Raw genomic sequence first — 72,089 nt, 5'->3', positions numbered from 1 at the left:
GCTGGACCCATGGCATCACCTTCCCCTCCAACCAAACTCTGCTCTGAAGCGGATGCGGTGGGGGGTCGCCAGGAGATGTGGGACTGCACCGCAAGCCAGGGTGGCCCATGCGACTTGATGTGGCCCCAAAAAGTGTGGGTGGAAAAACCGTTGCAGGAAGTTGAAAGCAGCGTGTGGCCCATCAAGTCTGTTTTCTCTCCACGGTGTTCCAGAAAGAGGAGCTGCCTCCCCCTGGGCCCCTGAGGGAAGACGCGATGGGCGAGGCGGGGGAGCCCACAAGGCACCTTTCTGGTAGAAAACCGCTGAGATTTGGGGACTACTTCCACAGCATTGCTCAGCTTATCTCTGCGAACACTAGTTGAACAGTAAGTAGCATAATCAGTGCATACAATAAGAAACGTAGTAACTGTGCTGTTAGAAACCAAGATTTTTTAAGGTGATAGAGAAACAAGTATATTCGTTTCAAGTAACTGAGGTCAGGACCTTGTAATTGAGTTTAAATTGTAGATCTTACTATGAACATATAATTTTTTCCTGTCTAAAAAGTATGCAGTTTCTAACTGTGCATTGGAAAGGCCAGAGCCAATGACAACCCAGCAGCAGTAAGCACCCCAGGGCTCAGACCACCAGCTCCAAGTGCCGTTTCTCACTGAGCAGAACCAAGGCTCCTCAGAAAAATAGCTCATTCGAGGTCTGAAACAAGAAATGCTCAAAGTGAATTTGAGAACCTTTTACTGGCCTGAATACACACACACACACACACACACACACACACACACACAAACACACATCCTCATTCACACACACACTCTCTCACTCACACACACACTCACACACATCCTCATTCACACACACACACTCTCACTCACACACACACACACATCCTCATTCACACACACACTCTCACTCACACACACACTCACACACATCCTCATTCACACACACACTCTCACTCACACACACTCACACACATCCTCATTCACACACATACTCTCACTCACACACACACACTCACACACATCCTCATTCACACACACACACTCTCACTCACACACACACTCACACACATCCTCATTCACACACACACTCTCACTCACACACACACACTCACACACATCCTCATTCACTCACACATACTCTCACTCACACACACTCACAACCGTCCTCATTCACACACACACTCTCACTCACACACACACTCACACACATCCTCATTCACACACACACTCTCACACACACACACTGACACACATCCTCATTCACACACACACACTCACACACACACACTCACACACATCCTCATTCACACACACACACTCTCACTCACACACACACTCACACACATCCTCATTCACACACACACTCTCACTCACACACACACACTCTCACACACACTCACACACATCCTCATTCACTCACACATACTCTCACTCACACACACTCACAACCGTCCTCATTCACACACACACACTCTCACTCACACACACACACTCACACACATCCTCATTCACACACACACTCTCACTCACTCACACACACTCACACACATCCTCATTCACACACACTCTCACTCACACACACACACTCACACACATCCTCATTCACACACACACTCTCACACACACACACTGACACACATCCTCATTCACACACACACACTCACACACACACACTCACACACATCCTCATTCACACACACACTCTCACACACACACACTCACACACATCCTCATTCACACACACTCACACACACACACTCACACACATCCTCATTCACTCACACACACTCTCACTCACACACACACTCATACACATCCTCATTCACACACACACACTCTCACTCACACACACACTCATACACATCCTCATTCACACACACACTCTCACTCACACACACACACTCACACACATCCTCACTCACACACACACACACACACACACACACATAAACATACTCATGCACAAACACATTCTCCAAGGTCACTGGGATTTCATCTGAATGAAAGGAGCCAGCTGGATGGGGCTCCTATCCGCCAAAGACTGGGAAAAAAATTAGCACTGAAAAGATGCAATGTGGTATCTTAAGTTGGATCCTACAGAAAAAGGGTGATGGTGGAAAACTAGAGAAATCCAAATAAAACCTGGAGTTTAGTTAATATAGCCATGTACCAGTGTTACTTTGTGAGGCACGGTCACGTAAGGCTGTGGGCATTCGGGAAGTCGTGTGAAGAGAAAGTGGGCACTCTGCACAATCTTGGCAGCCTTTCTGTAAACCTAAATTGTTCAAAAATGGAAAGTATATTCAAAAAAATATAAATGACTATGATGGATTAAAAAGTCCAGGGGTCCATAATGACACTGAACACACACACACACACACACATACACACACAGGTCACCACCTCTGAAGATTGCTAGGGAACGAACTCATTTGTATGCATTTTTAACAAATAAAAGGGAAAAATAAGCGTCTACCTTGCCTTTTTTGTCGAAACTGTATTTCAGGTGAATTAAATAGTTAATGAGGGCAAGATGGTCTTTACTGGAAGTCACAGTTGTAACTGCAAAGGAAGTGATGAAGCTTTTAAATTGCCAGGCTATCATCGAACTGTTACCAAGGGCATGGAGATATGGCCCCATCCAGCAACGAGCATGTGCAATTATTCTCTGATCCAGCAACCGCATCTGTAGAAATCTATCCTGGTACATATTAGGCATATGTACCAAGCTGTTTAGTGAAGTATAATCAGTAATAGAAAAGGACTAGAATTAACGCGAATGTTCAGTTACAGGGACTGTTTGATTAAACAAAGGTACATTCACGAAACGTACCACACGGCTGTAAAAGAGAAAAGATTTTCTTTATATACTTATGCGAAATGATCTCCAGGAAGTTATTAAGTCAGAAAAAAAAAAGCAAGGTGGACAAAAATACATATGGCATGGACTTTGAAGAAAGGTGGGAATATTTTCTAAGTACGTAAGTATACATGCACACACAAAAATAAAGCAAACAGTACATTCAATGTATTTACATGTACTGAGTTTACAAGTTAAATGAAAAGATGTTTCAGGGAATACATGTGGAGGGAGGCGGGACGGCAAGAAGAGAAGCCTGGTTTTTGTGATTGTACCTTGTTTTATAGAGTCACCTTTGGAAAAGGTAAATATTGTATTTTTTTATAAACAAAAATTACATTAAAACCAATCCCTAAAGTACAAAGTAAGTTGAACCAGGGGAACACAGCTGTGCTTTGAGTGAATGGCATAACCTCTTGGGGGGAATTATTTCCATTTAAAATCGCAGCATTGTAACTGTACACCCCTAATGGCATGTAGTCTAAGGACAAAAAGAACTGCAAGACACCCCTAAACCGCATTGTTAGCAACAGCAGCCGTGCCCACAGGCTCCTGTGGCAGCATTATTCTGAGACTGTTGTACATGCATGTTGAGGGATGAAACAAATCAGTAACGTGGCAGTGTAACTGGGAAATGGAATTTTCATCTTGGGAGAAAGGGAGATACCGATACAAGACAGAAGAGGTCAAGTAAAAATCCTGTCGTCTTTAATTTTCAATGAAACAAGTATGGGTTTATAACTTCCTTATTGCTAAAAACATGTGTGTGTTCCTAGCCTGGCCACTGGAAAAGTCCAAAAGCAATAGCCTCCCTACCACTTTATTTCCTGTAACACGTCATTCCACTAAAATGCGGCCACGCTCCTTCGAGAAGTGTCTGCTTCCGTGAGACAGAAAATGTACGAGATGTGCCTGGAACACTGTGTCTTAGGAGAAAGCAAGGATGCTCTCAAAGATTGGGGTCACGTCAAAAGGATTCAGAATCCAGCGCGAAGATGCTCCCAGAGGCCAAAGATGGAACAATTTTAGAATCAATAAGATAACAACTGCAGCAGTTCAAATACATCGCACTGTTCAAAGCCATGAGTTCATAATCATAATTTGTTTTCAGTTCAGCGGTCCCCTTTGGAGCATACTAGAGAACCGGGTTATTATTTTGAAAGCTGCTAAACGAAGGAAATAAATCAAGCATTTATCCTGCCTTCCCTGTGTGAACTTTCTCTTATGATAACTAAATAATTAATGAGAATTTTCTTTTGTAGAAGTAGTAGCTGTAATAAAGGGAAAATTACAATATCACCAGATTGCAATCAATCCCTAATAAATTGTGGTAATGATCATTGATGGCATATAACATCATAAAAAGAGAGAGAACAATCAAACCTCGTTCTCTTGATGGGAGGGCATACATCTGCCTGTCGCCCTCCCCCCCAAAAAAAAAACTCATATCCCTGAATCTGACTGCACCTCTAGATCTAATCACCAATTTACAGGAGATGCCAGGAAATACACACACACACTCACACACACACACACACACACACACACACACACACACACACACACGCACGCACGGCACGCATTCAGCAAAAGCCAAGCTGTGGGAAACCCTTCAGCACCAATGAAATGGACTTTGCACAAGAGGCATGAGGAGTAGAGGAGACAGGAAAAGAAAAGAAGGAATAGGAGAAGGAGAGAAACAAGAAGATATTTTCAGGTGAAAAGAGATGTATTAGTTGATTGTAATTAGTTAAATTTATTTGGATCAAATTTCAAAAAAAAAGCATGAGGGAACTCCGAACTCTGACTGGATAGTGCTAAGAAATGATGGTGAAATTGTTAGTGTTATCATGGTGTCTGATTATGCTAGGGGACAGAAAGAGGAAACGTGCAACAGTGATCGCCAGTGGACACCTCTGATGACCCAGTGGATGAAGGAAAGGCAAGAGAAAATGTCATAATAAATTGATGAGGCTGACAACGTCGGTGGTCTGATCTATCCTGATGTCCCTACAGGTGTGACCGTTACACCCACTCCCAGGAGAATGAAGGGCCTTGCCTCCGACATGCCAGGGGAGGCACCCACCTGGGAGGCACCCACCTGGGAGGCACCCACCTGGTGGTCTCCTTTTCACAAGGTACAAAAATGAAGCTGAACCCAGATGAGACTCTGGGTCTAGCTTCCAAGTTACAGGAAAGAGCCTGTAAGAATGGAACACGCTCATCAGAACCACAGAACCCTACCTCCGAGGCCAGGGCGTGGGATGCACTGCCAGGCAGACGACCCGCCCCTCGGCAAGGCAGCACGTGAATGGAGGGGAGGGGAGCCGTCAGCACCCACGGTCCCTTAACAGATACTACACGCAACTGTACACCATGTTTGGCTCCTGGTTCGAACCAAGCCAACTGTAGCCCTGGCTGCTGGTGTGTCTCCGCTGGCTGGGGTGTCATCCTGTGCACAAAAGGGTCAAGGGTTGATTCCTGGTCAGGGCACATACTTAGGTTGCAGGTTTGATCCCTGGTCAGGACTCATATGGGAGTCAACAGATCAATGTTTCTCTCTCTCTCTCCTCTCTCCCTCTCCACCTCAAATCAATAAACATATTCTCGGGTGAGGATTAAAACAAAAAACAAGCCAGCTGTAAAAATACATTTTCTTAGGAAATGTGGGGGAAGTGAACATGGTCAGGGTATACAGACTATATGAAGAAAGCACTGTTCAGTCTGTTCAATGGGATCATGGAATGTGGTTATGGTTTGCTTATGTCCTCACCTGTTAGAGATGGGTGTTAAGTATTTATGGGAGAGATCACAGGAGGTTTGGGATTTTCTCTGAAATCCTCCAGGAGAAAAGCACCACTGAGGGGATATTAGGGAGACCGGAAGAGCCTGCTGACAGGCGCCGAAGCAGGTGACGGGGACTGGAGGTCCCTCCGCCTCTCCCTCCATCAGGTGCGCATGGACGGCCGTGCGGGGTCACTTAGACCACTGGCCTCCGTCCTTGCCTGCCCGTGTTGGCAGGGTCTGTAGCTCAGAACAGCCTGGCTTCATGATTATTCATGGAGCACAAATCATGTCTCCTTGGCCAAAATGCTACTCGAACGGCCCCAGATCCCAGCTCCACTGGGAATGGGAGGTGCTGCCGGAGGCTGCCAGGAAGGGGGCTAAAATCAGGGGCAGCTCCTCCTTCCTGCAGGGTGCCTGGCAGCCAGCGGGACAAGTGCCGCTGAAAAATGACTTCAACCAAAGAGAAGCCATAAAGTGCTTCCTTTTTGGTTTTTGGTTTTAATCCTCCCCTGAGGATATTTTTACATTTATCTTCAGACAGAATGGAAGTGGGGGAGAGAGAGAGAGACACATCGATGTGAGAGAGACACATCTATTGGTTGCCACCCGCATAACCCCGACTGGGGCCGGGGATGAACCGCAACCAAGGTGCGTGCCCTTGGCTGGAATCGAACCCGGGTCTCCTTGGTGTGTGGGCTGACACTCTCACTGTTAAGCCAAACTGGCCATAAAGTGCTTCCTGTAAGTGAAAAGGTGTGTGTGGGAAAAAACACAGCAGATACAGGGTTCAGTATTGTCCGCGGTTTCAGGCCTCCGGAGGGGGTCTTGGAACGTCCCCCAAGGATAAGGGGGACACTGTACCGACTGTCCTTCATTCAGTGATTACATCCTGAAAGGCCTTCCTCTGCTGGCGACTGGGGACGCATCAGAGCACAGGCAGCGTGTGTGGGCACCTAGCTACATGTCCCATGACGTCCAGCCGGCAGAGTGTGGCTCCTGAGTGGCCAGGTCACCGAGTGGCCTGCCTGGCCTTGGGGAACCAGGATGCAGGGAGCGCGGAGGCAGCTCAGGGGCTGTCCTCCTCCACTCAGTCTCAGGCAGGGACCGCAGTGTCCCCACGCCATCCTTGTTCTCAGAGGGCCCCCTATTTTCCTAAATGCAGGCTAATTTAAACATTCTTAACAACAGAGAAGCTGCAGCAACCAGTCACTTGTCATTCTATCACCCAGAGATAGCCTCCATCACTGTTCGGTACAGAGCCTTCCAGAATCCCATCCCACACGTCTATTTATGTTGTACAGCTCGGATCCCAGCGACCAAACGTGCCATTAACATGTACTTCGTATGAGCCTCTCCCCCTGGAAAGCCACACCCTTCCAAGCCACACTCGTCCAACCGACTTGGCCTTGAATAGCCGCTACACCTCCCTCCTGCCAGCGAACTTAGGGGAGGATTCTAGATCTCTCCTCTGTAAGCCCCCCGTGCTGCAGAGGAGCCCAGAACCGCATTACGGAAAGTCCTGCGCGACACCAGGCGCCCAGCAGCTGGTGGCACCCGCTGAGTCCCACCCTGGGCAAAGGTGGGCTCCACCTTCAGACAAAGCGTGGGGCAGAGGCGAGCGTGTCACCTGGAGACGAGGTCCCCACCTGAGCCGCGCAGTTTGAGGTCAAGTCCAGGTGTCTCCCAAAGACTCCGGCCCAGTCCCTCCTGCATACGGTCGCTCGGCAGCCGCCCTGCGCAGGCTGACCTAGCGGGACCTGCACTGCCTACAGTCTGACCACCGCTTGTGGGCCAGGAACAGCGCGGCCAGAAGGCACACGTGAATGTGTGGTCTTCTTCCACCTGGATCCCCATTTGTCTGGCATGACCTACAATAAAGTGAAAGCATACATCGTGAGAGCCCCCCACTGTTCCCCCGGGTGGTGTCTCGGGCGACTACAAGTATGGGCAGGTCTCGTGCCCTGAAACCTGGAGCCAGTGCCAGCAGCTCCTGTTCCCCCGTGGTGCCAGATCCGCCTTCCCCAGATGTGTGCCTTACAGCCGTCCGGCACGGCTGGTGGGGGCCTACACAGCCCCAGCCAGGTGAGGTGGACACAGGCCGAAAGCCTGACTCGGCCTCAATGACCAGCACGCGTGGGCCTCCTGCGCAACGTCTCACGTGCCTTCCCGAGCCCGTGTCGCAGGTGGCGATACTTAGCACCATCATTCCCGGGAGCAGCCTGATCCGCTGGCCCCACCCAGGACCCACCTTCGGACCAGGCTCTGCCCAGACAGCTGGTAATGAGATCTGCCCCAGGGGAGTGCGTGGAGGGAGCACACACTCGGGCACAGAGACACACGCACGATACTCAGTGCGGTCTTGTTGCTGCCCTCATCGTCCAGCCTCTGTGGATGGGCCAGGAGAACGTTCAGCCCCTCCTCACCTCTCCCTGAGAGGCTCTGACCCTGTCCCCTTGGAAGGTGGACCACGAGATCAACCAGATCCCGGTGGACGGAGGGAGCAGGGAGCCTCCCTGCCCGCCCCAGCCTGCGTGCAGAGGTGTTTAAAGGATGCTCTCCACTCAGAACGGGGGCCGGACATTTACATGCACGGACTAGTTCCTGGAGAGATTTCACAAGCCCTGTCTCTGACGTCCTGTTCATTTAAAAACTCTTCTGTTGGTATTACAGAGACAGCCAGCTGGGGTAAGGGGCCGCTGCTCCGACATGAGGGATGTGTTACAAATGATGGAGAAAAACATGGTTTTGAGCCCCGAGGAAAACAAACTGTACAATCGGCCAAGCAGGAGATCTGCTGACATTTCAAACGTGGTTCAGATCAATGAAAAAGGTTAAAAAGTAGTTTATGTAGAAAAACTAATTTATAGCGATTGTATATTTGTAAGGCCCCAAAATACGCTGGCGCCTGTGCAGAGTAGGCCCAGCCCCCACCCACCCGGGCCGGACAGCCTTTCCATCTCAGGTGTCAGGAGAACAGCCCACGGGTGCAGGGTTTGGTCCGTTTTTATTCCATTTGCTTCCACTTGAAGTTGCAGATGCTTTAAACCCGGGGCCTCAGCGTCCCATCTGTAAAGTCGGGGGAACCACTCCCTGCACACTCTGGCGTAGTAGCTGACACATGAACGCTGTGTCATTCCGCGGACCCCAGTCAACCCTGACCAACAAGTCAGACACTGAGATACAAGGTGTCGATGAGATGACACTGTGCCACAAAGTTATTATTTCGCAAAGCAAAGCCAAGGGGCCAGCGGTCCACCCCCAGCGTGCAGACCAAACCCCATCTCCCCTTCCCCAAGTTAGGGGACCCAGAGGGCTGCAGCGTCTGCCCCACAGCCTGCTGGCTCCGGTGGGGGCAGGACTCAAGCTGTGGGCCTCGTGTCCCCAACCGTCACTGCTATTCTAGTGGCGCAAAACGAAAAGTGCCCCCAGCCTGGCGACTGGAGCCGCTTGGCTGCTGTGAGCTCGGAAGGCACCTTCTCCAATGGCTGGAGGTCAGCAAAGCGGGAAAGGGAGCAGGCTTCGGGGCCAGGACACAGCCCCAGAGCAGACCCTGGACGGAGGTATTGCGGGGTTTTAGGGAGGTTGGAGTGGAGAGGATCTAGGGGGTGGGTCAGAGCAGATGTCCCCAGCCCACCTAGGGACAGGTGAGGCAGGATGTCCCTGGGCAAGCCTGGCACCCTGCCCCCAGGCCCTACTCTCCTGAGAATCTGCATCTTTAAAGGGGCCCTGGGGAAGGTGCTGGCCAACCCCAGGGATAAATCTCCGGGGGGGGGAGCTCAGTGCCTGAGCACGAGGAGCTGGAGGACAGAGAGGGACGTCCTCCCCCTCTGGACTCCCTCTGCCCCCTGCCCACACCCCCCCAGCTACTCTCCCCTGGAGGATCCAAAATACCATTAATGGAACCCCCATCCCTGACCCCCAAGGTCAATCCAAGGCCTTAAGAGTATCATCTCAGCCCTCAGCAACAGAAACAGTCCACAGTAATTTGTTCCGGATGTTTCTATCAGAACAGAGAGAACGAAATGAGCATCCTAGTGGGCTTTGTCAGTTTGGCATCAAACAGGTAGAACTCAGCAGCGGCCTTTAAACGGATGCCCTCCGCCCGTGGCCGCCTTCCTGTCTGGGTCTCGGAAATGATGAGGGCATAAGTGAAAAGCAGCCCCTCGCCCGAGGGACCAGAACTTCCAGCCCCAAGGACGGCTGCCGGTGCCTCCAGCTTCCGAGTGAGGACAGGCTCACACCAAACCGTATTCTCAATATGTTAATTAACCCAAAAAAAGAGCGACTGTATTTGAGTTTCCCGATCTAATCATAAAAAGATACATTTTGCCAAGTACTGCAAATGCTTTATTTGCATGCCGAATTATTTGCAAGGCTCGCTGTTCAAGTTTGAGTCAACGGCCCAGAACCCGCAGGATGAGGAGTTCTGTGCAGTGCAAACACCCGCTGTAATTAACTCTCATTGTTTAGGAAGCACGACTATTTAATCAAACTTCCCTCCCCCGCGCTTTTGTTTTAATTACACTTAGAAATCTACACAGTCTCATCTCAACCATAGAGAGTGAGATCGTTTGACTAACTTCCATGGAGAATCTCAGACGGAAAAGAAGACAATGAGCAAAACTGAATTCTGAAACATAAAAGCACCCAAGGCCATTAGGTTTGATTAACGAGCGCTGCTTTTTCGAACGCGGCCATTTCTAAGCGTGGGTTGGTGTTGGCTCATAAGTCGACAGGAACGTGAAGAGAAAAACCACCCTGCGTATTTCATTCCTCCTAGTCTCAGCCTAACTAAGCTTAAAAGCACCACAGAATAAATCTCATTTCATTCCTAGAAACTGAAGTTCGCATTACCTGTTGCTGCATAACAATCACCCCTAAAATGTGGGGGCTTCAGACAAGAAAAATGTATTATTACCTCTTGGTGTGGAGGGCGGCAGGGCTCTGGGAGGCTCCCTCCCGGGGTAGCACCAACCAGGCTATGAACCGTACAATCCTATCCTTGTACACAACCTGTGATTTCATCCGCGTGCATACCGCATGATCCCACCCATGTACTGCCTTACGATTCCGGTAGTACACGCATCAATGGTTCCAGTACCATGGCGTGTGCAAAGGCACCGCACAGGGTGGCAAGCAGGTAGCATCGTCAGGAGTGGGAAGGAGGGGGTGGTGACCGCAAAGGGGTACACGAGGAATTGTAAGGGGGATGGGATTCTTCTGGGTGGAAAGCAAACTGTAATGTATGCAAATTTTAAAAGTCGGCTGAGAGCCCTGGCTGGTGTGGCTCAGTCAGCTGGAGTGTTGTCCCATGTCCCAAAAGGCTTCAGGTTTGATTCCTGGTCAGGGCATATACCTAGGCTGTGGGTTCAGTATCCAGTTGGGGCATGTACGGGAGGCAACCGATCAATGTACCTCTCACATCGATGTTTCTCTCTTCCTTCCTTCCTCTCTAAAATTAAAATAGAAAAATCAACCGAGAGGCTGGAGGAGCCCTGGATGGAATGCCAAGTGTGAGAAATGAATCAAACTACCACGAATGCGTGGCAGAGCCTCACCGAAGGGAAGACGGGAGCCGGCCAGGGAGCTGCGGGGCAAACAGGTACAGGAGTGGGGGTGGAGGCAACCAGGCCCCTCACTGCGGGGAGGCCAGAACGCGTACGCACTCTGGGATTAGAGTCTGAACATCGGGATGGACTTGTTTCCGTTGGTGAGGACGTGGGTAGACACAGAACTAATGATGGGTATTTGAGTACCATAGGTAGTACAAACACACACCCCCCTCGGCCCCAGGACCTGGAAGCAACAACACCCTGGTAGCAACAATACACTCAGTGCCCGATCGTGGGTTCTAGATGCTGGCCGCCCACCAAAGGAACCAGGACGGACAGAGAAATGTCTGATTCCAGGAGCAGGACAGGGAAAATACAGATGAGCGCAGAGCGTCCCGTGGTGCTCAAAACCAAAGGATGAGTGTGTCACAGCGCCCCCAGTGGCCAAATGTGGAACAATCTGAGTGACAAATAAATAACAGGACTAAACTATAACCCCAAGGATGAAGCCAACAGGCATGCGTCTCTACTGGTGTAAACGTTTGAATAAATGAATGAGAGGAGAGGGGAGTCTTCCTTCCAGAAGCTGCTCATGTAAGTTTCATAGCTACTTCCCCCTCCGGGAGGTGGAGCCTAATTCCTGCCATGGGTCTGAGTGAGGCGGGGCCCAGTCGCTTGCTTCCGAGGAGCAGTCTGGGTGGAGGGAGAGGGACTCACAGCCAAGGAACTTGGCGAACACCTGATCCAGTCTCCAGGTGCACATCACCAGTGGGAGGTCACGTTGAAAGTACCTGTCCTCCGATATGACGGGATTAGAGGGCACTTATCTGGGCAGAGTTCTTCCCCGCAAAACATGACGCCCCACAATAAGTGGAGGGAGTCTACAAACCACGTGGCCACTCTCCCCAAAACGGCTGAGGTCACTATCATCAAGGAAAGCCTGAGAAACTGACAGGCCAGAGGGAGGAGGGAGCTGTGACAACCAAATGCAACATTGTATCCTGACCTGGGTGGTGGAAGAACCCGGGGGAACACTCGTGAGCTCGAGCTGGAGCTGGAGCTGAGTGAACAGTGACGCACGGGGGCTGCTTTCTCGGTTCTGACACATCTGTCCACCTGGGCACGTACGACGCTGACATGGCGGGAACTGGGGGAGAGGAGTGCAGGGGCTCTCTACCTGCAACTTTTCCATCAATCTAAAACTGTTCCAAAATGGAAGGTTTATTTTTAAAGAGCAGCACAGAAATGTTGGCAACCTTGGGACTTCTGCCCAGGCTAGCTTTGTCGAGAACCATTCCTACTTCCTTCCCTGTCAATAACCAAAGGGTAATGAACAGCCTCCCCTCTCTGCACCTGCCCACCCCATCCCGCCTCCTCCTGGTGTCCTGCACCCAGCAGTGTTCCCACAGGGCCCCAGTTCTGCAATAACCCAGTTAAGCAACCACGTTGATCTGTGTTCTGTATTCACACGATGAAATCAGCTCCTAAGAACTGGTAGGTTCTGACCGCACATTGGAGCAGCCGTTCTTCTGGGTCTTTGTAAATGAGTGGCCAAGGTGCACTTTCCCGGGAAGACGGGTGTCTTAGTTTGTTTGGGTGAGAACAAAATCCCACAGACTGTGGCTTATAAACAACAGCAGTTTATTGCACACAGTTCCGGAGGCTGGACGTCCAAGCTGAGGGTGCCTACGTGGCCGCGCTCTGCTGAAGGCCCCTTCGGGTACGCAGACAGCCCACTTCTGCCTGTCCTCCTGTGGCGGCAGGGGCAAGCTAGCCCTCCGGAGCCTCCTTCGTAAGAACACGGACCCCATCGGGAGCCCTCGGGACCTGTCAACTCCCCAGAGGCCTCACCTCCTAAGACCATCACCTGGGGATTCGAACTTCGACTCTGGAATTTGGGGGCCACAGACATTCTGACAACCCACGGGAAGGGTAAACCAGTCATCTCAGGGCGTCACTGTCACACAGTGAGATCCGTGGGCACTGTGCAGTCACATTGGATACGGGACCCAGGGGACAGGTAGAAGCAGAGGAAAGCGAAGACAATTATACAATTGGCACTCTAGAGCGTTTTTAAGAAGACATAAAATGTAAATTGCTTGGTTGCAAATCACACTCCGACTATTTATAAAATGTGTGACTTTGAGCAAGTCACTGTAGCTCTGAGTGTCGTCCTTCATTTGTGAAATGGGAGCAGGCCCACCTGCGGAGCAAAGGACCTGACTTGAAGGTCGCTCTGGATTTACAGGCAGTGGCCGGGACTGTCCTCCTTGGGTGAGAGGCTTCTGGGCACTGGTGCACACATACAACGTAGGGATGGTGGCCTTTCAAGGTCACACGCCCGTACGGACCTTTCGAGGTATCTGTGCCTGACACCGTGGTTTGGGTGATCAGCCAGAGCAGACCACCCGCAGGCCAGGTCACGTGCACACAACCTGCCCTTGAACCTGGCTGTACAAGAGCCTAGTCAGGTGTAACGACGTGTCCGTGGGCAGCTGTGAAGTCTGAACGAGCTGACATCTGTAATAGCTCTGAATTAGTCAGGGCTGAAGCCGGCAGGAAAGAGAATTCACCCTACAAGGTGCAGAGGACGACTCTTTGATGAAACTACTATTTAGAGGGTCAAATGGCCAAGAAGAGGTTGGTGAGGCTGGCCACGGCCACCCCTCAGCACGAACTAACACCCTAGGCCTAGGCCAAGGGGAGAACACAGTTACCTGCCAGTGAAGTCTAGGAGCTCAGGAGGGTCCTTCCCCAAAGCAAAGGAAGAGCAGGAAGACGCTCCTGCCCCTCTCTCCTCCCACACCCAGGCCCCTGCTGGCCACTCATTGGCTGAACCCAACTGGCAGCCAGCCAATAAGGGAGCCAGTCAGGAAGGTTGGCCTGCTAGGGCACCAATGGTGAGAAAGGGACAGAGGGCATGGGGGTCATATGGAGAACAGACAACGCCCCCACTCTATGTGGGGGTGTGGGGACAGACTGCTGGGGATCTGAAAGCTGTAGTTAGTATAGGGGTCACGCCCTGGGCAGTTTGGCTCAGCGGTTAGAGCGTCGGCCTGTGGTCCAGAGAGACCCGGGTTCGGTTCCCGCTAAGGGCACGTACTTCGGTTGCAGTTTGTCCCCGGCCCTGGTTGGTCGTGCGGGTGGCAGCCACTCGATGTGTCCCTTCATGTCGATGTTTCTCTCTCTCTCTCTCTCCCTTCCTCTCTCTCCCTCCCACTCTATCTGTACAAAAAATGGAAAAATATCCTCGGGTGAGGATAGTATAGGGGTCACTGCATCACTAGATAACAAAGGCACACAGAACACCCTGACGGGCAAGAGGGGTCATCACATGTGCTGGGGCCTCAGGGACCTTTAATTGCCTCTTTAAACTCTTATTCACTTTCTAAATTCTGACAATAGGTGTGCCACATTGTATAGTCAGAGAGAACAAATGTTTCTGAAAGGGAATATAAAACATCCACACTGTCACACTCATATATTAGAGTAAATCATATGAAATTGCTCTTTTGTAGGTCAACACAGTTGAATGTCTTACACACATGCACACACACGCACACCACACACACGCACACACACACCTCACGCATCCTGAAATAGGCTTCTGGACAGCGAACACCGGTGGGCGCCAGTGACTCGGCATGACGAGGAGGTGGCTGTGCTCCTGTGTCTCTAAGCCGTCCTGGCCATTCTGCAAACCGTGAGCACTGACGGGTGAATTACAGAGCCAGGCTCCACACGTCTGACCTGGCCCAGGACCGTCTTCCATGTTTAACACCTGTGGTGCTCATGCCGTGACACCTAAGTTAGACAGCCTCTCCTCTCCAGCGGAACCGTGCTCCCGCTGCAGCCGCTGGCCAGAGGACCGTGTTTCACCCAAACGTGCATCTTGTTAACAGCAGCGTCAATTGTCCTGCTGGTGGCCGCAGTACAGGTGGGCAGCGCTGGCGTGTGCTCGGCGCCCCAGGCAGCCCGCAGGGGAGCTGGCGTCCATTCACCACTGATGACAGCTGGCAGCCGAGCCAGAGTCACTGAAAACATCCCATCATGGAAAAGATATTCCTTCTGACAGCGAGTTCGTAACATCCCCGTGGCTCTTCAGGAAGTTTAGGCATGGATACTTGCTAAGCCCTGAACAAATGTCTCCCTGGTCCCATGTTGTCAGGGAGCCCAGGGTAGCTCTGCTCCAAGACAGACATTTGCTGCAGGAAGTTCTCTGCGGAGGAGATAGATGGCCACCGTCCCTGTCAGCTGTCACAGGACATGCATCTAAATCACAGCCCTCAAGCTGGCCTGCCCGTCCACTCCCCCAGCCTGCGCCACCAGCCAGGGTCTCAGAGACCCACTCACCTTCCCTCTGAGCCATGATGCCCACAGCCCCAGTGGAAAGCACCGCCCCGTTCACACGACCAGCTTTTACTAACGGGCAGAAGCTCAGGTTTCACTAGGTGCTGAGGTTCCAGTGGTGACCCGCTGGGGCCCCAGGCTGGTGAGGCCAGCAGCCGTGAGCGTTTGTGATGGACACCTGTCTCTTCCAGTTTGGGCTATCTTTGTCACCCCTGCGTTTATTTTCTGTGTCCCTCCAAATTTAGTTGTGAGTGACACACCCTTCCTCTTCAAGCACAGTCTTTAAGGATGTGAACCAATGTGAGGCCCAAAGTGACATGAGTTGTGTCTCAAGCAATCAACTTAATTTTCTAATCTAAAGCCCATCGGCCAGAACACTCACCTCTTCCCAGCTGTGTGACCTCCAGCAGATAACTCTACCTCTCTGTGCCTCAGTATCCTCATCTGTAAAAAGCAGTTTATACCAGTACCTGCCTCCGAGGCTTAGCTAGTGCCCAACACATACCTCCCTGGGCCAGGGAGGGGCCCACGGGTCACCACAGAGGTCCCAGTGAGGCAGAAGACACCAGCGTTCAGCTGTAACCAGCAAGCAGGTGCAGTGCAAGAAATGTCTCTACAGTGCCTCATGTGACCAGGGATTCTTTAAATCTGCAGCTTATGCTGTGGTGCCCTGGCTATAGGTCCATCCCCTATGGGGCACAGAGACCCGAGAGAAGGAATCACTGCTCAGTCCCAGGCTGAAAGTGTGCTATTAGAGCTGGAAAGAAAAATAGTAGTGTGGGTGTATGTACAGACATATACACTCACACATGCACACACACAGATATGTGCATGCAGTCACATGCACACATGCACACAGACATGTGTACAAACACTCACACATGCACATGCACAAACATGTGCACACACACACGGGCACACACTCACACCAGTGAGAACCCCCCACCAGGAGGCATTCGACCACACCTAGAAGGAAATCAACTCTGACACAACTGAATTGCTAAACAAATGCCTCTGGAACAAGGGCACCAATGAAGGCAACCAGGGTAGGATGTGACAAAGGCAACTAGGATAGGCTGTGACAATGGGGGAGCTTTGGGGACTCCGAGGCTGTCTGTCCGAAAGCTGATAGTTAGTGCTGCAAACTGGGGGTTGATGTTCCGTACAGATGCTGCGCCAGACCCGGGAACCCAGCTTCCAGGGAGGGGCCTCCCCATCTGCAACGATGCCCCAGCTGATCTCGGGCCCTGCTCCGCTGGGCTGCTCCTGCCCCCACCGGCCAGGGCCCAGCCACCAGCTCAGCATCTGAGGTGACTGGCCAGGTGCCGATACCTGAACAGTTGTCTCTGGGAGACACCCCAACTCCCCGGGATTCTTGTGGCTTTCAGCTCTGTTGCTTTTGGGGTCTTTTCACAGCAATAAATTTCTACTTTTTTAAAAAGTAAATGATTTCAAATAAAAGCAATGATGAAATATGCATGAACGCTGCCATGCATGGCTCTTCAGCTAGCAAGACTTCCTGGCAGTTACGGTGACTGTCTCAAAGGGCTGTGTAGCTGGCAGCCATTTGATTAGGTTATAACACAAGAGAAATGACATTTGCAGAAGCGCAGATCCTATAACCATGTCTGGACCTGGAGAAACATTGTATTACCCCACAAGCAAATGAGACATCTGGACCCTGGACACCCACTTGTGACCACTAACATACCCACGAAATGAGGAGGCAGAGTCATGTTGCCAAAGTCACAGCTGGAAACAGGCCCTGAGCCTGCCCAGGGCACCTCTGCCCCTGTCCCTCTGGGGACAATCCTGGGGGCCGTCTGAGCCCCGGAGCCCCCTGTGGGCTTGCCTATTGCCGCTGCATCAGCAGTCAGCTCCTCCCTCTGCCCCGTCCTGCCCTCGTGTCTTTACAAGCATCTCTCCGAGGGCCCAAGATCAGCACCCTGCACGGAAGTCTGCCTCTCAGAGTCTGTGTCCCAGCAACAGGGCCTGTACTGGCTTAACACCCTTTTTCCCCACTGCAAGGATCCCATTCCCTCCTCGGTCTCCTTAAGAATTCAAAACGCTCCCATCTTCAAACTGTTTTCAGACTGTGTGGTTGTTGCTACTTCCTCAGCTGTGATGTTCTTCCCGTGATTTATCATTTTTGTTTGCAACTTCTTCCCGTGGACACTGTCCCGCTTCCCTCATGCAGCAGTGCCCCAGCCTGGCCCCCCAGGGCAGGTGGGTAAAAGCGGGCCTTCCCATGAGCACTTGGGGCTGGGAAAGCCCCGCCCCTCCTCTGTCTGTGCGTCTCCTTGAACCTGCTGGTCCTGCCTCTGCTCCAGTCACGGGCTTTCTCTTCACTCCTGGGCCTGCATGTTTCCTCTTGCTTTTAAATGTGGCTTTATTTACTTTTTTTTTTTTTTTCAACAGTTTGCTGATCGGACTCTTGTGTCAAGAGCAGAAAGAGAGGATTACGCCTGGACTCACCCCCATCCTGGCTTGGAAGTATGGCCCTGCTCTTCAGTAGACAAGTCTGTGTGTTAAAAGGTCCTTCTGCACTGAGTCTAAATCAGCCTCCTCTAGGTTGCATTTATTCTTGTCTCTGCCCTTGGAAGTCACCTAAAAAAAGTTCCATTTCTCTTCTGTGTGGTGTCCTTCCAATAGGTGGTCACAATGGGTGGTTCCCACGCCTTTTCAGCCTAAACACTCCTGCTCTGCCCAAAACACAGTTTTGAAAACTTTCCCCAGCCTAGAAATCCTTTGCTGGATACACTGCCATTTGTCAATTAATATTTAATTCTCTTAATATTATTCTCACCATTGCTTTTTGCCATTGACAAGATTATTTAGACTCCTAATTTCACTGCCAAATGTTTTCATGTGCAGAGAGTGATGCACCCACAGCCCAGCAGTGCCCTCAAAGACACCCCAGCAGATGGCCTGCCTGATGGGACTATCCCAGAGAAACGGTGCCAAGCCACCAGCCAGATCTCAGACCACTCGGCAGACATTGAACATAATGGTTTGTGGATGTTGTTTGCTTTGTATCACTGAATCCAAATCTCCCTCCAAATGAAAGATGAATGCATAGGGAAGTCTTTTGTGACTTTCCTTCTAACTGAGAAGTGGGGGTGGGGGACGCAGACACCTAAATATCCATCAAGTAAGGGAATGATTAAATAAATTGAGGCTGACCATGCCTCAGAAAAGACAAAATTTGTCAATGCTGACACTTTACCTCTGACAAAAGCATGCCCAGGACATGCTGCTGGGGTGGGGAGTTTAATGAGCACTGAGTGGTTTCGATGATGTAAATAAATAAACAAAAGAGAGTAGACGTGTGTCAGTACTTGTAAACACGGAGGAAAGTGATCTGGGAAGTTGCCTGCCACTGCTGATGGTGGTTCCGCCTCCGGAGAAGACTAGAAGCTCAGGGCAAAGCGTGAAGCATGTTTTCCATTTGTTTTATAACTATTTCTGCATTGTTTGAATTCTATGGTGAGCATGAATTACTTTTGTAATTTATAAAGAAAAAGGAAAACATGCTCTCCAAGGCCACATGCAGATGAATAACAGTCCTCATAGCCCACACGGGCTCTTGCCATCTGCAGACCTGAGCTCAGAGCACCGAGCCCACACTTACTGAGCCTCAAGGCCAGGCTCTGTCACCACCTCCTTTAACAGGTGGGAAGGCAGAAGTACACAGAGGTCGAGTAATTTGCAAGGTCACAGAGTAAGAACAGTGCTCACCCAGGTTTGGCATCCCAGGATCCAACCCAGAGCCTGCTCGCCCCACCCTGCCCCGCCAAGGTCTCCTGTAGCTTGAACCTGTGCAGATGACTTTTGGGAACAAGAGGCCGTCGAGTATCCAGAGCATCTACCAGCTCTTTCCTGGGGCCCTGGCTGCTGCATGTCTTTCCTGGTCCTATGTGGGCCTCGAAGGCCAAGGTGACTGAGTCTCATTCACCTTTGTTCATAAAACTTGCACTGTGCTTGACAGTAGAAAACACTCAATAAGCTCACATTCCAGAACATTCTAAAATGCATTCCATAGGTACATTATGTGGGTAAACTGGGGACACTGTCCTCATCCCAGGACCCTCCCAGCAGGAAAGAACATGAAGGCCAGGTCTCTGGCCCTTCCTAACAGCCTCTCCATGAAAACTCCACACCAGCTCCTTGCAAAGCACCCATTCAGATGACCATGGTTTCTGCACAGAACATTCCTAATACCTTTTATAAATGCCACATCTGGCTGGCTGAGTTAATTAACAGAATGAAAATAATGATAAAAACAAAATGAGCTAATGCTGCTCACCACGGCAGCGGCAAGAGGAAAATAAAGCCCTTCAAACTCTATGACTCGGGCCCATTCATCAGTGTCTAATTAAAGACCCCGTTCCTGTGGAAAATAAATTCTCATAATTCCTTCCTCAACTAGACCAATAAACTGTTAGTTAAGTGTTTTTCACTTAAAAGTTTTCCTAATTTCTCATTCGCAGCTCTGAAACCAAATATCTCCATTTGGCATCATGACTAGGCAGGAATGAAGGTTTTAAATTGTCTGTCCCGCCCTGGCCAGTTTGGCTCAGTGGTAGAGTGTCGGCCCCGCGGACTAATGAGTCGCAGGTTTGATTCCAGTCAAGGGCACATACCTCAATTGCGGTTCGTCCCTGGCCCCAGTCAGGGTCATGCGGGAGGCAGCCAGTCGATGTGTCCCTCTCGTATTGATATTTCTCTCTCTCTCCCGTTCTCTCCCACTCGCTCCCTTCCATTCATCTGAAGATAAATAGAAAAATAGCCTTCGGTGAGGATTTTAAAAATAAACTAATAAATTTTCTTTGTCCCTGTCCTTTTCCAGCCCCTCACCTGTGCCCTCCTCTGTCCCTGATGCTGAAGGGGCCCCGCTGGTCCTCTTCTCTGTCCGTGGTGCTGAATGCCCCCTGACTGTCTTCTCTGTCCGTGGTGCTGAATGGGGCCCTGGCGGGCTTTCTCCTCTGTCCGTGGTGCTGAATAGGCCCCTGACTGTCTTCTCCTCTGTCCGTGGTGCTGAATGGGGCCCTGTCGGTCTTTCTCCTCTGTCCGTGGTGCTGAATGTGGCCCTGTCGGTCTTTTCTCCTCTGTCCGTGGTGCTGAATGGGCCCCTGGCGGTCTTTCTCCTCTGTCCGTGGTGCTGAATGGGGCCCTGGCGTCCTCTGTCCGTGGTGCTGAATGGGGCCCTGAAGGTCCTCTCCTCTGTCCGTGGTGCTAAAGGGGCCATGATGGAAGAAGGTGTGGTGTGAGGCCAAGCTACTCCCCTGATGAATGGGGACCAGGGACACAGAATGTGAGTTCGCATTGAAAAAAACAGGACAAATGTGTTTTACAAACATCCAAAGACACTTTATCTGCTTGCTCCTGGGTGTGTGCAGCCTGGCCCTACCCCACTCCTGTCCACACGACCTGCCAGCTGGAGACCTTGTCGAAGGGAAACAGTTGGGACTTTGGGCTCAGATCAACACTCCTGAGTTCAAATCCCTCCACACACCTGTACCTGGCCTTATCTCTCAGAACCTGTGCCCATCTGCAGAACCGAGACTTGGTTACCATGAGGCCACAGTGTATGTGAAATGCCTGGCTTGAAATGACCCCATAATCAAATTTGTGTGCCCTGAGAAGCAGACACATCCTGGCCCAAGAGGCAGGGTCCACGTGCAGACTTGAGCCATGAACATCCTTACCTTTGGCTGTCGACAGAGAAAATGTCTTAGCCTGTATTTGATTATGTTTCTTAATTGCCAACTTTGACACATCTTTTCAATATACTAAACCCTCTAATGAAGAAATGCACAAGATTCACAGATGCAATTACAAAGAGCCTTTTTGTTTCATCTGATACAAAATCAGCCTTTTATTGCACAATTTATAAAACCTTCACATTTTCAAAGTCAGGGGACACAAAAAGCGGTCTCAGCGTGCCAGAGTGTATCACACATAATTATCTTTAGTGGGAAATGAGAACAGAGTTTGAGGCAAATCTCACTGCCCATTGAATGGTGAAAACCCACAGAAACAGAACAATGTCCATAAGTTTGTGTTCACAACAAACACTCTTTCAAACTGGCTTCATAAACCCTTTGTGATCTTCAAGAATGTGGTTAAGTTTCCGGGCCAGTAGTTTTGACATGAAATAGCAGTGTTTAAGAAATCTGTGATATCAGATTCTCAACAGGTTTTTATAGTTTTGGGTGGTCAAAAAGACAAGCAGCCAGGATCACTGGCCTGGACTACCTTCATCCATGAGTGCGTGCCCAGCCAGGTGTCTGCAGGCACACAGGACTTAAGCCAGGAGCCCAGAGCTGGTCAACAGGCCATGCCCATGACCACCCAGCTTTGAAGAACAGATGCTTTCTGTCTTGCCCATCACCCATCATGGCCAGAGGCATGGAAGGCACTGCTTCCCTGAACGTGAAGGAAGTAATGATCCAGAAAAATATCTGAACTCTGGGCTTCTGGCCCCTGAAGTTGGACAGAGATCCCTTTACTGGCCACCATATTGAGACAGCTTGGCGAGCCCGCAAAGCACCAGCACAGTGCTGCCCCCGGGCTCGTGGTGGGCACAAGAAGGCTGAGCACCCACCAAGCAATGTACAGACAACAGTAAACATTTAGGGACTCCTGCCACCCTGAGCACCAGGTATGAGACATAGAACCACATCATGTTGTTAGCCTGACACCTGCAGGTTCAGCCCCCCCACACCCTAGCCACCAGACAGGGGCAGGGAGGGGGCAGGGAAGAGAGAGAGGATGAGAGGGAGGGAGCAGGCAGGTGGGCAGGGTTTTCCTGGGCTTATACACAAACTGGGAACTCAAAGAAAAACACCACATGCACCTGCGACTATTTCCCCTGCCTTCCATATAACAAGAGCATTAAAAATGACCTGTGGGCATTCTTTGGGCTCTCCAGATGCCCTCTCCAAGGCTGGGAAGCACTTCCTCACAGGAGGGCCACAGTGAGATCCTTCCTATATTAGAAATCAATTACTACTGTCAACCAATGGTCATGGGCACCAGTTCAAACTCCCTGGCTCAGCAAGGATGCTCCCAAGGTTATGTCCTGGGCCCGGCAGCCCTCTCCCTCTGAGCCCAGCCTGTGCATGCTGAGGCCTTAGGGGCTGCTCCCCATCCTTCTCCCAGACACCAGGCTTCCCTCAGGCAGGACTCCAGCTAGGAAACCTGGTTTCAGCCAGCAACGTGGCTCAGGCTGTGCCCGTGTCCCAAGCCCCCAGGCCCCCAGCCTCCTGACTCCTGTGGTGAGAACAGTGAGTGTCCCTGCTGGCCCCCCAGCTCTGCCCTGGGTCCTCACGTCCTCTTGTTGACACCTCCACAGCACTTCATGGCAGTGCCCCCCAGCCACTCACTGTGGTGACTGTGCCCTCCCTGTGATGCCCCCTTATTGGGAAGTTGCAGTAAGTGACCTCAGGCTCCCTCCTATCACCAGTGGTGGGTCCTCACTGCCAACTCCCAAATCAGAGGCCACCCTGTGGTGAAGCAGACGCTGAGACAGAGACCAGTGTCCAGGCAGTGTATTAGGGACACTCTGAGATGTGTGCCCTGGGGGAGGGGAGGAGCAGGAGGGGTGAGGAACAGATGGGCTGCCATTGTCTCCACAGGTTCCAGCCCACCCCACAAAGAGCCCTGATGCTAAGAGCCCTCCAGAAAAGTGGGCGGGGCTGACACTCCACAGGGCACATGACCTCAGGCTGTGAGGACATTTTGCAGAGAGCTGACTGGAGGGAGCCCGCAGCATTTAGAGGCATAAACCCCCACTGGTACAGGAGCTGGGCACAGGAGTGTCTTCTATGTAGGACAGCCCTATAGTCACCCAAACAGGGACATACTTTGGAGAATGGCAGGGGACCCCATTGATAACTGTGCAGGCCGGAACTGGGGTAAGCCAGACCAGCTGAGACATGCAGTCACCCTAGTTACAGTGACCTCACCCTGGTACTTGGAGCTTAGACTAGAAACACTCGTGGGGTGCTGATCCCAGCTCAGAGCCCTTCCCAGGGACTGGCTCCACCCTCCAGCCTCTGTATTTTGCAGGAAGCTGACGGAGCCATCCTGCCCACAGGAGGAGCAAGGGGCAACGGGGCAAAGGACACACCCACGTCCACGTCCCCCACGCACCGCAGCTTGACCTAGTATCTGATACTGAGTCAGGACCTTCATTGGTGAGTTCTCAACTTCACTGGGCTCAAGGGTCCATGCTGGAGCAAAGCAGACTAAGGCTTTTAAGAGGGATTTTAAAATTATCATTTCTTACTTTTTTTTTTTTTTTTTTTTTATCCTCACCCGAGGACATTTTTCCATTTTTTGTTCAGGTAGAGTGGGAGGGAGAGAGAGGAACAGAGAGAGAGAGAGAAACATCGATGTGAAAGGAACACATCGCGTGGCTGCCACCCGCACAACCGACCAGGGCCGGGGACAAACTGCAGCCGAGGTACGCGCCCTTAGCGGGAACTGAACCCGGGTCTCGCAGGACCGCAGGCCGACGCTCTAACCGCTGAGCCAAACCGGCCAGGGCTCATTTCTTACTTTTTAACTGTGGTAAAATACAAAGACTATAAAATACACCATTTTTAAGTACAGCTTGGTACTGAGCGCACCCCTGTGCTGTGTGGCCATCACCACCCATCTCTAAGCTTCTCGTCTTGCAAACCCAAAACTCTGCTCCCGTAAGCTGACTCCCCATCCCATCCCAGAGCCCCTGGCACCCACCCTCCTACTTTCTCTCTCAGTGAATTTAACTATTTCACATTCTTCCTATCAGTGGATTCATGTGGTATTTGTCTTTTGGCAGCTGGCTTATTTCACTGAGCATGTCCTCAAGGTTCACCCATGTTGTAGCAGGTGTCAGAACCTCCTTCCTTCTAACACTAAGTAGCACTCCATTGCACGTAGGCACATGGATCTGTAATAAAACGGGAAGCAGGCCTCAGCCTCCAAGGTTGCCTCAGCCCAGCAGTGGCGTCCGATGGGGGAGGCTGCTTTGTGGGCCAGGCTGCAGGTCATGGAGATCGTGGCCCTCAGGGTGGATTCTCCCCCTCCTGTCTGGCAAGCCACCCTGTCCTCCAGCCCACTCTGTACATGGCCCTGGGAGCAGCTTTCAAACTAATAAAAGCAAATGGAGTTTCAGATTGCTCCTAATGAAATTCCGGGATGCCTGACGTTCACGGGAAGAAGTTAATTCTGAAAGATGGTGGTGATCTCCAGTTATCATTTCAAGGGGAACAGCACGGCTCTGGGGACCCCAGCTGGCACTGCCCATGCGTCATGCTGATAGTGGGGGCAAGGAGCTGGCACTGGGCTCTCACTGGCTGGCTGGTCCTTCTGCCCATTGCCAGGGCCTGGGGCCCCCTCTGGGGATGAGCTGCCCGGCTGCAGAAGGCTGCCCGGGTTTTCACAGGTGGGAAAAGAGAGGGACCGGCTTCCCCCAGAGTGCCCAGCCTCAACCCAGCTCCAGGCTGAATTCCCCCAAAATAGCAAAAGCTCGTATGGAAATGAACCAGATTTAAAACTTTGATAGGTCATTTGAGTTTGGGAACAAGGCTAGTTTGCCAAAATGACTTTTCCCTCTTTAATTAAAATTCTTTATTAACTGCCAAGCTAATACCTTCCCACAAGACAGACAAAATAACGAGCCCACATCTGTCAGCCCAGGCAGGCGGCTGTCCAAGCAGGCGGGTGGGCTCAGGAAAGGGGACCCCCATACACACCCCTTGCTCTTGGGCTGTGGGCATGACCCAAAACCCAGGACAGGAGTCCCACTGGGACACAGATCCAGATCCATCTGAAAATCCCTGAGGGGAGGAGGGGTAGCCCACAGGTGCCCCCAACTCAGTAAGCTGCGTTTACTCCCAGTGTTCTCGCTGCAGCCAGAACAAGGCCGTGGGCATGTGCCCCAAGGAACAGCAGCTCCCAGACATGCCCTCGTTCTGTTCTGGCTGAGCAAGGACACTGAATATGGAAGGGTTTGGAGGCCAGCAAGAGCCAGACCTGTGCTCCAGGAGCCCTGGACCACAGCCAGCAGTACAGACAGGGAGCTGCGGCCAGGAAAAGGGGTAGACAGCAGAGCAGCAGCCCGTCCAGGCCCAGACTACTCAGGTGAGGGTGGGGTCGCCATGGGGACAGTCACTGTCAACCAGCCTGGTTCAGGCCCTGATGATGTCCATAACCACAGTTGTTGTTTTTTTCTTTTCGCTTCACCTGAAACATCCCAAACACAGACAAGAACAAGGACCCATATAACAAAACCCATATAAACCACCAGCCTTAGCCAATATTTTTTTTAATGTTTTGATTTTTTTAGAGAGAAAGGAAGGGAGAGAGAGAGATAGAAACATCGATGTGAGGGAGAAATATTGATTGGCTGCCTCCTGCACACCCCCTGCTGGGGATGAGCCTGAAACCCAGGTAGGTGCCCTGACTGGGAATCGAACCAGGACCTCTCAGTTCATGAGACGATGCTCAGTCCACTGAGCCACACCAGCCAGGCGCCTTACCCAATCTTAAAACTACTCCCTCTTAACCTTTAAGTATAAAATAAATACCCAGGAGTGCATACCGATGTAAATAAGTGATTGAACAAATAAAATAAATGGAGAGAAGATATAAATCTCCCAAAAATCTCAGTGTGGAAGAATTCCAAGTAGTTTATGAGATCCTCCCCCTAAATATGCCCCTTAAGTGTGGGCTGTGCAGTGACTTCCTTCCAGAGAGGACAGTGTGGACGGAGGAGAAGACAATACCTAGACAATGCAGACAAACAACCGCAGCCAGGTGACCAAGGTCAACAACAGCAGTGATGTCATATGGACAGCATGGGCCCTTGATATAACATGATGAGAACGACCTTGATCCTGTGGCCTTCTTCCCAAAAAAACATTGCCCCAGTCTAATCATGCCCCAAAAAACTCAGACAAATCCCAATACAGAGACGTATCACAAAACACCTGACCACAGTCCTCAAACTGCCAAGTTCATCAACAACGAGCAACTTCTGAGATACTGTCAGAGCTAAGAGGAGCCTAAGGATACATGACAACTACATGTTATGTGGGATCCTGGATGGGGTCCTGGGACAGAGAAAGGACATTGGGTAAAATCTAATATATTCTGAAATGCTACGGGCTTCAGCTAATAATAATGGATCAGCATTGGGTCCCTAATTATAATAAATGAACCATGCTAATGAAACTTGTTCATACCAGGGGATATGGGAATCCTCTCTATTTTTCTGTAGATCTAAAACTAGTCTAAAAAATTAAGTTTTAAAAACTAAACCCCAATTGCCCCCACTGTCCCCACAGTCCCTCAGCTCCCCTCATTGAGGGGACAATGGCAGTTTACTGAGGCTAAAGACAAAAATCTCATGGGGGAATCTGACCCCAAAGAGGCCTGCAGCCGTGTTTGCTGAGGCGCCCTGGGCAGCCCTGCCCGAGGGACCAGGCGCTGTCCCCTCGCGCACCCGGCCCGAGCGCTGGAGACCCCGAGAGAGGGGTCAAGAGGGCTGTGAGAGGCTGCACCGAGGGTCCGGCTGCTACTGGCAGCGGGCCAGGGAGGCTCACAGGTGTCTCACCTGCAGAACCACAAACCCCAAGGCCAACTGGACCCCACAAAGGGCGGGGTCGGCACCACCTGGGCCGCCCGTAAGGACCAGGCAGGGAGGAGGTGTCACAGCGCCCACCCTTCTGGGGTCCCCCGACACTGCTGCCTGGACCATGGCGGCCCCCAAGGGCCCAGGCGCGAGGCCAGGATCCAGGGGCCCCACCGCGCAGGCGTAGCTCAGTTCGCAGCCTCTCCCCAAAGCCCAGGGTCCCGGGCTGGGCAGTGAGGCGGGTGGTCACGCGAGGAACAGAACCGTAACACAGCGCGCTGGCGGGGCTACCAAGCGGCCGGTGACGTCCGTGTAGGCGCCCAGACCGCGCCTCTCCCACGCGCGCACACACGGCACGGCGCGCGCTCGGGCTCCCCGGCGGCTCCTGTGCGCTCCTCGATCTTCGCGCGCCCCCTGGCGCCCGACAGCCGCCACTGCGGGCGGCGCGGGTCGGGCCGAGCGTGTTGCGCCGCGCCCTCGCGTGGACGCCTGCGGTATCGGCCCAGCCCAGAGGTCCGCGGCCAGCGTGGCCGCCACTCAGCGACCCACCGGGAGCTCACCGCGATAACCTCGAGGTCCAGCAGTGGCGCGGAGCCAGGGCACGGGCCGGGGCCGTTTGGCATTCCAGGCAACCAGGCAGGATAGGTTCTGGAGTCTTCTGTACATGGCGGGCAGTTCGCGCCTTGGCCTGGTCCCTTCGAGGTCACCCCGGGCCTCTGCCAGCGTCACGTGGCCTTGGGGCTGGAGGCAGAGGGACGCCCCGTAGACCCCGCGACCTAGGCACTCAGGGATCAGAGACAGGGAGCAGGCCCAGCCAGGCAGGAGACGAGCCCGCAGGCACAGCAGATGCACCCGAGCCGACCCCTCCGGAAGGGTGCTCTAAGGACTTACCTCTCCGGAAGGGGCGAACACTGGGGCAGACCCTTCCAAAAGGTGGGCGCACTGGAGCCGACCTCTCCAGGGGGACGACTCTCCAGAAAGTGGGCGCACCTGGATGAAGCCCTCCAGGAGGCGGCGACCGGAGCCCACGCAGATCGGAACCCATGCAGATCCCCTCCGTGCGTCCGCCCCCGAGTGCTCGCGGGCGAGGGAGGGCTGGGCACGGGCGCTCTGCCAAGGTGGCCAGAACAGCCCTCCGAGGGCCCATCACTCTAAACTCAAATGTGGTCCTCCAGGTCATTAGCAGGGTGTATTTGTCAAGATAAGAGGACAGCACACATTGTAATGTTTTGTTCTTGTGATTTAGAACTTCAGTATTTGCACATGGGATTGGAGGCTTGCTCCCTGAAAGCGCCGCTCCCAGGGCCGCCCCAGGACACCACGGCTCCCCTCTGGGGCCCCGGGGAAACAGAGAGCCCACCCAGGACGCGCGAGCTCCCGCCCGAGGCCGGAGGGTATTGCCCTCCGTGAGACTCGAGTCTGCTGTCCAGCTTCAAGACAATGATCACTCGCGCCCAGGAGGCGAAGGGTTCCAGCCTGGCTTGAACCCTGGCTCACAACTCCGGAGAGTGACTTGGGAAAATGCCTGAACCTCTTTCTCCACAGGCAAAACTGGCACCCATGGCACCCCCTGTTGGGTACTTAGCATTTCTAAATGGCAGGCATGTGATTCCAACAGCGCCTGGCCTTCCAACAGCCCGCTCCTGCCCCCACCACACTAGCCCTCTGCCCCATCAGCAGCAGCTGGGGCCCATCTCCGTGTTCAGTGCCCTCTGGCCTCCCTCCCAACTCACAGGGGAAGGAGCAGAGTCTGACTCCACCCATGGGGCCAGGTGACCTGACCCGGGACCAGATCCCAGCTCCACCTGGTACTCTGACCTCAACAGTCTGCTTCACCTGTTCCATCTGTAAAGTGGGGATGACACCTCCTCACAGGGCTGCAGCGAGAATTGAGTGATTCACTGTGTCGACTACTTAGGGCAGCGCCTGACGCGTGCTAAGCCCCAGGTGCTGGCTGGTGCTGCCCTGCACGGGCACAGGAATGCAGAGCAGACCGGAGAACAGTGGGCCATGCGGAGGGTGGCGCACATGTTCCTCCAGTGAACACTGGTGGAGGTCAGAGAAGATTCACTAGCAGGCCCGTGGTTACCTCCAAGTGGTTCTTTAACAGAATCTCCAGGAAAGAATACAGGCCTGGCTTGACGCCCCACCACCCCTTGGTCCATACCCTCTGAAGCAGGTAACTTCCTGGGCCTGGGCAGTTCCCAGGGCCCTGCGTTCAGAAGGTCCACACTTAAGTGTGATGCTGTTTTCATCTTGAGATTCTTAACAATACTGCCTTTGGATATTGTTTCGTAAGTGAAATCCAATGGGACAAGAGTGTGCGTGAACAGACATATGCAGCCCACATGTCCACCTGTGCTCCTGGCCCCCAGGTACAGTGTCGGTGATGCCTCGTGAGCACAGGATTCCAGTGGCCCCGAGTGTAGGAGCTCAGTGACACTCAAAGCAAGTCTAGGCTTAAAAGTCTAAAACGTGCCCTGGGTGGTTTTGCTCAGCGGTTAGAGCATCAACCTGCGGATCAGAGTCTCAGGTTCGATTCCGGTCAAGAGCACGTACCTCGGTTGCGGTTTGGTCGGGATCACGCAGGAGGCAATCAACTGACGTGCCTCTCATACTGATGTTTCTCTCTCTCTCCCTCTCCACCCCCCACCCCCCCGCCCAATCTATAAATGGAAAAATATCCTCAGCTGAGGACAGTTTTGCATTTATCTTCAGATAGAGAAGGAGGGAGAGAGGGAGGAAGAGAGAAACATCGACGTGAGAGACACGAGTGGCTGCCACCTACACATCCCCAACTGGGGCCGGGGACAAACTGCAACCAAGGTTCGTGCCCTTAGAAGGAACCGAACCCAGGACTCTCTGGCCCATGGGCCAACGCTCTAACCGCTGAACCAAACTGGCCAGGGCAAAACCTTTGAGTCATAAGAATATCAAGTTTCCTTTCTTCCTGAATAGACTTCCAAGCCCAGATCCCAGGCCCGTCTAAGGCTGCACCCGAGGAAGACAGACACCCTCACCCAACTCCATGGCAGACACCCCCAGGCCACCTGAGAAAGGCATGCTCTCCCGCTACGGACCCATTTGGGAAACTCGTAGCTCCCTCAAATAAAACTTGATGTTTTCAGAACAGGTGAGATAAAATGTGTACGATTACAAGCACTGAGATGGAGAGCACCCCGAGGCCTTCCAGTCCCTCCGTTTTGAACACAGACGTAAAAGTGCTGTCATTCCAGACATGAGCTGCCTGCACGGGGGCTGCGTGGCCCCGTGTGGCCTGGCTGCCAGTGTGGGGGTGCTCAGAGCGCTGGAAAGGCTGGAGTTCGCATCCCAGCTCCCACCCCTGGGACCATGCGAGTGACTAACGCACCGAGTCCTTCCACCAAGGATGCTGCGACCTGAGAGCGGTGCGTGGAGAGCAGGGCGCACGCAGCACACAGGAGACCTCCGCGCCCTCTTCGCTGGGTCCGGTCTGTCCCCAAAGCCACGGAATTCACGACTTTCAAATCTGAACGTTTTAGATAATCAAAGATGCACAAAAAAGCCTCCCGAGACTGTAAAACTGGAGCACATATACTAATTACAAAAACTTCTCTTTGAGCCCGACTGGTGTGGCTCAGTGGTTGAGCATCGGCCCCTGCACCAAGAGGTCACCAGTTGGATTCCCGGTCAGGGCACACGCCCAGGTTGTGGGCCCAATCCCCAGTGGGGGGCGTGCAGAAGGCGGTCAATCGATGTTCTCTCTCATCGATGTTTCTCTCTCCCTCTTCCTTCCTCTCTAAAATCAATAAAGAAAAACAAGAACTTCTCTTTGAAACTGCCCATTTCAGCATCAGCAGGGGACTAGTCTTTTCAGGGTAATCACTACGTTGGACACTTAAAACTAATATAATACCGTGTGCCAACTGGAACTGGAACATTTTTAAAATCTTTTAATGGGCCCTGGCCGGTTTGGCACAGCAGTTGGAGCGTCGGCCTGCGGTACTGAGAGACCCGGGTTCGGTTCCCGCTAAGGGCACGTACCTCGGTTGCGGTTTGTCCCCGGCCCTGGTTGGTCGTGCGGGTGGCAGCCACTCGATGTGTCCCTTTCACGTCGATGTTTCTCTCTCTCTCTCTTCCTCTCTCTCCCTCCCGCTCTATCTGAACAAAAAATGGAAAAATGTCCTCGGGTGAGGATTAAAAACAAGAACAAAAACGTTTAATGGTGAAAAAAAGAAGTTCCCATTTCAGTGAATGAGGCATCAATTAACTTCTATCCATTCCTAGAACCCAACATCTGAAATATGTATAAAAAGGTGAATTTTTCTGCAAAGTACCAAATTACTTTTATTTAGAAAAATAGTTTTTGATTTTAGTGACAAATAATTGTGAAATTTAAGAAAACTGATTTTAGTTAAAAAATCCAATTGGAAACCATGCTTCCTATGTCAAGCACAAGCTTTTAACTTCTAACCTGACCGGGGATGGTCTTACCTGTGCAGTCTGTGCAGTGGCGCCGGTGTTGATGACCTAGCCAAATGCCGCCAATGTATTGTGGCTGTTTCAAAATCAACTCTATTTCTTTGCATGACTAGAATGTCCTTTTCCTTACAAGGAGTTATTTAAATGAAATTTTCTAATTATAAAAATATGCTATTTTTTTTTTATCCTCACCTGAGGACATTTTTTCTATTTTTTGTTCAGATAGAGTGTGGGAGGGAGAGAGAGAGAGACAGAAACAGCGACGTGAAAGGGACACATCAAGTGGTTGCCACCCACACGACCCAACCAGGGCCGGGGACAAACTGCAACCGAGGTACGTGCCCTTAGCGGGAACCAAACCCGGGTTTCTCCGGACCGCAGGCCGACGCTCTAACTGCTGAGCCAAACCGGCCAGGGCAAAAATATGCTATTTTTAAAAAAATATTTCAACTTTAGCCTGGCCGGTGTGGCTCAGTGGACTGAGCATCGTCCATGGACTGAGAGGTCCCAGTTTGATGCCCAGTCAGGGCACATGCCCAGGCTGCAGGCTCGATGCCCAGCGGGGGTATGCAGGAGGCAGCCCATCGATGTTTCTCTCTCACATCGATGTTTCTATCTCCCCCTCCCTTCCTCTCTCTTTAAAAATTAATAAAAATATTAAAAAACTGTCTCAACTTTAAAACTCCTCAGTAAGATTAAATACCCATCTTTATAAAGATTTAAAATGGAAAATCATTTTTATCTTCGTTCTTGACTAAGCTGATGCTCATCGAGATGGACAGAGGCCAAGGCCCGTGCAGCCCAGCAGGGCCCAGCTGTGCCACAAGGCGACACCAGGAGGCCTGTCTCCAGCCAGGCGAGGCCACCCCTCTCATCTCTTATCCTCACAAGGGCCATTTATTTACGTCATCATAGCGAGTTTCAACATTCACCTGCTCAGCCTTCTTCGAATCAATCCTCAGGCCTCGGCCAGAGAACAGGTCGCGGGAAGAGGGCGAGGGACACACTGCGGTGGAGCCGAGACCAGCCGAGGCCGCCGGGGCCTCCCGTGCGCCCCCTGCAGGCACACAGGCAGCCTGGTGCGCACGCGATGGGAGCAGAAAGCCCTGCTCCAAAGTTACAGCTGTGCCCTTGAACGAATTATTTTATCCCTGAGTTCTTTGCTGGCACAATTCCTAACTCCTTTCATTGTTTTGTTTTTTCCTTTCCAGTGTTGGTTACCAAGCAAAATTCGAGTTAAAAAAAACAGTCCATTCCTGCAGCCTACTCCCTTACAAGCCACCCCTCGGGAGGGAGTCACCTCCAGGCTCCACCCACAAGAGGAGACACCGCCTTCCTCCCTGGGGCCTTCTGGTTCCTCTGAACAGTCACTTTCTGGCAGGGCACCCCACAGCCCTCAGGGCACCATGAGCTCCGGTCACAGGTACACGCAGCACAGGGAGGCTGCGGAGGCGAGGCCCTGGCAGAAGGGGCATGGAGGGCGCTGCTTCCCAAACCTGCAGTGCAGATCAGCCTCTACCCACACAGACGCCCCACTCCCTAGGGCCCTCCCACCACAGCTCTGCATAGAGCTGAGACCTGGGGCGACAGATGATGTCACCGTCCCTTGCTGGCAGCCTCTCAAGTGCTAGGAACTCTGGCTCTAGGACTCGTCATCAGAGAGGTCAATTGTGACAAAACGTTACCACAAGGACAAGCTCAATTTTGTTAGAAAACAAATCGGGGTTTGCCAATGGAATCTGAGGTTCAGTTGGGCCCAAGGATTGCCCGACTTCTAAAATATACCTAATAAAATCAGATCCGGAACGGCCTCCAATCCGTGTGCATGATCCCTGGACCTGCCCGGCTCTAGCTGCAAACACCTGAGGCAGCAATGTGCCCCGCGGCCACGGCGGCACACCCCGAGCTCCTGGGCAGTGCCCGCCAGAATGGAGAGCAAAATGTAACCCGCGCTCCACGGGGATGATGCCCCGAAAACTCAAACTCAGCCCGGCTCAGACCATGATGCTCAGCCAAGGAAGATTCCGCTGAACTTCCTCGTCATGCGAGCCACCCAAAGGGAGGGAAGCCTGTCCCAAACCGCGACACTGCTGACGCCATCTGAGCAACAGCCTTCGGCCAGGACAGCGGTTCCCAAACTGGGGGTGGGTGTTTATGTTCCAAGTGCGGCATTTTCTCTATCTGAGCAAGCAATAGGGAAAAAACTAGCTTATCGGATCTGTGATAGCAGAGATATTCTTGCTGAGGCTAAGATGAGGTTAAAAGGGGACTCAGCAGCCCAGCCAGTGTGGCTCAGTGGATTGAGCGTCGTTTGACTGAGTATCGTCCCATGGACTGAAAGGTCCCCGTTCAGTTCCTGATCGGGGTGCATGCCCAGGTTGCAGGCTCGATCCCCAGAGGGGAGCGTGCAGAGGAGGCAGCTAATGTTTCCCTCTCACATTGATGTTTCTATTTCTCTCCCCCTTCCCCCCCCTCTCTAAAATTTCAATGAAATAAAGAAAATCATGGACTGTTCCTCTGTGATGCACACTCATTCTGAAGCCAGCGGCTTAACAAAACTGCGGTTAAAACCCCACTTCTATCTGCATTTGAAAGGTTTTGCATATACAGTGTTTTTCATTTTAAATGGAAAGAAGTTCATGGACAATGCACGGGAGCCCATCTAGGACACAGAGTGAAGGAACCCACGGGGAGATGTTCCGGCAGGAGGCCAGGCCGCCTGCCCGGGGCCTGAGCAGCCGCCCTCCGTGACACCCCCCGCTGGCTGCTGCCCCTCCCACACAGTCCCGCAGCAGGGCAGCGCCGGGGGCAGGGCGAATCTTCTCTGGAGCCCCCACTTTCTCCGTCCAGCCCTTTCCTTACTACCAGCAGGCAACTGTGTGGAGCCCCAACCACCCAGACCAATAGGCTGGGGAGAGTTAATGTCTAGAACAAGGCCATAGGTACTCCCCAAATCGAAGAAGCATGGAGGTGAATTCGGCCACCCTGTTAATGGCGCACATGACAGAGGCCTAATGGAGCAACTGTTTCTTAAATACAGTGATACCTCGGTTCTCGAACATAATTCGTTCCAGGAGGACGGTCGAGAACCGAATTGTTCGAGAACCGAAGCAATGAAACCAATAGGAAAGCGTGACTCCACAAAGCGTGACTCTCTCTCTGCACTCACACTGATGACGCAAGCAAGGCGCGCTGGGCCGAATGAACGCCATTCGGCTCAACTCGGCTCATCTCGGAAGTTCGAGTTCCAAATATTTGTTCGGATTCCGAGACAAAAGTTTCTCGAATCTCCATTTGGTCGAAAACCGAGGCGTTCGAGAACCGAGGTATCACTGTACGCTAGACTCAGGGTCAGATACGTTGTTGACATTTTCATGGATCATGGGATGTTCTCAGCCTATTTAAGGGCTAAATCAATACCGTCCATAGAATGATTAAAACAAGTGCTGATACTTAAACTGGCAACCCCCTGCGGCTGTCCCGGCTCCCCCAGGGTCGCTTCCTCTGAAGTGCTTCCCGGAGCACACCGCGGCCACCCTTGAAATGAGTCCCCAAGCCACCTTGCATCACCTCCACAATCCCCCCGTGCCAGCTCAGTGACGCTGTCAGGAAACATGTTCACGTGAATTTTCCCAAGCTGTAAAGAGGCCTCTGGCCAGTGAGGGGAGCCATTGGGCTGGTCTGTGAGCTGATGTAAATATTGTTGAAGATTAGACTGCATCACAATTCTCCATTTTCTGAAGACTATTTTTATGACTGCTACAAGGGGCCCACATATTATGAAAAAAGAGACTTAAAACGAGTTAATTACAGTCACTGTTTAACATCACTATGAAGATATACTGTTTTTACACAATAGTTTTTAACTGAATTTGAAGATGTTTATTGCATTCTATTTTTGGTGGAAAAACGTAACATACATTCTTTAGCACAGCCTAGGGAACAGAGCGGTGGGGGGGCCTTTCCGCTTCGCGTCCACGGTGAGGACTGGCCAGGAGCCGCTTGGCTATAATGAAGTATTTCCTGCACTAGTGAGCACCACGTCAACATTTATTAATTTTCTCCTTTCAGTGTAGGCAGCAATTCACCATTTTCTTTCAGTTCCTAAAGAGAAAAAGAAAAAGAAAAAAACAAAAAACATGTACACATACATGTAAAAGGTCATCTAGTTAGAGATTGCATCTAATCAGAGAACCAGAAGAAACCAGTCTACCAACACACTCTGAGTGTGATGCCACGCACACTATCAGATGACGGTCAGACTACAGAATGACGGAGAGAAGGTCCTAAGGGCAGCAGACTGTTTAGCATCAGCAAACACAGCCACTGGCACAGAACAACGCAGCCCCTGTGGAAGCGACAGCAACCAGAAGGACAGCTCGAGGGAGCGCGGGAGAAGCAACGCGATGCTGACGTCACTCAAACAAGCACACGACACCTGCTGCCCACGTACTATGTCAACCCACCCTGGAAAAGCAACAGGACTACTAGGTAAATATAAATGTAAAGGCTAGAAACCATTAAAAAGACAATAATTCAGAAACATTCTTGTGCCTTTCAGAAAATGTGGAATACAGCCATCAAATTTAAAATGTGACAAAAAGGCCCTGGCGGGTTTCGCTCAGCGGTTAGAGCGTCGGCCTGTGGAGTCTCGGGTTCAATTCCAGTCAAGGGCACATACCTCGGTTGCAATTCGTCCCCGGCCCTGATTGGGGTCATGCGGGAGGCAACCACTCAATGTGTCCCTCTCACGTCAATGTTTCTCTCTCTCTCTTTCTTCTTCTCTCTCCCTCCCACTCTATCTGGAAATATATCCTTGGGTGAGGATTAAAACAAATAATAAAATAAAAAATAGAATGTTACAAAAAGGATGAGATTTTCTAGTTTAAGATAAACATTTAATTTGATGTAACAGGTCAGATTCTCACGAAGCAGCCTGAAAATCAATCCATAAACCCACGCAAGCTCCTCTCTGGATTAAACCCGGGTGGGTTCGATCCTGTCACACACACTCAGCCAGTTCTCAGTGATGCTTTGGGGTCTGCCACCCACGAAGCAGCAGCACCCTCCTGCACCACAGGACCCGCAGGGCTGTCCTGAGCACATGTCCCAGAAGGCCGGTGGCCCTCCAGTAGAATCCAGACTCGAGGACTTCCTGGCGGGGACATCCAGACAGCTCACCTACTTCTCCGCATGTGTCCCTTTCTCTGGTGGCTGGGATGAGGTTTCTCTCAAGCTTATGCTGGGCCAGCATGAGTCCTGAGACATGGCAACTGTCATGGCAGTTTAAAGGGCGACAAGACCTCAATACTTTCTCTCCAAACACTCTGCAGGAGTGGACCCTTCAGAGCTAAGATCAACTCACTGAGTCTATATCAGTCAGCAACTAAGATTCTCAGGACGTGAGACTGACTGAGTCACTGACTTACTAATTCATTTATTCAATCACTCATTCAACAGAAAAAAGCCCTCTCCTCCTACAGAGGCCAGAACAGACCCTCGAGCGTGACGACGCTGTAAGCGAACTGCAGGCGAAGACTCCGCCCTGCAAGCAGCACACCAGAATGCCAGCCCGAGATGTCCGGGTTCTCTTCCCAAGGACGAATTCCTAGACATCTATGTTCTCAGCAGGTGAACATAAAGTCATATGGCAAACACCCTGTTATATACCTAAAAAGAAGCTGCCCATGCAGCTAAGCTGTAGAAGTAAATGAGATTTATTGATTGCACCTTCCCAAGAGTTACCAATGGCTGAGGTACAGGCTATAAAGCATTCAGACAAGAACAGGCTCGGGAGAATTTGGGGTCTGAAGACTGTTTGTGTCTTACACAAATAAAATATATATATAAAATAACAAATGCAGATCTATTTCTGTTGCTTCAGGGCTATTCAAAAGTTACTAAGCTAAACCTTTTTTTTCACCAGGAGTAAGGCAGTTTACTAGAAAAATGCCTCCTTGCCTTGCTAGAAAGAAGTGTGTGACGTCAAGCCCGGACGTGGACAGGAGACACCTGCCTGAGGAGCCAGGACAGGAGCCTCTGCACTCAGAGGCCAAGTTCACAGAACCTGAGGCCCACAGCACTGCCGTCACACAGGTCAGACTCGGGTCCTTTCACGTTACAAAGTACGACTTTCCAACCTTTATTCTCCAACGTAACTAGAAACAGCACTACTCACCACTTGCTTTCCACTCAGTCAGAGGGGGACCTCAGAGCACATCCCCAGACAGGACGGCCTGAGCCAGGAGCAGCTCTGCCACCTGGCCACGTGCAGGCTGGCACCTGAAGCACAGGTGCTATCACATGGGGTGCCCTCAATTCTAGACTTAAATTCTAGGAGTCATGGCCAACTAAACTTCAATGAGTTTAAAGCAAACAAAGAAGGAAATAAAGACATGTAAGAAATGGTGTCCTCTTGAAATATGCTCACAGTCGGAAAGGACGAACCGATTTCCTAGCATCTGAGACCCAGGGAGGACCTGGGATGGCCTACTGAGACCCTGCACCTCTCCTTCCAGGGAGCAGTGACCTCAGGACCAGGCTGGGACTGCACTCAGGCCTCCCGACCATGACCTGGCGTCCCCCAGAGCACGTGAGTGAGGCAAACTAGAACAACATGAGAAAACAGTGCAATAATAGTCATAATGTAAGTATAAAGGCACAGGAGGAGCAGAAGCAAAACAAGCATTTCTGGCTGGAATACTCTGTGAATGATTCCCAGACAAGAGCGACCCTGACAGACACAGAGAACAGATTTAACCACGGAATGTGCAAGGCCGTCCAAAGCAGAACAGGCGATGAAGAAAAGCCGAAAACATGCTAGAAAGTTCCACCGGCTTCAGTAGGTGCGAGTACATCTGAATTTGGAGCGTGGCCATAACGTCAGCTCCTCTGAGCACCGCTTTCCAGAGTCTGGGCGCTGGCGCCGGGAGCTGGAGGGGCTCCCAGGAGGGGCAGAGGCCCCACGCGGCACAGACTGCGCTCAGCGTGAGCAGTGGGGACAGCCTGGCACAGCGGGGGGGGGGGGGGGGGTGATAAGACCAGTGTGCCGCCAGGAGAGAAAGACAGCAAGGACAGCCCCCCGTTCCTGATCCAAACGCAGCCTGACTTTCCAGCACACTCCGCCGCGGCCCCGGGCGCCAGGGGATCAAGACCTTACCTTAACGATGTCCAGCCCGCCAACGAGCTCCCCTTTCACATACAGCTGCGGGTACGTCGGCCAGTTGGAGAAGGTTTTCAGCCCCTGCCGAACCTGTGGGAACGACGGGAACCCTGAAGCCTGCCGACCAGGCTCGAGTGATGGAAAGGTAGACAGGACATAAACACAGAACTTACTTCTTCATCCTCCAATATATCAAATGTCTCAAATTCAACACTACAAAAGGGAGAAAACATTTTAACAGGAAATTCAGTTTTAAGCAAAAATTGCAAAACCTATTTTGTGTTTCTAAAATAGTCAAAAAAAAGTAAATAAACCATTATAATGCTATCAAAATTTACTATAGAAAAATGAAAATGATTTTATTTCTTAGTCTGTCAGGTACTACTCAGAATAAGTCATCCCAAGACACAAATGTATCTGAATTTTTCTCTGGGCAATATTCGGTCACAACAGGAGTCAGCGGCCCTTTCCTCAAAGGCACACATTTAGGCTCCGCAGGCCGGCCAGAGGCCGCTGGGCACCGGCTGGAGCTCCCAGACAGGATACCCTCGCTGGAACAACCACGAACTTCTCCCAGACACACATGCTGGCCTCCACAGGCGTAAATGCAGGGACAGCGCTGTGCTTCACGCTGGGTAATGTACAAATGCACGGAAAGTCACTCCCTGCTGGTCAGGGAATCGGTCGGCGTGTGACCAGGGCTCTATGTGCAGTTTCAAACGTTGACCAAAGAAAATGCCACATACAAAACCTCAGGCCACCCTCACAGGGAAACCTTGTTGACTTAGTAAACAAGGACCCAAGAACAAGGTCTACGGTGCAGAAACAGTTAAAAGAAGATGACAGGATAAACCAGGAGCGAGTACAAAAAGAGATGTTTGAAACAGCAAAAAAAAAATTTTTTAAAGAAAAAGGACCTAAACAAGGTGAGTGGCCCTTCAGTGTGAATTGAAGGAAGCAGATCTCATCCAAACAGCTGGTAAAAGGACAAACTACAGACCACCGGTCAGCGATCCAGTGAGTCCGGGGCCAGCCAACGTGGGTATGTGGAGTCCCTACAGCTCTCTGTAAAGGGGCCATGCACACCTGCACGCACACCTGGGACTCGGCCCGAGGCAGGTAAATTCGGGCTAGCAAGGAGGAGACAGGAACAGAGGAGAAGGAACACAGCCAGGGCTTTCTCCACACACCCGTCACTCGCCCAAGTGCACGGTGTTCTAGCTAAAGAGCCGCGGAGGCGCCCTTGGCGCTCATCACAGAGCCACTGTTTCCCACGGCTGGAGCCACGGGGCTGCCACCCACTGAAGCCCAGCTCCGGGAGCACCGGCCCTTCCTTCCCATCTGGCCTGCACACACAGGGCAGAAGGCAGAGGAAGGCTTCCCCGAATCTGTGAGCTGTCATATCCTGGACTTGTGACCCAGCAGAGGCATGCCCCAGGGGACAGGCTGGGGCCAGGGACAAGTGGACTGAGTGTGTGTCACCGAGGAGCTGTGGCAAAGGGAAGACAGAGAGAGAAAGGGGCCATAAAAATAATGACCAAAACCAAGCCAGGCTGTCCTCCATCCTCACGCAGAGCGAACAAGGCGCAGGCTCAACATTACAAGACACGGGCTGACCGGACTCTGCTCTGCGAAATGACAGTCATTTGAAGAAATCAATCGTTTTTCTTCTCGTGTCCCTAAAGTTGCATTTAAACCTGTGCTACTCACCTGACTTCTTTCAACTCTGCCCAAGAATGTCTAAATAGTTCAAAGATCACTTTCCCTATAGTTCCACAGGGCTGCCTAATCAATTTAAAGCTATGGTTAGAATACTTACAATATTATAAAGCAATTATGAAATAAGAGAAATAAGTAAAAACATGTGACAAACCCTACAGGACGTGTAAATATTCCCAAGTAAGTGGTTGTTTTAATTTTTTTAATTGAGGTAAAATTGACATATAAAAATGGTTTTGTTTTTAACCATAAAAATCAATCACAATTTTCTCATCTGACAGCTTATTACTGAGCAGACTAGAAGCAAGGACCCTGCATGTAACTCGCCCTCCTCCTCAGATCCAGATAATCGACCTTAATACCTGCCCTGTCAGCTTCGTGGACTGTTTAGACACTAGAATGTTTTTTAAAAAAAACTAAACACCTATAATTCACTTTCCCTAAAATATCTTTATGCCTGGTGGGAACTCAGTTACTAACTTTCCTCTGGGAAAGCAGACAAACAGGTCTTTCGAGGTTGCTGAGAAACTCCTTTAAGTTCCAGGAGTTTGACACTGGCCAGAACATTCTATTGTAACCTAACTTAGAGCAGTCACAAAACAGCACAGCAAGAATAAACAGATAAAAATATCTGGCTATAGACATAACTGGAAAGTTAAAAATTCCTAAATACACTATTTAAAAATAAGACTGACTTACCCAGTACCAGTTAGTATTTCCAGAATCTGTTTGCTGAATCCACACTTGGCTTCCTAAATTGAGAGAGAGAAACTGGCAGTGTGCTGCATCTCCACGACACCCACGCAGGGCTGCACCCAGCGCTGTGCCCGGACAAGCCTCTCAGGGACCCTTTACATCAGAGGGCAGTCGGACAGGTGAGGGTTCAGGAGGCCCCTGACGCCCTCCCGACACCTCCAAGCACTGACCCCCAGACATCATCCCAAACGCACTGTCCAGACTCTCTTCGGTCTGTAACCATGGACAGAGGGCATGTGTCTGGTAGCTTCTAATCTTTGGGTCAGAGCCCTCCAAGCAAACCTTGTCGCTCTCCTGGGACGTCACTCACAGGCCATCCCAAGCTCAGCCTCTCTGCATGGTCAGCACTCTCCTGTTCCACACATCCCACTGGAGAACCAAACTTTTTGAGGATATGGAAATCTTACACTTTTTTCATGCACAGGATCCCAAATCCCATCAATCCTGAGGAAAGGCTGGGCACCCACACAAACACCTTAATAGCGCTAATAATTATGTTCCCAAAATGTATGAATGCTGTCTGACCTTCCAGAAAAAAGGTGTTTTGAGAACAAAAATAATCACCAAAAAGAAAAAAAAAAGGAGTACTTTTTCCCTACTGGGAATTAACTTCTATATTGTTTTAATAAGCACGGTGTGTCAGTCAAAGCATCTAGGTCCTTACCCAGTGGCTGCATGTTGAAATGTACACTATTTTCCTAATTATATTACTTTCGTTATAGTAGTTACATTAACTAACTCCTAATGGAAACGAATTAGTGTCACTGTGTTAGTTGCACTAACTCCCACACGAGGTACTGCAACCTCGTGCCCCAAGGACGTGATGCACCACGCTGCCCGCCCCGAAGGGGAGAGCTCGGTGAAGCTAGTCGGGAAGGCTCCAAGACCCCCCTCACACAGACAACTGCCTGGACAGCAGGGGAACCACAAATGAAACAGAGTTTAAAGGGAAGTCGGATGTAGCAGTGGTCCTTAACCAGTTAGGGGCAGACCCTTTGAGAATTTGATAAACGCTAAGAACTCTCTTTTTAGAAAAACAGGAATATGCATTTACAGAAAAGAAAAGAAAAAATGCCACACCTATTTCACTCATTCATCAAACAGGTACTAGCACAGGAGGCAGCCCGGGTTCATGCGTCTGTCGGGGACACTTCCAAGGATGGTCTAAAGCCGCAAACCGAGAACCACAGGTTCCTGGATGTGGGAAGTGCAGTGACCAGACTGCACCCTGTGGACCAAGTCATGGTCACGACAGCAACTTACAGACCAGGAAGTGTAGCGGTGCTGACCAGGTAGCTGACAGTCTGGCAGCAGAAAGAAACACACCCCACTGAGATGCTGAGGACAGAGTCAGAAAATGTAGATGACTTGATTCAATGTCCGTGAGTACCAATTAAAGCCCAGATAACTTCCTGATACCTCCGCGGCTTCATCAGCTAAAGCTGGGGAAAGATGGTAAGTGTCCCCTCGCTGCAGATGTTAACATCAAAAGAAATTACAAGTAAAACCATTTTTGAGTTCTTTACCTGTTTGTTTCCTTTCATAAAGAGCATCACAGAAGCTTTATTTGTCAGTACTTTGAGCCTAAGGAGAGAAAATCGATATGAAGCGGCTCAGCTCAATTATTAAACCCGCTCCTGCTTCAGGAGCAACGTGCACACTGAGGGCAGCAGGATGGTAGTTCACAGCTCTGAGTGGCATTAAACACGCAAATGCACTGACATTTTCCTTTATTTCACCCTCTCCCTGAGCCACTGTAAAACACAATATGGCTTTTTAAGGCAACGAATGTTCTTTCAAGTTGCAATTTAAGCCCATCAACTCAGTTCTAAAAAAATAATAACACCCAATTCAATGAGGAATTGTTCAATAAGGGGCCCATCCAGAACCTCCCGCACTCCATCCTGCGTGTTCCCTCTTCACCCCAAGGCTGCACACGGCGCCCCACGCCAAGTGCGCACAAGGCGACCCCTGAGGGGAAGCGCTCAGTTTTGGAACACCACTGACACCAGCTGCTAAACTCAAACGCTCTCAACTTCACTTCAGGCTGAGTATTTCGCACAGTCTTTCAAACATCATGAACTCACTTGCTATCAGGAGTTTTCACCATCTGCATATTAGCCCAGAGTCTAGAAACAGATCTCGGAACAGTGAGCGTGGGATGGGGTCAGGGCTGCTGAAAGCCCTCCAGGCCTCGTGCTGGCCCTGTGAGCACCACGTGCTCGTCCTGCCCCTGGTTCTCTGGCTCATTCGTGGTTCCAATCTCCTCACAGAATAAAGTTGTCACAGATGGAACCAAAAATCACGCACTAAGCTGTCACGTACACCGTCAACAGTACAATCAGCTAATTCTCAAACGGTAAGAAACAACACGGCGCCGACCCTGATCACTGCCCTAGGAACCACTACCTGGATCTAGAGAAGCGAAACAGGTCCTTCTGCCCCCCCAGCGAGGTCACCACGCCCAGGAACTCCGGCTCCTGCACTTTTCCTCCCAGGAGCCCTTTAACTTTAGTCCAAACACACTGCATTTACTTCCTACAGAATCCTAGCCAGTCATCCTTCTAGTCTGGGATATAGGTGTAGTCAACGGAGAGCAAATGAGGAGCAAATAAGCAGAAGAGGCGCACAGCAGGCTCCTGGGGCCGCACAGCCAGCAGGCTCTCAGCAGAGGACCCCAGAGCCACAAGGGACAAGGAGCATCACTTTCGTACCAAAGAGGCAGGAAAGGGTATAAATCATTTGAGAAAATGTGCCACTTTAAGGTCGGCTTGACATATATGGAATACCATTTATAAGGCTTACTTTATTAATCAAGGATAGATAAATCAGGTGTTTATTTTTAAACACTTAGAAATTTCCAAAATGTTAAACGGCAAGACAAGTCACAAGAGAAGGGTTTACCTTACACACTGAAGCCCCAACAATGAACGGCTGATATGCTGCTCCACTTCAAAAGAAATTCCTTTTTAAACCTCTCCAGTAATTCATACTTATTACAATAAAAATTCCTTTAAGTCTCCCTACAGGTCAAAGTCCAAAATGTCTATAAGATAAAATAAATTGTCTGAACGCTGACTGAGATGCTTCATAAAACAAGCCAGACATTTCACAGCTCCGAAACCCCCTCACGCTAGGCCCCGTGGTTTGGGACGGCAGTGGGTCCCCAGGGCGCACGCGCTCCAGTGCTCCAGCGTGGAGGGCTGCGTGGTTTGGGACGGCAGTGGGTCCCCAGGGCACACTCCCCAGTGCTCCAGCGTGGAGGGCCCCGGGGTTTGGGATGGCAGTGGGTCCCCAGGGCGCACGCGCTCCAGTGCTCCAGCGTGGAGGGCTGCGTGGTTTGGGACGGCAGTGGGTCCCCAGGGCGCACTCCCCAGTGCTCTGGTGTGCAGGGCCAGCAGCAGCGCCAGAGCCCGTGGAGGAGACTCAAGGAACCAGCTTTAGGCCAAGAGCAGGACCCAGGACTAAAACCTGGACATCAAGTCAGCTGGATCATGGCTCCGAAATGCACACAGATAGCTAAAACTTGGTCATCCCACTGTAACAATGACTTTCCTAAAAACAAAGAATATTCTCCATTTAATCACTAATTTGACACAAACTCCCCAGCCCAAATTCACCTTGTCAAGTTAGCACGACTTATCTGACTGCACACAACACAATGAGGACCTTGGAGTACGAGCAAATCTCTGCTGAATCTCTGATTTCCACATAGAAAACGGCAATGCAAAACTGAGACTTAAAAAATAGTTTTAAAATAACGACAGACTATTTGAAACTCTTAGAACACTTACCTTTCCTCTAACTTGGGGGCTTTGGGGCAAATGGCATCTAGTTCCTCAGACGCTTCCAGCTCCTGAAAGAAACGCACACGCAGGCTGGAGGGAGCGTTTGCAGCAGACCCTGGTCACACCCTGACCCAGAGCCCGTCACGTCTCATCAGAGATGCTCTGAACATACACGTTCCAGACTCACACTGGTGAACAGAGGTTTTCAGAAATTCACACTTTAGACCCACTACAGCGCTTACAAAACTCCGCTGACTGAAAACCGCGTGCTGCCCAGACCTCCCGGTCCTAACCTTCACTATGTCAAGTCCTCCTATGAGCTCGCCAGAGACATAGAGCTGAGGATAGGTGGGCCAGCTGGAATAGGTTTTGAGGCCCTGACGCACTTCTTCATCTGAGAAGATATCAAAACTGCTAAACTGAATGTGGTGTTTGTTGAGAATTTCCACCATCTGCTTGCTGAAACCTGCACACAGAAAAGGAAAATGAAAAACATAGTTTCTCTTTCATACACATACACACAATTTTGAATTCAGAGCACATATATCTACTAAACATAGACACTTATCTCTATTTTACCAGTGATTTAATAACCAATTCCAAGAACCCCTTATCTAACATTGAAGCACATACCACGTGTTCAGACATGGTTTAACGTCTTGTTTTTTGAGAGAGGAAGTGCGGGTAAGAGAGAGAAACATCAATCCGCTGGGTCCCGCTCGCAGCGTGACCGGATGAAAGCCGGAACCTGGGTATGTGCCCCGACCGGGAATCAAACCTGCAAACTTTTGGTGCACGAGACGACGCTCCAACCAAGCCACACCGGCCAGGGCTGGTTTAACTTTTTAATACACTTATGGATTTTTTTTTAATGTGTGTATGTATGTTTATCAAAGTTCTTCTGTATCAGGCCCATTTTTTACTGTAGGAGAAACAGTACCAGCCAAAAAGCAGAGCCCTCAAGCCCTGGTACCGAGCTCCATCAACCCAGGGGAGGCACAGGTAAATCCTGGATAGCCACCTCCCCACCCAGTGCCGGCCAATCAGGGCACTGACCTTGACCTCTGGGACAGAACTCCCAGCTCTGCCGTTGTGTGCTTCTATGAGAATCAACAACTGGCGGAGGAAAAAGTTCTACGATAGTTATTTTTAACTACTACTTGACCATATTGGAAACCCAATTCGGTTTGGTTTCTATTGCCTGTTACTGCTTCCCATGTATCCACTTCAGTATGTCTCAGTCTTTACCACCTCTAAGTAGAAGAAATTAAAGATCAAGGGAATGTGTTCTGTCTTAGTCTAAAATGGATACCTCTGCACACTGGATTTCAAAGCTACCCCTGCTGCTGTTATATATGAACTGTCAAAAAACTGAGGGTGTCCTTTCTCATCTGGTGTCATAACCTGACAGTTTCTTTTTTAAAACTATTTACATTCCCCAAAGTATGTTACGTGATTTGTTTTCCCTACACTGTAGTGACAATCTTATGCTCCAAGATTTTATTATACTTTAGTGACACATTTTTGTTCCTTACTTTTTTGACATCACTTTCTTAGGATGACATTAGTACTGAAGAAGATGAGTTGAATATCAGTCTTTTATAAATCTATTAGTCTTGTTGGAAAAGAGCACATTTTTCTTCCCATAAGCTAATTCCTCCCAACTGTTCTCAGTACTTGGTACCGCTCTGCCCTTTCCCACTCCGTCGCTCTTCCCTCCGAAGCCCTAGGTCTCTGGAGAAGAACCTATTCTGCAGACTAAAAATTCTTGTAAGATTTAACAGCATCAGCAATTATTTGTAAATAAGATAAAAAGTCAGTATAAGATTATTTCAAGAACAGGCTCTTGAAATTATGCCATGCAAAAGCACTTCACTACTAAAATGTGAATCTACTCGTGAGCACCAAACACCTCCCGGGCACAGCTCACTGAGAGGAAGCTCGGGACAGGGTGTGCAGGCGGAGGGCTACAGGTGTGAGCACTCAAAAGACAAAGGTCATTTTTATATTACTGTTTCTTATTCATTGCAGTATTTTTCATACAAAAATCTGTGAACCTACTTTTGCCCCACCCTGCATTTTTTGTATAGTACTGAAGCTGCTTTTCCTACAACTGAAGTGTTAAGTTCATGTACAGCCTGAAGTAAAACACTGATTCTGAAATTTTTTCATTCATCTGGGAGTTCATTAGTAAACAGCTAACGGCTGATTGCTGATGGTTATTCTGTTGCCAATATATTAACTCATTTCTACTGTAACTGGCTGAGAAAAAGCTTTATTTTAGCTTTAGGCAATTACATGCAGACTAGAAAGATTGATTGGTAGTGTTTCATTTTTAAGGGTTAAAGTGGCAGACTGGAAATGTTATGCTTACGGATAAATAGTAAGAAGGCTTTATTCTAATAACAAAATATTTACTCACACTCTCTTAAAGAAAAATGCATGCAAGCAATAAAAATATATAAAAGTAGAAGAACCATGTTCATCTGCCCAGAACCATGGTTGCCATCCGCAGTCACTTCTACGACGACCGAAACCGTGAACAAGACTAACTGCCACATCTCATCACGAACAACGAGCCCTAAAGAACAGTCTGAACTGCGATGTGTTTGTGTCTGATTTAAAAAGTAAAACCCAATTAGATGACTCTCACTGCAGGAGGAATTTCTGTACTGTAGTTCAAATACCTTTCCTTTTGTTAAAAGCCTTGTTAACAGAAATAGATAAAAAGAATTCCCAAATAACTTAATTAACCTGCATGTTCGAGGATTTAATATTCTGTTTAAAAAGATGTACATCTTAGTGCTTCTTAGACATCCTTCTAAAACCACGAGGCCTCTCTGTCCCGTCCTCCTGAGCGGCACAGAACGAGGGCGATCAAGTCCTCTGTCGACTGAGACCCTGTCAACACGTCATCGAGCTCACGGCACTCTGCAACTCTGTAGGCAGAGCCCAGGGAAGGCTAAGAGGATGGAGACGTACTGTTCAGGGGCTGGGCTGAGTCCAAGGAGACTCCAGGACAGTCCCTGAAACAGTTGTCAAGGTTCCTTAACACAAGCTAAGTGTTAGCTCATCCGTGTTTTCTGATCAACTGACAGTGAGGTGGGCCAGCTGATGGAAAGCAAGCTGAGCTCTGCTCCACCCAGAGCCTCGGAGGGAGCCATGGATATTGCTGACGGAAGTGCTTTCACAGTGAACTCTGTGTAGAACACAGACGTGCCAGCTGCCCGAGTCCACGAGGTCCACGGCCACGTGCTTACAAAGGAGGCACTGCCTACGCTCCATCTCTAATACGCCGGTGGAAGAGTAAAACCATTTCCCACTAAACAGGCTCAGGAAGGAAGGTGGAAGTGGGGCACAACCCCGTAAGAGAACAGTTTAAAGATACAGAGTCTGTGTCGCAGGGAGCACAGAAAAGAGCGAACAACCGCAGCAGATCAGTGAAGGAAGTAACAGGGCACAATCAAATGAGCATGTCTTCCGATTAATTCTAAGGCAGATATTTTATTAGAGAATATCAGCATTGTAAAATGATTTACTATATGTGACAGAAAGACATGTTGCAACAGAAACCAAAATTGGGGAAGCAGAAAAGCCTATTAACAATGTAGCTATAGGCGCCTGAAACATCGAGGGGCATTCGTAAAGCACGTGACTGTCTAATCGCTGTGCGCCTGAAACATCGGGGGCACTTAGTAAAGCACGTGACTGTCTAATCGCTGTGCACCTGAAACATCGGGGGCACTTAGTAAAGCACGTGACTGTCTAATCGCTGTGCGCCTGAAACATCGGGGGCACTTAGTAAAGCACGTGACTGTCTAATCGCTGTGCACCTGAAACATCGAGGGGCATTCGTAAAGCACGTGACTGTCTAATCGCTGTGCACCTGAAACATCGGGGGCATTCCGTAAAACACGTGACTGTCTAATCGCTGTGCACCTGAAACATCGAGGGGCATTCGTAAAGCACGTGACTGTCTAATCGCTGTGCACCTGAAACATCGGGGGCATTCCGTAAAACACGTGACTGTCTAATCGTTGTGCACCTGAAACATCGAGGGGCATTCGTAAAGCACGTGACTGTCTAATCGCTGTGCACCTGAAACATCGGGGGCACTCTGTAAAACACGTGACTGTCTAATCGCTGTGCACCTGAAACATCGAGGGGCATTCGTAAAACACGTGACTGTCTAATCGCTGTGCACCTGAAACATCAAGGGGCATTCATAAAGCACGTGACTGTCTAATCGCTGTGCACCTGAAACATCGGGGGCACTCCGTAAAGCACGTGACTATCTAATCGCTGTGCACCTGAAACATCGGGGGGCACTCCGTAATGCACGTGACTGTCTAATCGCTGTGCACCTGAAACATCGGGGGGCACTTCGTAAAGCACGTGACTGTCTAATCGCTACGCTGTGCACATTGGGGGCACTTCGTAAAGCATGTGACTGTCTAATCGCTGTGCACCTGAAACATCGGGGAGCACTTCATAAAGCACGTGACTGTCTAATCGTACGCTGTACACATTGTGGGCACTTCGTAAAGCATGTGACTGTCTAATCGCTGTGCACCTGAAACATCGGGGGCACTTCGTAAAGCACATGACTGTCTAATCGCTACGCTGTGCACCTGAAACGGATACAAAGTAATACTGAACATCAACAGAAAATGAGAAGTAAAATTTTTTAAATGTAGTTATAAAAATTATAAAGAATAAAATAAGTACTTGCATGGAATATAACTGTTATGTTCGTTGTATCTAAAAATCTTTTAATTCCCTAATCAGGTCTTTTATTATCCAAATGTCTATACTATCGTGTTTTGCAGATTGCTCTAAAATGTCTTAAAGCTTTTTTTTATTCTAACTTGCCATTTGTACAGTTTTCTAAATGCCACTCCGACAGTTAATATAAAAATGGCCATAAATACATCATAAATTCAGACTAATGAAGTAAAAGATATGCAGGAAAATGATAATTTCTAAATGAACTGAAAAGAATCTCCAAGACTGACTCCAGCTCCCACCTCCGCCAAGGAAGAAAGGAAGACACAGGACAGCAACAGACTTACACCTCCGGTAATCAAGGCAGGTGGCAAGGGGCAGAGTTGGAACCACTGCCCACCTGTCGTGATATCTAGTCTGCCTTCTCCTTTGGTGCCTTGGTTACTTGCTCCAAGCCTGTTTCATTAGGGTAGCATTCAGAAAAGACAACGAGAACGCTACTGTTCGATCCCAGAGAAGAGAACATTCTACTGCTTTTCTGTCGGCTCATCAAGCCTAACCTGTCACACAGGTGCACCCACATTTCGCAGTCACCTCCGCAGCACTCCAGACTTCGTGAGTGGACTGATGTTCTAGGTCCTGTTACTGTCACCACATAAAGTACCAGAAATGATTTTCATGCTTGATGGCAGAAAGCAACCCAGTGCCACCTGCACTGAAAACAAAGTGTCACCCCTCAGAGACTGCCCGTGACTATCTGGGGTTAGCTCTGGGACACACCTCGGTAGCTTCAGGACATAAGTAGCAGCTTACATGACATGTGAACACTGGCAAGGAAATTTTCAAGTAGAACTGAGAGCTAAAGGAACGACTTTCTTGAATCTTTTTAAGATAAAATTCTTCATGAAACTTTATTTTTAAACTAGACTTTTCCATAATTTAATATGCAAGTTACTAACCATATAGGAAAGAATTTACAATTAAATGTACTTGGAAGCTTGGCTATTTTCACAGTCACCTGCACATGCAGTAATCCCATCAACAGCACCTATCTTAACAAAGTCCCTCCTGTGCAACTGGAACAAATACTCTTAGAGTCTCAGCAGCAGCATCAAAAGGCATTAAATGCTCAATTATGCAGCATAATACTGCTGTGTGGGGCACCATACAAAGAAAACTATGTAAGCCCAATACCAGAGGAGTCAAATAACCGTAACTCTTACTTAAGGACAAAATCACAAGCATCTATGTGGTTCAGAAAACAAGAGCGACTACAGGACACAGAAGCAGGATCTTTAAATCAGCAGGAGCTGCAAACTGGAAATGACAGCGATGGGGTCAGAGATGCTGAGACAACAGGGCAGGCAGCAGTGCCCGGGGCAGACATAGGAACTCAAGCAAAATTCAGTAAACGTGTAAACTGCTGAATCTGGACGAGGTGGACAGGAGGCTGCCGCGGAGGAGAGGATAACTGTTAACAGTGAAATTAACTAAATAAGCAAAAAGCCCGTTCATGGAGCTGGCAATATGCAGTTGGAAACTAACCCAACGCTGCAACCAGGAGACCATGGGCCAGTTGCTCTCACATCTTTGGGTACTTACGCATACAACAATCTTGAATTAGATGACTTCTAAGATGCTTCTTGGTTCTAACATTCTGAGTCTGTAGTGCAAACTAATTCATATTACCCAATTAAGTCTCTAACACCACTGGGAAGTAGAACCTTCCTGATTTTCTGGAGGTATCTGAACACAAACATGGTACAATGTACGGTACAGCTTGAAAACAGCATGTGCACCTCAGCTGACCCATCCTGGTGAAGGAAGGCCCCTTTGTTACATGATCTTAACAGCATCTTACCACAGCGTGGCTCCTGCGGAGTCCCTTTCATAAACAGCATGCAGGGAGCAGCATGAATTAATTTCTTCAGGCGAACGTTCAGGTCTTCTTTGGGGTGCTCACTACCACTGGGTGGGAAGGAGCCCACGGATGCATGTCGCTGAACTTTTTTGGTCAACTCTGGGGCATGTGCACCATCTAATCGGTCAATTTTCTGAGAATTCTAAAGTTAAAAAACTCATTTAGAATATGTGTGGCATTCCTTATCACCTCTATTTTAGGCTCCAAAATTATAACAAGTATGTATCCATAGTTCTGGCCAATTTTAAAGGGGTCAACACTATTACTGGAGAAGTTTTTAAAAATCTGACTACCAACTGTCTGCAACCCATCTCCATCTCAATTTTAGAAATAACTAATTGCTCTTTTTTTTTTCCTTTTGGGGAACATACTAAGAAAACATCTGTAAATTTTCAAGTATCAAATCCCTTCAATAGTTGTTTTTAGGAGTGTGGTACAAAAGTTTATGACACATTTACATGTAAATAAGACTCACTGGGATGGCTGTAAACATTAAGTCTCAAACTCAAACCAGATCAGTCTCACCTAAAACAGAAAGGACTTCCCCACCCTGGCTGGGATGAGTGCTCATCAAGCATAAAGGATGTGTCTGGGACTGTGGTACCGCCCAGCAACGCCCTAAGCACAGATCTGCATGGCTTCCTAAAGGAGTCATTAATCACACCAGGACCAGCCCTCGGTTCCACTCTGCCCACATGCCCTAGCAACCAACTTCTGACCCAGCACAGGAAACACTGGGGGTCTACAGCTGTATCTGAACTGTTCTCAAGAAGCTCCAGTTCTGACTGCTGCCCCTCCGATCCAGGTCACTTTTCCAGGACCCCCAGGCAAGCAAACAGAGACTACAAGAAGGGGCAAAGCCAGAACAATTCAGTAGGAAATGTTCAGGGGTCAGGGGAGAGGGTAAAGAAACCAAACAGAAACCCCACGGCCCAGGGCAGATGGAGAATCTTTTGTGCCAGCTTTATCCTTACCTTGAAAAATAGAAAGGTGGGAACAGAACTAATTTCATATTTTTCAGATACTTCAGGAACAGCTTCAGCTTCCAACTTTAAAATAAGAGAATTTGAGCTTAATTATAAAAAGGTCCTTTTTTACAACTTCAGTATGTAAATCAGTTTCACATGCATTATCCCTTCAAGTAGTTGACATTTTTTAAAGATGTGGTACAAAAGTTTATGACACATTTACATTTAAATGAGACTCACTGGGCTGGCATGTCATCCACTGAGTCTGCAGTGTCAAAACAGGTTCAGAGGTTTTTATTTTGTTGCACATTTCAAAAGATGCCTGGAGGCTGTGAATAAAATTTTTGGTGCACTAGTGACCTAGTAAATTTTCAATCATATGCAGCTACTACTATATTGAAATCCATAAATCACTGACCCCAGTTATGTCATGATTACAGTGCTTATTTTCTGCCCACAGCAATTCTTGCTGTTTGCTCTATTGACTAATTTCAAGAGGCAGTACATCATGACTGACAGTTGCAGCCTTCTGCAAATTATGAAGCAAAAAGGAGTATTTCTTCAATAAACTATTGATGTCTGATAAATTTTACTTTTAACTCCTGCAAGGCTGCGGGGCACGAAGCAGATGGCTTGCAGGCCCCTTGCTTCGGGTCTCTGCACACACTTGAGCGCCTGTGAAAATGAGGTGACCACACACTGTGTGATGATTCCCCTCAACGAGACACCATGTGAGCGCTGGCACATGGATCTGAAACACACTTAGTAACACAATTTCCCAATAATTAGAACACAATTACTGTAAGTTATTTATATAGGACTTTATAAACAGTGCACTTTCGAGAAAACCCGAGATAATAATGTATCTTTCCCTCACAGGACTATCCATGCAATATAAGCTTTTTAAAACCAATAAAAATTTGTATTTACATTATACCTGTAGGAAATTAAATTTATTGATAAATTATATTGTTAAGTTTTAAAAACATATATACTGTATTTTTCCAAGAGTGAAAGATTTCCTCTGGGCTTGAAACACTATTTTTAGCTGGAGCTTTAACCAGTCCAGCAAATCTATGCAAATGAACCCTGACGCTGGCGGGAGGCACAGCCTCTGTCTGTGGTTTGATTCTTCCACCTCATACGTTCTTGGGTGCCCTTGTACTACCTTAGCTCTTTTTTCTCTAGAACACCCTCTGGAAACAATATTTTAAATTATTTTCATTTTTAAATGTCTTTATGTGAAAAGCTATACACATTTTAAATCAACATCGGCTATCCAGTAAAAGTGAAAAAAGAACAGAGAAGACTAAGAACTGGGGGACACACTCTCTAAAGCTGAGACACATCTGCGCTGGTTCCTTTCCCACAACTCGTCAGACCAAAGAGCAGCAGAAAAAGTGTCGACCAATTCATTATCTTCTCTCTTTCCACTGAGATATAGGGAATGCCCACCGCACACTGGGCACTGGACATTAGGCTAGGCTCACTACATTCCCACCTGTGGTATGACTGGATTCTAACAGAAAAGTAATACAAATTCAAAAAAGTTCTACACTAAGTAGAAACAAGATAATATGGTCTTTACCCAGAGCAAAACAAGTAGTATCCTCACACATAAAAAGACATCCCTATATGCTTTTTTTTGGATAAACAAAACTTTATTTATAACATAATAAACATACCCTCCATAAATTTCTTCACAGTTAGTCCAAAGACTAAAACCTCTGGCTTAATTAGAATTTACGTTTTGCCTTAAATAGTCCAAAATCCATCCATGTCAACTTTGGAATTTTAATCTTGCCAGATATTATGAAATAGGGTAAACCTTGATCAGTGGTCAAATTCTTAACTTTTATTGTTCAACCATTTCTCTGATTCCATATATTCTACAGTCTGATTCCATACATTCCAGAATATTCAATGGATTTGTAATAAACTTCCAAGATGGAGGAAAATTTCTTGCTCATTGTTTGCTGAAATCTTGGCTTGTGTCCATTTTATGAAACAAAATATATGCTCCGAAAACACCCACAAATTCAGCTACTAAAACTCTTTTAAAGATCCCCTTTGCCAGCGGTCACAAAGTGGACATCCTGAGACACATACATACGGGACTGTGCATGAGCAGGGCTGAAATTCCTGAACGTGTTTTAAAAAGCTGGTCTCTTGCCCTGGCCGGTTTTGCTCAGTGGTTAGAGCATCGACCCACAGACCTGAAAGACCGGGTTCGGTTCCCACTAAGGGCACATACCTCGGTTGCAGTTTGTCCCCGGCCCTGGTTGGGGTCGTGTGGGTGGTGGCCACTCAATGTGTCTCTCTCGCATCGATGTTTCTCTCCCTCCCTCCTTCCCTCTCTCCCTCCTCTGAAGATAAATGCAAAAAAAAAAAAAAAAAGTCCTCAGGTGAGGATAAAAAAAGCTGGTCTCTTCTCACATACCTGCTGGTTCCAGGAGGGTCCCTGACCACTCTTCTGGGAAGCTAATGAGCCTCTTGATATTCCTACCGAAGCCGGAAGGATCACATACATGCCTCCCCTCTATGAGCTCCCGAGACCAGTCTTAGTAAGACAAAGGCAATGATGACGGGTCAGTGCTGATGGACAAATGCTCCTGCGCATGGGCCAGGAGTACCAGTAGGCACAGCCCCTCTCCAGAATGTCAAGGCATCTGAAGTCCAAAACCTTTGCAGCGCTAAACCTCTTTGGAAATCAGATGTCCCCCTTTTTTCCCCATTGATCCCTTCCTTCCCGCTCCCACCCCCCTCCTGCTTTCCCCAACCTAATGTCTGTGTCCATTGGTTGTGCCTATATGCATATAAGTTCTCTGGTTTATCTCTTCCCACCCTCCCACCCCATTGAGGTTTGTCAGTCTGGTCCCTACTTCCCTGACTCTGGGTCTCTTTTGGTCAACAGCTTATTTTGGAAATATTTTTGTTGAAACCTGAGTTATAGCAATGAAAAGAGAAAATATATAAATATTTAACAATAATCTGCATGCACAAGAGACCAAAGATGTCTCTGATGGATAATAGATACCTTTCATGGAAGGCCTACTCTGTGCCACAAACCATGACAAGCCCTTTACATAAGTGTGCCGTCTGTTTACAACCTGGACAGGCATGCAGTACATCACCTCAACTTGACAGGTGGCTGGGCACAGGGTAACTAGTTCAAAGACACACAGTTAATAAGCAGCCCAGCTTAGAAACAAACCCGAGTATGTCTGACTACAAATCCTATGCTTTTTCCACTATGGTTAACTTTTGCTACTACAACAATAAAAAAGAAAGATTAAATTTCAAAGACAGAATTTACACATGACTCCAGGACCAACCAAATACACACATTTCCAGAATGGAATATCACACAGAATGCCTTTGGTGGGAATCACCTGCTCTCTGTACCGTGAATCTCAAACCGGGACCCTTCCCACACCGTGTGCTGTGGGTCCATGGAGAAGGGGTGAGCAAAAGCAGGGGTTAGATAAGTTATCTTATCTACAAGATAAATCCAGAGGTAGGGCATTCTCTCTCTATAGCCCACTTCAATTTACCAGGGGTCACCAAAGGCCACCATGATATTGATGGCCTATAGCTATGATTTAACACAGTACAGACAGGTTCTAGTGTGTCCTGTGTATTGACTCATTTAATCCCCACAATAATTGGTGCTGTCATCGTACCCTTCTTATAGAAGAAACTGGAACTTGAAGACGTTGGGTGACTTGGTCAAGATTACAACACTGTTAATGGTGGAGGGAGACAGTCTGCCTCCAGAGCCATGTTGCCATTTTACCAAATCCAATGGTCCCTCAGTTTTGCTCCTTTTACTGACCTTTCAGTGTCATTCAGTAAGCATGACCATACTCACCTCTCCATGCTTTCTCTTCCCTCTCTCATTCAGACTCACCTCTGGCCTCTTCCTCCCCCTCTGGCCGACCACTACGGCTACACACCCCAGGGCTTGGTTCTGACCCTGCTTATCCACTCACTCCCCTACAGTGGTCTCATCTAGCCCGTAAGCTCAAAGTAAGCCCTGATGGCGACAATGCCCAAGGTGTATGCAGGCCAGGCCCTCTCTCCGCACCTTCACATATGCACACAGCACACAAAGTAAGCACTCGGGTCTCTCCCAGACACCTCCCACTCAGCCTGGTCTTTGTCATTTAATCCACCCAGTGGCTCAGATAAAAAAGAGACAACCTTGCCCTGGCCAGTTTGGCTCAGCGGTTAGAGCATCGGCCTGCGGTCCAGAGAGGCCCGGGTTCGGTTCCCACTAGGGGCGTGTACAGGTTACAGTTTGTCCTCGGCCCTGGTTGGTCGTGTGGGTGACAGTCACTCGATGTGTCCCTTTCGCGTCGATGTTTCTCTCTCTCTCTCTCTTCCTCTCTCTCCCTCCCACTCTATCTGAACAAAAAATGGAAAAATGTCCTCGAGTGAGGATTAAACAAGAGAGACAACCTTGATTCATCCATTTCCCTGACCCCCAATATCCCATCCATCAACAGGTCATCTGGATTCCCCCACCAAAATATAAGTCAGCTCAGCCCATGAATCATCCAATGCTCTCTCCCTGCCGGTGCCAGGGCACCTCTCGCCTGGCCTAGTGAGACAGCCCCTAACTGGCAGACCGTGAGAGGGGCACTCGTCCCCGAGAGAGAGAGAGAGAGAGAGAGAGAGAGAGAGAGAGAGAGAGGGAGAGAGAAAAAATTGACGTGAAAGGGACACATCGAGTGGCTGCCACCCGCACAACCAACCAGGGCCGGGGACAAACTGCAACTGACTTACATGCCCTTAGCGGGAACCGAACCCGAGTCTCTCTGGACCACAGGCCGATGCTCTATCCGCTGAGCCAAACTGGCCAGGGCAAAAAACTAGGATTTTTTTAGGATTTAACAATTCTCCTAGAATTATCTGAGAGCCATTTTTAGATTTCCTAAAAATAAATGTTACTATGCTAAGACGCCAAATAAATTGGTGAATATTCTCTGACACAGAAAGAGGTACCTGGTCAGCTGGTACGTAGTTATACAGCTAGTTGATGACTGGAGATTGCCCAATGCTGTCTGCTTATACATACTAACTATACAAATATTTAGAATTAAACAATATAAGCTTCAGAAATTACCTATACTGGCTGTATAGAGCTTCAGAAATTAAACAGTGTGAGCTATATCTTTAAGATGGTTGCACATTTAAGAAGAAATAAAACTATAAAATACTGCTTTTTAAATAAATAAATAAATACAAATGTAAGTACATAACTCCTTCTGTACCCTTGATCTTGTATCTGAAGTTACAATAGACATAAAATGAAGAACAGCAGTCATTATACAAACAAGATTAATACTAAATGAAACCGGATAGTATAAAGTCTCACCAACCAGGCGGCTGGTAAGTCTAAGTTGGAGAAGTTTTGTACCCAAGTGCACTGCACGGTAAAATGCGTAACCACAGCCCGGCAGTGTCAGGGTACTAAGCTGAGAGGGCTGGCTGGCATGGGAGGAGGAGGCACCTGCACAGAGAAAAGCAATTAAGAAATAGCATGTACAGGCTTCTGCCTCAAATACGCCCCCCATCTAGCCCAGAAGCCAATCAAAACAGGAATTAAAGATGTTTCCTAAGAATCCAACCAATGGCACAGACTAAGTTCAGAGACCAAAAAAAAAGGCCATGAAGGGTACATGAGAATGTCTTCATACAAAATGGATTTAAGTCATTATGTTACATACCATTTTTATTTTTGAAAATAAAATTTCAAAAACTGTCACTCCTATAAAAAAATGGATTGGACTTGGACCTCGAATATGACTAGGGGAACCCAACCTGTGCATCCCCCCAAAAGCCTTGTATAATTCTTCTCTCCCACTCCTCTGCTGGACACTTTATCTTCAAATATTCTATCTACCAAACGTTTGATTAAATGAGAAATATGTGTTCCCATTTAGTGCAAACAAACCAACTTTACATAATTTGAAAAGCAAAGGTTCTTGACATTTTAATGAACTATTTAACTTTATTCTGAATAAAAATAAGGTTTCACCCTGGCCAGATGGGCTCAGCTGTAGAGCGTCGGCCCACAGACCAATGAGTCCCGGGTTCGATTCCAGTCAAGGGCACATACCTCAGCTGCAGTTTGTCCCCAGCCCTGGTCGGGGTTGTGCTGGAGGTAACTAGTCAATGTGCCCCTCTCACATCAGTGTTTCTCTCTCTCCCTCAATCCCACTCTATCTGAAGATAAATAGAAAAATATCCTCGGGTGAGGATTAAAAAGAATAATAATACTAATGATAATTATCATTATAATAATGATGTTTCTATGAGACTTAGCAATAGGAATAACTCATATATTGCCTCAGTGCCCTTGTAGGTGTGAGAACCTCAGGATCTGGCCAGACTGGGTAGACGATGCAGGTAAGTGGACCACCACAGGGCACAAATGTGGCACCAGGAGGACCTGCATGCCCTTCATCACACTACCAATCCATGAAATGAAGGCACTCAGACTCAATAATGTGAAAACATTGCCTTTCAGCAATCAATTCCAATGAGCTCAAACTACTCGAACCAAAAATGCATGCTAACTTTTCTCAGGTACTATTTTACCATCATCTACAAAATAAGAAGTTGTTGATGGTCACAAAACTTTACCATCAAACTATTAAAAACATCAAGTTTAAGATCACCTACATGATTCTAAGTGATAAATAGCCTAATCTCTATACTTTACAAGTCAAAAATGCCAAACTATTGCATTCATTAAGAAAAAGACTAAGAAATCAAATAAAAAGACAAAAAAGTAGCAAAACATCATTCTATAGCCCAGAAGTTTCAAAAAGTTGTCAATAACAAAAGCAAACTGTTTTAAAATGAACAGCATGTGTCCTGGCCAATGTGGCTCAGTTGGTTGAGTGCCATCCCATGCACCGAAGGTCAACAGCTCGATTCCCAGTCAGGGCACATGCCCAGATTGTGAGTTCAATCTCTGGTTGGGGTACATGTGGGAAGGAACTGACTGATGTTTCTCCCTCACATCAATGTTTTTCTCTCCCTTTCTCCGTCTCTTTCTCTCCCCTGCACCTACCCTCTCCTCTCCTCTCTGTCTAAAATCAATAAAAAAAATCATATATAAACATAAATAAGCCAGGCCAGTATGGCTCAGTGGACTGAGCGTCACCCCATGGACTGAGAGGTCCTAGTTCGATTCCTGGTCACGGCACATGCCCAGGCTGCGTGTTTGATCCCCAGTAGGGGACGTGCAGGAAGCAGCCGATCAATGTTTCTCTCTCACATCGATGCTTCCATCTCTCCCTTGCTCCCTCTCTAAAAAAAATCAATAAAAACTTAATAATAATAATAAAATAAAATGAACTGCATGCCTCTCTTACTAGGAAATGCCAACAGATCTCACAAATATTTCACTTATTTGCACACTATGGTTCAGCAATTGAGGCCTTCCACGCGATCCCCCGTACAAGCTCCACGCACACTGCCTCTGCCCTCCCTGATGTCCAGCGAAAGAAAACGGTGCCAGAGTGAACATCCAGAAAGTAACCACACCTGGACAAACTACCCATCCACACTGTCTCCCTCCCCGTGGACGGCAGATGTAGTCGGCTTCAGGTATCTCCAACAGATAAGGGCTCCCCAACCTTGGCTTGCTGAGACATTTAAGCACTTAAACAACTCTAAGTGTCACTGCCAAGACTGGTACCAATGTGAGAAGTAACTGTATAGTCACTTTAAATAAATCATTCAGATGGCAGCTAGGAGCAATGTGTTACCTAAACCAGTAACAGTATACACATCAAAGCCGACTTACAACAATTACCATCACCTTGATTAATCTTATGATTGAAATGTTTAATCATTCATTTCACTTGTACTCGTTATCTTTTATCACTGACCAAACATGCAGTTTTAATGTTCCCTTCTATTATTTATATAGGACATTTTAGGGTTACATTCTAAGGTTAAATTACACATTTCATTGGAATTTTAAATAAGTCCTTAAATTTTAAAAAGCTAGCCATTATAGTCATACTTGCTCTATCTGCATAAAGAAACACTGGAAGAATTCATACAAAATTAATAAAGCAGTTACTGATGGAGGGACAACAGGGCTGACAGGAAGCAGCCCGGCGCGCCTTCTCAACACAGCTTTTCAGCTTTGATTTCGGAGCCATCTAACGACAGCACCTATTGGTAGCACATCCATCTATAGACAAACTGGAAATCATACACCGACTATACAAATGAATCAGTCTGTCTGAATTCTGTTGTCAGTTTATATAAAAAGTGGCATACAAACCTAGCTGGTGTCATTTTAACTCTATATACAGGCATGTTTCCAACATGTGTTATGAACTCATAAATTCTGGTTTTAAAAAATAAGGCTTTGGTTTTTTTGTTTGTTTGTTTTTAAATCCTATGGATTCAGGCTTTAGAAGACTGGGTGTGCCTCCCCCTTCCTGATAATTCATTTCTAAGATTCCCAACTCATATTCTGCCTTCTGCCTAAACAAGTATTAAGTCCTGAATGGTAATATCAAATGTGTTAAGCCAAGTGAGCCACAATGATCACCTTCCTAGTACTTACCCACCAAAAAGATACTGCAAATATAAGGCACACAAAACACAGTACAAACACAGAAAGCAAGAGAGAGACTATCTGGCTTCCTTTGTCCTCTGCTTCCAGAACAAGTTAGGAAAACCTTCAGTTTCTCTCCTGCAGGTCTGCCCAATCCCAGATAGCAATTCTTCCTATTCCTTTGGTTCCTAGCACCTTGCACTACCTGTCTTTAATTACTTTCCACATCACACCTAGGTTTTCAATGCAATGCATATGTTAACATTTTCCTATATTAAAACCACAATTATCCACAGTGAATGATCTAGTCTGTTTTTGATCACAGGCATCCTTCCCCACCCCCCATGGCCCATCCTACCCTGTACTGATCCTGTCACCTACACACATGTCAGGGTAAGTGTGGTGATGCAAAACTATTTTAAGATTTTTAAGAATAGTCTACTCCAAAATAAATGGGTCCCAACCTTAATTATAGACATGTGGAATTCCATACCACTCCTCTCTCGTTTAGTTCATACAAACTCCTAAAAGACATGACACAGAACATGGAGTACCTTCACAAATGAAGCCTGGGGGTGTTCTCTGGCTAACTCTGCCATCACGCCGTTCATCTGCACACACTGTGGAGCCCATGGTGCCCAAAAGTGGACCACAAGGAGGGACCTGTAAATAAACAAAATGCAGTTTTTAAAAATTTTGGTATCTTTAGAAATAAGTAAATACTGATACAGATTAAATTCTATCACCAAAAGAAACCTTTATGAGAACTACCTGAATTCTTTTCATTCTGCTATAATTTTATATTAATTACAGACTGAGATATAAGGACTTGCAAGGACTTGGGAATCTTTTAGGTTAATTTTCAAGTTAACGATATTTCTTGAGTCAATACTTAGCTCACATGAAGTGGTTCTCAATATTCATTTATCTCAACTAATTGTCAAGTAAATAAACTATATTTTCTGACCCTCAGAAAAGGTGGAGACCAGATTTCTGTAGTTAAGTTACAACGTTTGTAAAAAACAACTAGAAGCATGACTTCTGTTAATGTTAGTATGTATCTTTTTAAACACAGCACTATGATGAAGGAGCATAATCGTAGCCATAGGAACAGGAATAAAATGTTGAAAATGAAAGCACACAAGCAGAAAGCATGGAAAAAAACTGAACTGCTTTTTACAAAGACATACTTTTAATATGATGCCACAAAAGATTTTTTAAAATTTGATAGTAATAAATTGTTGATGAAAGTCTTAGGAATTTCTGTATGTATCTATTAACTCTTCTCATATAAAATTATCTTGCCAAAGATCTTTAAGTCTATCCTCATATCCAACTGAAAAACCCTACAGTTTTATAGAATTCTAAGTTCAAACAGAATGTCCCTAACTAAAAAATATCTGAAAAATGAGGAAGAAAATATGTTCTAAATGTGTTACATGGAGAGTGGAACCAAGGATAACTAAGCTGTGGGCAAGGAAAATAATGCAGTAAAATGAAACGGGTGAGGAGCCCACTACCCAGCGTCGGGAGAAAGGCAGCAAAGGGAGGCACTGGGGTTTCAGAAGCAGGAGGATTTGGTGACACTGGAGGCACAGTCTGGAGCTGACTCCGAGTTTCTGGCTCAGTGACAGATCGCAGTACAGGAGCTGCCAACCTGGGAGGAAAGGGAGTGTGATGGGCTGTTCGTGATGGTCTTGAGCTCAGGAAAGAAGTCTGTACTTGGTCTGCAGATCTGGGCATCAAGAAACAGTGCTGATACAATACCATGCACAGCCATGCAGCGGGACAGGGGCCAGGTCCAAGCCTCTGGGCTCAACAGTCAGCTACAGAGGTGAAGGAAAATGAGCCCAGGGAGTGGACAGGAGGTACAGCATAGATAGAGGGCCTCCAGGAAGTCAAGAAGGAAGTTGTGCCGACCATCAGAGCAGCAGGAAAGACAGCTAGCATGGGGAAGGGTTCCAGCGGTGGCAGGGCAGGCACACTGCAGCGTGCGGGGTCCTGAACTGAAGACGAGGAAGTGCAGACTGCTAGAACTCTGCTCTTCAAGATCTGGCTGTAAACAGAGACAGAACAAGGCAGAGCCAAAGACAGGATCAAGGAACGTTTTTTTCTTTTAATGCAAGAAAACCTGTGTGTTTATTTTGTGAGGGGACAAGGAGAGGCTGACGAGGACACGGGTTGAGAGTGTGCAGTCTCAGGGGCAGCGGGGGGCGGGGGGGGGGGGCGGATCTAGAGGAATTCGCCTTGAGAAAAGGGACAGTCTCCTCTGGATCAGAAACAACGGTATCTAGAATGGGTCAAGCTGCCCTGGCCAGTGTGGCTCAGTTGGTTGGGCATTGCCCACTGTACCAAAAGGTTGCCGGTTCGACTCACGGTCAGGACACATGCCTGGGTTGAGGGTTTGACTCTTGTTAGGGGGCATGCAGGAGGCAGCCAATTGATGTTATGCTCTCACATTGATGTTTCTATCTCTCTCTCCCTCTCTCTCTAAAAATCAATAAACAATTCTTTAAAAAAAAATAGGTAAAGCCACAAATAAATGTATAGGTGTTGGGAGAGGGACAAGTAGAAGGGGAGCTCAGGAGATGCTCCTGTAAGTCCTGTTTTCCCAGGTAGGAAGCAAGATCATTGCTGAAACCAAGCAAAATGACACAAAGGGGCAGAGATGGGACTGATGCTGAAGAGAGAGCTGCCTGGGGGCACAATAAGAGCAGGAAGCTCTGAAGGAAGACCCACCTAAGGTGGGCAAGGACACACTGTGAGGCCCCCAAGCAGTGCATTATCATTTGTATCAGCAGAACTGGGAAGTGGCAGTGTGTAAGTTGGTGACCTCAAAGTCCAGGCCAGAGACCTTGCATGTCCTCCAGCACTGCTTCCTCTTCCTCTGGGGCAGACAGCTAGGCTGCATTTCAGTCTTCCTTGCAGCTGTTTGGGACCCTGGATCTGAGTTCTGGCTGCTGGGTTGCAGACCAGAAGTGATCTACCTGGTCCCTCAAAACCCTCCCATGTGAGCCTCTGCCTGCTCCAGCCTCATCTCACAGAGCCTCTGCAGATACAGGGGCCCCAAGGCATGGCCCCCACAGAACCTGTGCAGGAATGCTCACAGAACCTCTGCAGATACAGGGGCCCCAAGGCATGGCAAGTCCCCACAGAACCTGTGCAGGAATGTTCACAGCAGCCTTGGACATAAAGGCCAAATCCTGGAAATAGCCCAAATGTGCAAATTGGAGAACTTGTTGTAGATCCATAGAATGGAATACTGCTCAGCAATAAAAATGAACCAACTATGGCCTTGGCCAACTTGGCTCAGCAATTAGAGCATCCGCACGAAGACGGAAGAGTCGAGGGTTCAATTCCTGGTCAAGGGCATGTACCCGGGTTGCAGGTTCAAACCCCAGCCCTGGTCATACGTGAGGCAACCAATTGATGTGTCTCTCTCACATAGATGTTTCTCTCTCACTCACTCCCTTCCATTATATCTAAAAATAAAATGGAAAAATATCCTCGGGTGATGATTAACAACAACAAAAAGAACCAACTATGGAGACATGCAACAACATGGATTAATCTCAAAAACATAATGAGCCTAACAATTAAGATCTGGGCATTTTATTATAGTAAAGTTAATACCTCAACTTTTTACCAGATTGAAAAAAGATTTTGCCCTGGCCAATTTGGCTCAGCGGTTAGACCGTCGGCCTGTGGTCCCGAGAGACCCGGGTTCGGTTCCCGCTAAGGGCACGTACTTCGGTTGCAGTTTGTCCCCGGCCCTGGTTGGTCGTGCGGGTGGCAGCCACTTGATGTGTCCCTTCACGTCGATGTTTCTCTCTCTCTCTCCCTTCCTCTCTCTCCCTCCCACTCTATCTGTTCAAAAAATGGAAAAATATCCTCGGGTGAGGATATAAAAAAAAAAAAAAGATTTTTAAGATCATAATATTAAGTGATAAAAAGGATAGAGTAAAACATCCCACTGGTTAAAATTAAAGTGGATTCTTTCAGAAATTTCTTACATACTTTCAAGTATCTATCCTAAGAACACAATTAGAGAGATAGAGGTTTCTGTATATGAATACTTTCCCATTATTTTATATAGCAAGTAACTGTACAAATATATAGTCTAACAATACCATTTTAATAGCCATATAATAATATATTATAAAGCCATTAAAACTATATGTAAAAGAATTTTTAATGACATGAAATATGATTACATTTTTAAAAAATTAAAACAGAGCCCTGCCGCCCTGGCCGGTTTGGCTTAGCGGTTAGAGCGTCGGCCTGCGGTCCTGAGAGACCCGGGTTCGGTTCCCGCTAAGGGCATGTACCTCGGTTGCAGTTTGTCCCTGGCCCTGGTTGGGTCGTGTGGGTGGCAACCACTCGACGTGTCCCTTTCACGTTGATGTTTCTCTCTCTCTCTCTCCCTCCCACACTCTATCTGAACAAAAAATAGAAAAAATGTCCTTGGGTGAGGATAATAAAACAGAGCCCTGCCTCTGTGGCTCAGTGGTTGAGCGTCGACCCATGTACCAAGAGATCACCTGTTCGATTCCCGGTCAGGGCACATGCCCAGGTTGTGGGCCAAATCCCCAGTGGGAGACATGCAGGAGGTGGCCAATCTATGTTCTCTCTCATTGATGTTTGTATCTCTCTCTCCCTCTCCCTTACTCTCTCTCTCTAAAAAAAAATCAATAAAGAAAAAAAAAAATTTAAATTAAAATAGGTACCAAATTGTTTAACAGTATGAAACGGCAAGTAAAAAAAATAAAAATCACATACAACTTAAATCCCATTACTACTAACATGGCTTTAAAGAGTACTTTAACTTGTCTAAACTTCCACATCTGTAAACTAGCAATAACTAACACCTTGGGATGTTGGGAAGAGCAAACAGAAATATAAAAGCACTTTGAAAACACTGAATAATAATATTAATGTTAATTTTTATTTTAATTTATCCATAATATTCTCCTATTTAAATGCTTAACTTCCACTTTGCAATTAAGTACATGGTGACTAATGTCATAAAGACACAAACCTCAAACAAACATGAATGCCGTCATCCCCTCTTGTACTACAAGTAACAGCATTATCTCCATCTTCATGGATAGCCCAAAGTGCAGAGTGCACTGTTTAAGAAGAACCTTAGAGAAAGACAAGGTTCAAATCCTGACTATACAGATTTGAAACAATTAGTGCTCACTAAATGGTTGTTTCTCTGTTATTACAGGTGTTCTGCTCCTACAGTTTCTCATCTACAGATAACACCAGCTACCACTACTAAACACTACCAGGTTAAATATTTTCCAAATGGGCAAAACCTTAATTACTCTGCAAATGGGTGTTAATTCTCCAGAGTACAGACCAGCTGAGGTTTCAGCAACACATAAACATGATAAGTGATTAGATGACGTAAGCAAAAAAAAATTTTCAACTCAAATAAAATTTTTAAATTGAAGAGAAGATTTGGAAAGTGGGCTTTAAATGATTACATTAATTAATGCTATTAATATTCTTAAATGCTTCCATTTTCCCAAAAAGCTGCAGAGATTTGTACCTTCCCCGGGGTGGCAGACATCATGTCTCATGTGCCCACATAAACTATCACCATGGGGAAGATACATTGTTTTCTGAGTCACTTTCAGTACAGACCAGTGACAATAATACATCCAAATGGTATTTACATTTAAACTTTTACCCAGTGTGATTATTTTAAGGACTTTAGTGGTTTGTTTTTTTAAAAAAAAAGATACATAAAAACAAAAATGGGAAACAAAAACCAAAATCGTGCTCCAATGATTAGCTCACTCATTGAAGGCAGGTCCACACAAGCCTCCTCTGGACTCCACCACTGCGAGCTTTAGGATGGGTGGCGGGATGACTCCGAACCCCACCTTTCATCAGTGAGGAAACGTCATTCCCCTTCTTTTTAAAAAAAAAAACAACTTTCCAGGTAGCCCTGAAATATGCCCAAAGGACTGTTTTGGTTTAACCCTGTTAACTTCATCGCCTCCGGAAAGCACGGCCAACGCCAGGTAAGACAGGAACCCTCACCCTTCCCCGCTTTCAGCAAAGGCAGTGACCCACCCCCAAGGCACCTGCACTGACCACGCAGCTACCCTGTCTCTCGGCAAAATTCCGCTGCACCTGGGTCAGTCAACAGCATTCCTCGCGTGGGAGCTTCACGCGGCACCGAAACACTCAGGGCCGGCGCGCTGGGCGGCGCGTGTTCCCTCGCCTGCATCACCGCACTCGATCCCCGACCCCAGGTGGGCACTGTTCCAACCCCTTCTCACCGGGAGGAGACTGGCCCGGCGGTCCCCTGGCAGGCAGCGGCTGAGATGGGGACTGCTCCCAGGCCACCGGAACTGGAGCTCCCTCCCCGGCCATCCCCCAGTCTCCCGCCCAGAGCCACCCACGCCTGGGACGGAGGACCCCACACACCCTCCCAGGCCAGGTGCAGTTACCGCCGCGGCGCCGCGGGCGCACCTGCGTGAGCACTCGGCCAGGCCCTCTGTCCCCACCAGGGCCTCTGGGCAGCCCTGCGGGTGTCCTTCGAAGGGCGATAAGCACGTGCCCCGCAGCAGACCCCAGCGGGCCTGCCTTCCCCGCGGACGGCGACGCGGCGGAAAGGGTCTCCGCGCCCCTCCCGACCCGGGGTTCGGTCACCGCGTCGCCGCTCCCGGGCTCTGGGGCCGGGCGAGAGGATGGGGACCCGGGCCTGCGAGCGCCCGGCGGGCCGGGGCCGGGCCCGGGATCTGGGGTCGGGCGCCGTTCCTCCGCCGGCGCCGGGAGCCGGGGCCCGGGGGCCGCGTCCGCCACTCCGCCCTGGCCGGGCCGAGCCGGTCCTCCCGCCGCTGCCACCACCCTCACCCCTGCCGCCCGCAGCCCCGCTCACTTGGCTCTGAGGCCCAGCAGCTCTTCAAACTGCTGGGCTGAGCCGACCTCCACCACCGCCGCCGCCGCCGCCGCCGCGCCAGCCGCCCCCGCCGCCATGCTGCCGCCGCCAGACAGGAGCAATCGAGTGCGGGCGGCCGGGGGGCGGGGCCTCTGGCGGCTGCGCACGGAAGCCCCGCCCAGGTTCCGCCCTGTCTCAGGTCTGCGCAGGCGCCATCGGCTGCTGAGCCACCCGGGGCGGGACCTGCGGCTGCGCTCCGTTCCTGAGCCTCCGGCGTTCTGGCTCTTTGGGTGCCGAGGTCGGGGCTGCGGGCTCCGTCTCCTCCCTAAGACTCCACAGTCCCTGGGAGAGGCTGTGCGTGTGATGTGAGTGTAAGTGAAGTCAGCTTGTACATACTAAGCCGAAATCTTAATGTAAAGTGGAGTTACACTAGGGCGGGTGGAGTGGGAGGTCTGGGAAAGGGAGGGTGCACGTCTCAGAACTTCATCACTGACCGAGGGCTGCGAACTCGGGCCTGGGGAACCCCAACCCGCGCCACCGCGTGTCTGGACACCTGCGCCACGTGGTGCCACCCCTGGGCGCAGAGCCACCGTGCACAGTGACCTCGGAGCAGCACGTCCTGGGCTCGGACCTTCCCTGGGCCCCTTGGTACCCCGCCCCGATGTTGATTCCAGATTATGTCCTTTCCCTTCTTCTCATGCCCTCCACGCTGTCTCCGGCCGAGGTCCTCTCGTCCATGCTACGAATGTCCCCCAGCACCAAGGAAACCACCATGCAAGCCCCTCTCATCTGCTTTGCGGACGGTCGTCTCCTGTTGGAGATCCCCAAACCACACTGGCCTTCCCTCCAAAGTGCCGCTCCCCCTGTAGCTCCCATCTCACTGAAGCCAGGATCCCACCCGGACATAAGGGGCTCCTCCTGGACAGCCCTAGGGTCTGGATCCGCTTTGAGGGTAGACCCAGTGGAGCCCTCCCTGGTGATCAGGGCACCTGTGACCCACTACTTGTATATCTCACCATATTAGAACCATGCTTGTCTCCTCCAGCCCAGTTCTCAAGGGCAGGAACCGTGTCTGTCCTGGTGCTCAGTACCTGCTGCTATACCCAGCTGGTTAAGTGGCTCCTGGAGTTTCAAAGACTTAGTACAAAAAAATGTAGCATTTCATTAATAGCGAGTATATTGATTACAGGTTGAAATGATATTTTGGGTTTTCTGAACTATACTAAATTTACATCACTTTATCATTTTAGTGAGGTTACAAGAAAATTTAAAATTCCGTAGGTGACTCATTTGCAGCTTACTTTGTATTTTCTCTTGGCTGCACTGCCACAGTGACAAAGTGGCCCTTGGAAGTCGTTACATGTGTGCCTCACCCTGAGAAATAGATGTTACTGAAAACTGTAAATTACAGCATTTAAAATGCAACAGGAGAGCAATGCAGGAACTGTTTTGGATCCTAACTGTAGTGGTAGATACACAAACCGAAATAAACATGTGGTAACATGTTTAAAGATGGAACAAAGTACACACACAAGCACCCGGAAAACCAGAGAGATCTGGAAAAGATGGATGGACGGTCCAAGTGTCAGCATCCTGGTTGTGACACTGCACTACAGTTTGCAAGATATGATCTTCAGAGAAGGTGTACACAGGATCTCCCCGTAACATTTCCTGCATGTGATTGTACAATTATTTTTAAATAAAAAGGTTTGTTTTTGTCGTTGATTTGAGAGAGAGAGAAACATTGATTTGTTGTTCCACTTCTTTATGCATTCATTGATTGATTCTTGTATGTGCTCTGACTGGAAATCAAACCCAAAACCTTGGCGTATCAGGGCAACACTCTAACCAACTTAGCTACCCAGCCAGGGCCAAAAGTTTTGTTTAAAATAAATAAATAAATAAATAAAACCTAGAGATTACTATGGGGGGAAAAATGCAATAGGAGTGGGGAGAAACAGCATGCTGCAAAACAGACTTATACCAATAACCATTTTGCAACAGAATTACATGTAAATGAAATACATATATATATGCATCATTTAAATGCATCACTTAAAAAGGTCTTAAGAAGAATGTGCCCAGAAGTGTTAAGAGAGCTTGCCCCTAGTCTGTGGAAATAGGGAATTTAAAGGGGGTACCTTCACTTTTACATTATACATGGCAGTGTCATTTGCATTTTTTCAAAGGGCAGAGACTGGCTTTGTAATTTTATGTTTTTAATACTCACCTGAGGATATTTTTCCATTGATTTTTTTTTTTTTTTTTAGATAGAGTGGGAGGGAGAGAGAGAGACAGAGAGAGAAACATCGACGTGAAAGAGACACATCGATTGGTTGCCTTCTGCACGACACCAACCAGGGCCAGGGATCAAACCCAAAACCAAGGTTTGTGCCCTTGACTGGGATTCAAACCCGAGACTCTTTGGGTTCTCAAGCCAAAGCTCTTTCCGCTGAGTCAAACCAGCCAGGGCTGGCTTTGTAATTTAAAAAAATAATGAAATTTTAATACACCAGGGCAATGTGCTGTGGGAATCTTTTTTTTTTTTAATGCAGTAATCACCTCTCTAATGTGACTGTTTTAAAAATCCTGATTTTTCCTTTAAATGGAATTTACCAAAAGCAGCATGCCCCAGCTAGAGAGCACACCCACCAAGCTAGGAAAATCTGGAGAAGATTTCCAGTCCTGCCTCCTGCCTTTTGCACTTATCACTGTTGATATCAACAGGCCTGACATCAGCAGGTGACCTCTGAACTTTCAATTTCTCTGACTTAGGCAACAAAGAGTATTCCACTCAGGCCAAGTTGCTTTTTGGGGGACTATTGCACCTGAATTACAAAAGGGGTATATATGGGTGTGCAATGCGTCTCCGCCTTCCAAAGCCCTCCCTCACAAGTGTCACATTTATCGTCACTGCTTCTTCCACCTGACATGTAAAAATACCACCGCAGAAACCCCCACTCCAATGTGGGTTCATCCCAGGCACTGACATTCTGCTGATGCCTTGTTAGCATCATTAGGCCACTTCCTATCCCCTCTCTGGGGCTAGGAAATCCAGTGACACTTCATCTTAAGTGCCCTTGGGCACCAGCCACTCCTGGGCTCCCAGGGCCCTGGTCAGGAGTCAGGAACAGCTTTCCTTAAATGGCAGCACAGCCCTGAGAAAGACGGGACAATCAGGTTCCCCTGGGTGTTGTGTGGCACTCAGGGGCCAGAAGCATGGGGACCAGGAAGCTGGGCATCCGGGTCCTAGGGGCTGAGTCCTGGACTGGGAGAGGGAAGTGCCAGTCAGGGCTGCAGGGGCCTTCCTAGAGCTAAAGGGGGCTGCCTATGTCTGTGAGTGGACCCCATTTTAAAGAGGGGTGTGTGCATGTGTGATTATTCTTCCTGGTGATGACAGCTAACACTGCTCCTACATAGGCAAGGAAGTATTTTAGCCATGCACTTCTGATGAGGAATCATTCATTCCTGTAGCCACTCTGCGGCAGGGCACAGTGCTGAGTTCTAGGTGGGCACGTATAACCCAGAGTGGAGAGGAATGATGGTCATCGAGGATGAGGACTAGCACTGAATCCCCAGCAGGTGGGATCTTTGTAAACCCCACCCAGAGGAGCTGAGAGACACAGGGGTACTGTAGGGAAGGACTCAGAAGGCACTTTTAATGGGCAAAGCATGACACTGGCAATTTTGTTATTCAGGTAAAGTGGCTAATGTTTACTTTCTTTTAAGAGAGACTCTTAAATTCCAATTACTCCGCCCCTGAAGACCAGTTGAACATAACCCCAACTGGAGGACATTAATTTCCTTAGGAATTTCACCGTTAGAAGATGAATGGAGGCCCCCTGCAGAGAAACAGTAAAACTGTAAGTACAGTAGATTTGCACCTGAAGGATACATATTTTAATTTCTGTTCTCAAGCTGCGATAA

General features: G+C 48.7%; 1 protein-coding gene and 1 pseudogene across 1 annotated transcript; both read right to left on the bottom strand.

Annotated features, from left to right (window-relative positions):
- Nucleotides 1-35,465: 35,465 nt before the first annotated feature.
- GLRX3 (glutaredoxin 3) lies at nucleotides 35,466-68,284 on the bottom strand. The gene is made up of 11 exons (XM_036265467.1): nucleotides 68,163-68,284; nucleotides 61,819-61,927; nucleotides 52,681-52,755; nucleotides 51,647-51,848; nucleotides 45,354-45,526; nucleotides 45,067-45,128; nucleotides 42,799-42,856; nucleotides 41,216-41,268; nucleotides 38,971-39,010; nucleotides 38,795-38,887; nucleotides 35,466-35,739 (listed from the first exon to the last, which is right to left on the bottom strand). Exons 1-11 carry the CDS (start codon nucleotides 68,258-68,260, stop codon nucleotides 35,689-35,691), a joined length of 1,014 nt encoding a protein of 337 aa, XP_036121360.1. The 5' UTR covers nucleotides 68,261-68,284; the 3' UTR covers nucleotides 35,466-35,688.
- On the bottom strand, nucleotides 54,523-54,769 carry LOC118632391 (annotated as a pseudogene).
- Nucleotides 68,285-72,089: the final 3,805 nt, after the last annotated feature.

This window comes from Molossus molossus, unplaced genomic scaffold (genome assembly GCF_014108415.1).
Source record: "Molossus molossus isolate mMolMol1 unplaced genomic scaffold, mMolMol1.p scaffold_m16_p_17, whole genome shotgun sequence".
NCBI classification, from domain to species: Eukaryota; Metazoa; Chordata; class Mammalia; order Chiroptera; family Molossidae; genus Molossus; species Molossus molossus.
This window is presented reverse-complemented; position numbering and strand designations above follow the sequence as displayed.

Coding starts and splice junctions, on each gene's coding strand:
- GLRX3 (XM_036265467.1), bottom strand. CDS start 68,260: ATGGCGGCGGGGGCGGCTGGCGCGGCGGCGGCGGCGGCGGCGGTGGTG. Junction 52,756..61,818: donor CCCAGGCTTCATTTGTGAAG/GTACTCCATGTT, acceptor CTTATTTTAAAG/TTGGAAGCTGAAGCTGTTCC. Junction 45,129..45,353: donor GAGGACTTGACATAGTGAAG/GTTAGGACCGGG, acceptor CGTTTCTTTCAG/GAGCTGGAAGCGTCTGAGGA.